Source organism: Juglans microcarpa x Juglans regia, chromosome 1S, assembly GCF_004785595.1.
Source record: "Juglans microcarpa x Juglans regia isolate MS1-56 chromosome 1S, Jm3101_v1.0, whole genome shotgun sequence".
NCBI lineage: Eukaryota > Viridiplantae > Streptophyta > Magnoliopsida > Fagales > Juglandaceae > Juglans > Juglans microcarpa x Juglans regia.
The window spans coordinates 17815358-17886523 of NC_054595.1; the positions used below are offsets into that span (position 1 = coordinate 17815358).

Consider the following 71166-nt stretch of genomic DNA (forward strand, 5'->3'; position numbering starts at 1 on the left):
TAAAGGAATAGTTTGCATCCCATCATTGAATTTTGTTTGTTTGTGAGGTTAAATATAAAATCAGTAACTAGATTTTCAAGTATTTACGAAAAAGAAACCAAAATTTTAAAAGCTTTCGCTACATTTTTTTTTTATTTTTTGGAAAAGAAAAGCTTTCACTACATTAATATTGGAAAATAAATAAAAAATTAACATGTGATATTGAATCCACATTTTAATTTTTGATTGGCTAATATGTGACATCAGTGTTAATTGAATTACTGATGTAACTTATAGATTCTACATATCAGTCAATCAAATATTTAAACGCAATAATACAAAACTCTTATTAATATTTTAATTAGAGATAGATGGAGATTTCTATATAAGGTGTGAAGTCTGTAAGTATAATATTTTAATATAAATTTTATATTTATTTATTTTTTTTTAAAAAAAATTACCCAACGGTGCAAATTCAACCGCAAATATCATTTTAAAAAAAAAATGTTTTGACTCGAATTTCCTTTGTAGGTAAAAATAATAAAATAGTAAATTATTCGCATTCAAGCCCGATTACAGGCTGAGGTGGCGGCGTGGGGCGTTAAGTTTTCTTCCATTTACATCCAATTTTTCATCTAACCGAGCGAGCGCAGCTCGATTTCTCTCGGCTCTCTCTCTACGTCGCCTATTTCCCGTGGGATTTGAGATTCAGTGTGAACTGGTGAGTTAAACCTCCTCGAGAAAACATGTTCCTTGTTGATTGGTTCTATGGAGTTCTTGCGTCGCTGGGTCTCTGGCAGAAGGAGGCCAAGATCTTGTTCCTCGGGCTCGATAACGCTGGAAAGACCACCTTGCTTCACATGCTCAAAGATGAGGTTCTCCCTCTTTGACTCTAATTTTTTTTCTGTACACATTTTCTCAACGTCAAACAGAGCCTGAACGGTAATTTCATTTACGAAACAAATAAGAGATCTTTGTTTTCTGTTGGTTTGTTTGGAGTCTTTTTGCAGAGATTAGTTCAGCATCAGCCGACGCAGCATCCGACGTCCGAGGAGCTGAGTATTGGGAAAATAAAGTTCAAGGCTTTTGATTTGGGTGGGCATCAGATCGCTCGCAGAGTCTGGAAGGACTACTACGCCAAGGTTTTGATTTTAATTCCGTCTTTTTTGTATTCTTTTTTGGCATTTTCTCGGCAACCAAGCAGGGACTACTGTAGTTCGATATCTATTTACATATTTTTTTGGTTCATTTTCTGGGCATTTCTTGTGCAGTTGTCTTTTCTCAGCATATTTATTTTTCTTCCGATTCCTCATTTATATATGCATTGTTGATCAATCTTAGCAGCAACTCACCCTGTACACATACATACAAGACATCGATTTGAAGCGATAGGTTTATATACATATGTCGATTTGAAAGTTGGTTATTGGGTCATAATGATATTGCTGTCATTGGCAAAGGAGTAATAAAGAGAACGGTGTGGCTGTTAGGTTGTAGAAACCCTTATTGATATGGGTGCCTGGCTACCAGTTTTTTTGAGTAATTTGATTTTTAATGCGAGCTTAAATAGAACCATTCGTTTTCTATTATTCTTCCATACTTGTGGTTCGGCTACTTGGGTAGATGGCTGAAAGGATAGAGGAGTTTATTATGTTGAAATTGGCATGTGAATAGGTTTCTTTATTATGTTGATACTTGCATTAATTGTTTGATACAATGAAACGAGTAGGAAGGAAAGAGCCATATACTATCTCAGAGGTTTACTGATTGTGAGACAAGGTATACGGTTCTAGAAAAGACCTGTTGTGCACTTACATGAGCCGTACCTTGTGTATATTTTATAAGGCAAACTGAGTATTCTTCAATTATTATTCTTGTTGACGAACTCTGGGTTTAGAAGGCACAAAACTCCAATAATTTCTTCAATTATTATTCTTATTGATAGGGGTGATAAGTGTAAAGGCCAGACAAATACTTCTGTGATGGGATTGATTCCTCACTGATCATTTGTGATCCTTTTATTCTGTAGGTCGATGCTGTGGTGTACCTGGTTGATGCTTACGACAAAGAGAGGTTTGCAGAGTCAAAAACAGAGCTTGATGCGCTACTCTCTGACGAGTCTCTGGCAAATGTCCCGTTTCTTATTCTGGGAAACAAGATAGACATACCTTATGCCGCCTCAGAGGATGAGTTGCGGTACCATATGGGCCTGACCAACTTCACCACGGGTAAGGGAAAGGTTAATTTGATCGACTCCAATGTCCGTCCCCTAGAGGTGTTCATGTGCAGCATTGTCCGCAAGATGGGATATGGTGAAGGCTTCAAGTGGCTCTCTCAGTACATCAAGTAGGCAAACAATCAGACGGCAATTTTTCTACCACTGCTGCAGCCCCTTCATTCAAGTTGATCTTGGGAATGTTAAGCATGGGCGTTGGTGTAAAGAGAATATATATATTGTCTATGGTTGTTGCCTCTATCTTTAGCTGGATTGTATTTTCTACCTTTTCTTGGCCTGGATAGATTGGTGTCTAAATTGCAGAACTAATAAAGGAATTGAGGTTCAGTTGAGAAATTTATTTGTTTACTGAAGGCGAACTTGAAACTCCACAATGCAATTCATTTGGGATGTGTTCCCTGTTTTCAATCTCAGTTAGGATCAATATTCTATGGTTTGGTTAATTGAATTACTTTCCATGCTCAGGCAAATCTCTCTCTCTCTCTCTCTCTCTCTCTCTCTCGCTCTCTCTGGTTGGTTATAGCTGTAGGGCATTGGCAACCTTTATGAAACAGCAAACTGAACTAGTAAGAATGGGTTTTCGATATCTTTGACCAGCACTTTTTTTCCATTGTTGTATAATCTACTTCTAGAAACAACTTTGGTGGGAAATTCAGTGCAACGACTAAAAAGCACCGTTTGTGTCACTTTCTTCTCTTCACCAACCCCAAGCCGTTGATCTTCAGGATCCATCTGAATGAAAAACTTCTCATTCTCAATCTGTATTTTATTTAACACTTGTGAACCTAAGCAGTCTCCCAGGAGAGCTGAGCTGGTGCCTTTGCTTATAGCTTACTAGCTTTCAGCCCATGCAGTAGTTATTAATTATTATTATTTTTTTTAAAGAAAGTTTTTAACTAGTATTTTAAATTAAATAAATTAAGTTCTACCATCTCGATATTGAATTGTTAAGATAATCTCAAACACTTTTTATTTTTATTTCACATCGTTAAGGCCTTGTTTGTTTTTCCAAAATTTCTTAACTCATCTCATCTAATCATTACAACGTTCTTAAATTTCTACACAAAATAAAATAAATAATTCAACTTTTTTAAATTTTAAAACAAAAATAATATTAAAAAAATATATTCTAATAATATTTTATTTAATTTTTAATTTTCATCTCATCTTATCTACGAAAACAAACGAAGCCTAAAAGTATTTGGGAGCTCATCAATGTTAAAACCGAAGGAGCGGAGTTTGTATACGCATTAGATCCTTTGTAATTTCATTCACAAATTTCAAATTTAAAAGCAGTGTAAGTGTTCATTTACCAACATAATTCATTCCAAGTAATAGAAAAGAAAAACAAGAAGAAGAAGAAAAAGCAAGTAGCTAGTAGATTTGAAAGTTAACCTCATGCCAGTGGCCATGGTAAAGCTATTGCTACCCATATTTAACTAAATTAAGCTCACAAACACAAGTGATTCCTAGATCTTGTGTACAAGATTACTACCAGGATGGATAATAATAATAATAATAATAATAAAAAGAACCCACAACAAGACGACTGAACCCATGACCCTCTCAAATCTTAAAAAACACTGGCAGAGGGTCAAAAGTGCAGGCGATCTTAATTTAGGCATTTACAACACGTACAAACTACAAGAGCATATAACACTCTTCTGGAATCTATCTTTTTTCCTTCACTTGCCCATGAACAGCTAGACTCCCAGTATCTGAACTTCTCCGTCTCTCACCTATTTCATGTAAATATCGGGGTGAAGAAGCCCTTCATATTCCAGCTGCGGAAAACAATAGGAAATTGGTTAGTGTTCCATGAATTGAATTGTAAGAATGATAATGCGATTCACCTACCCTTGCTTGATTATGGGACATTTTCATTCTCCTATATTCTTCTTGTGCTTTCTTTGAACGAAACATAGACTGAACCCGTATAACAGATCTCTCAACACGATCTTCAGCTTGCTTTCGGCTAGTTCGATAGAAGTCCTCCTCTGCATCACCTTCCTGCTCCTGGGACGGATCTGCTTCAATAGGATCAACATTGAGACCACGAAAACCTTTTCTCTTCAAACGCCAGCGCAGAACTGCTTTCTCAAGCACACCAACTGACCAAAGAACTTTACGGTACTGCTTCCGCATTTGGTAACCCCGAAAAACAGCCTGCATTGGGTGCAGTCAAACAACTTCTCATGAATCTCTGATGTCACTAAATTTAGTGTTGTTTATGCTTGCACTTACAGGTCTGGATGGGTGACATAAATCCAAAAACATTTTTAACATTTAAGTTATAATCATGGTTGTCAGAAAGGTACTCCCAAGTCATTTTACAAAGCTCTTAAAAATCTCTTTTCAGTTAGAGAACATACCCCATAATCCACCAAATCCACTCTTTGATTTAAAGAGAACTCTAATTGGAGCATCTTGGTTGTTCCACATACTGCAAACTTTGATGCACACGATTGGACAAAAGGGGCCGCATCGTCCCCTATGACAAGAAGCATTCTTTTTTTTTTTTTTTTTTTTTTTTTTCTACTCTTATCAATCAATTTTTTTTTTTCCTATTCTCCATTCATCCCAGTTCCATAGTGCAAAGGATACAGCCCCTCATCCCTTTAATCGTGTATCTTTATGAATTGATTGTATGCAATTTGCTAATCCAAAAAAGAAGAGGGTAATTCAGGTTCACTTGCCAATGCTACATTATATCCTACATGGCTATAGGTACAGGTTACATCTGGTCAATCATGTTAATTGCGTGAAACTGACTCAGATTGTTTCTAGGTCAGCTGATGAACAACACTTTGACTAAAAAAATAAAATTTGAACTGATCAAGCCAAGCATTTGAGGCCTCTGTCATTCACCATGTGGTTCATACTAGTTGTAAAGTTTTATCCTATCCAAGACTCCAAGTGTCAGTCACGCGACAAAGAAGACAGGGAAAGAGGACTTACTTGAATTTTGATAGCCTGACGACGGAGATTAAGGAATTCTTTCCGGATTTTCCATGTGTGGAACCTATGTTGGATACGTGCAGCAGCTGCTGTCCTTTTTCGTGACTCATACTTGCGAAAGGCATGTTGAATCTTCATTGCTGCGACTATACTGCGTGCTTCAGCCTCCGAAATGGAAAACTGAATTTCTTGGGTCCGCAGTTTTAGAGAGCGCTCCCTGAATGCAGCCTGTATACGTGAAGCAGCTTCGGCAGTTGTCCGATAAGCTGCCAACGTATCTTTTAAGTACAGCTGATCCTCACTGAGGTTCTCAGTGTTTAAATTGTCGGTTGAGCTAGTATCAAGGGAACCACTGGCATTCCCAGCTATGCTCATTTCGTTGAACTGCTCTACCAAAGCCTTTTCTGAAAGATAAGCTGCTAAGCCATCATACCCCTTTGAAGATGCAAGATCAGCAGAAGTGCATCCACCAGGGTTTTCAGGGGTTGGGTCAGTGACCAAATTTGGCTTTGCACCAGCAGATAAAAGGGCTGCAACCATTTTCTCTCTGCACAATGCATATGTCAGAAATGCAAAATCCAAGATTGAGAGTTCTTTTTCAAATCACTACTAAAAGTATAAGATGTGCTCACAAATCTGTGATATCTCATGCACAAACCATGTTATAGTTGCACTTGAGAGTTATTTATGTCACATAGCATGCAAAAAGTCAATATAAGCAAATATAGAAAAGTCCAGACATAAAATAATAGAGCAAGCTCAAGCTCAAGCTCTCTTGGGTGAAGGAAATGGGATAGTGGTAGAAAGTTTTAATGCGAAAACTCCGAGTCAAATAGGACATAGCAAATCTAATTAGTTGTTAGATGACATGGTTGTAATAAGTGTAATATGTGAGGGTATAATTGTCAAGTGTATGTAGTATATATGTTGTTGTACATCAATGAATGAAAGAAGGAAGAATAGTTTCCCTCCATAAACTTGTACATGGTATCAGAGCTCACGGTTGTCGGATGGTGGTAAGTGGTGGACAGTGGTTCACGTTGAAATCGAGCTCATTGTGGTCTGAACTCGTTGGAGTGCTTTCCGGTGTCGTATCTAACTTTTGTCGCCGGATCTAAGCCCACCAGTGTTTGCAGCTGCCGGATTCAAGTTTGCCGATGTCCCCATAGGTGTTTGAAGTGGCTTCTCCTCCGTCGTTGGCTGCCCTATAGGTGTTTGAAGTGTTTCCGGCGAGTTTCCGGTGTCTTCTCCGGTATTGGACACCAGGGGTGAGTGTCCCATCGTCGTCTGTGCATATCGATGTGTGTCTCGTCGGCAGCGGCCGCTGGATGTGCCGCCTGTCGCAGGCAAGCATAGAAGAAAAGTAGTGTTTGGTTGCAGGGATAACCAATCCCATCCTCAAGTGTGGATAACCCCAACCTGGAGTAAAATCCTGTCCCTAATCTAGAATAACGCCTGTTTGGTAACAAGGATAAGGTAATTCCCATACCACTTATTCTCGTTTAGGATAACCTAATCCAGTTTTGGGTTTAAGTTGAAATCGGTTTTGGCCGATACCCGATACAAACCAATACCGGCCGATACAGGCCAGGTTTTGTCCTATACATGCCGAAACATAACCGATACTGACCGATTCCTAGCCGATACGGTCCGATTCCGGCCGAAACAGTCCAATTCAAAACCGATATAGGCCAATACAATGTATTTATAACCGAAACAGGACCAAAATGTTGTTATTCAGGTACTTGAGCTAAGTTTCTACATTTTCAGAGTGTGTTTCTTGGATTCTCAAGTTGAATTGTGGTTTTTCTCATATATTGTGTGGAGTTTCAATCTCCAAGTTCAGTTGTGATATTTTTTCTGCATCAATGACAACTAAATTTGAGTTACAGTTACATGATGCAGTTGCCTCATATGTTGCTCTTGGTGGGAGTGGAGGCCGAGGTGGTAGAGGCTTACGTGGGGGACATGATGCCAAAGGTTATCGCACTCGAGGTCAAGAATCTCGTAAGTGCACCCATTATGGTTGCATTAACCACTCGGAGAACTATTGTTAGGATCTAAATGGTAGACCATCTGGATCCGCTAATCAAGTCATTTGCCAAGATATGATTAGTATATCAAAAGATGAGTATGATAAGCTTTTGGGTTGCACATGGGTTTCATCTTTCACAACTACTCTTGCCCAATCAGGTACAACGTCCGCATGTCTTGCCTCATCCACTCAAGCTCCATGGATCATTGATTCAGGAGCTAATGAACATCTGACTGGTTTGTCCTCTGTCTTATCTAAGTTGGATACTGTAACATCTTCAAAAAGTGTTACTCTTGCTAATGGTTCTCTTGCTAAAGTTACAGGCATTGGATCCACTAAGCTCACTGACTTTATATCCTTGTCATCTGTTCTATATACTCCTAGTTGTCCATTTAGTTTGCTGTCCATTAGTAAGATTACTCAAAGTCTTCAATGTTCAGTGACATTTTATCCCTCTTCATGTGTCTTTCAAGATCTCAAGACGGGAAACAAGATTGGTACAGGGCATGAAGCTGATGGTCTGTATTATCTTGATGTTAAACAGTCAACCACTCAAGCTCTTACATCCTCCTCTTCATCTGCTTATGAATGGCACTGTCGTCTTGGTCACCCCTCTCTTTCCCTTTTAAAGCGTCAGGTTAGGAATCTAGGAAATGTGTCTCCCTTTCCTTGTGAAGCATGTCAAATTAGTAAACATCATCGCGTGTCTTTTGCACCTCGGGTTGATAAACGAGCATCGAATTCTTTTGAATTGATTCACTCTGATATATGGGGACCAATCAAGATTAAATCAAATAGGTTTCAGTATTTTGTCACATTTATTGATGACTATCTCGTGTGACATGGATGTTCCTAATGAAGGCAAGATCTGAACTTTTTTCCATATTCAAAGTGTTTTGGAAAGATATTAAAACCCAATTTAACAAAATGGTTCAAGTTTTGCACTTTGATAATGCTAGAGAATATCAATCTAGTGACTTTGCTACTTACTTAAGTAACAAAGGAATTGTTCATCAAACTTCATGTTCTTATACACCCCAACAAAATGGGGTGGCTGAATGCAAAAATCGTCATTTGTTAGATGTAACCCGAGCAATTTTACTGCACATGCATGTTCCTAAACGATTTTGGAGTGATGGTGTTTTACTGCTTGTCACCTTATTAATCGTATGCCTTCATCAGTTCTCAATGGTTCATTTCCTTTTTCCATCTTGTTTCCTTCATCACCACCATTTACTCTTCCTCCAAAAATCTTTGGGTGTGTTTGCTATGTTCATAACGTTGGCCCAGGTTTTGATAAGCTTGACTCACGTTCTACCAAGTGTTTTTTTGTTGGTTATTCTCGGACTCAAAAATGATATTGTTGTTATAGTCATGTTCTTAGACCCTACTTCACGAGTGCTGATGTTACCTTCTTTAAGTCCATATCCTATTTCTCGGACGCAGCTTCGAGTAATGAGTGTGATCCTCTACCGTTACCTACTCTTACACTTTCTCCTCCACACTTACCCAACCTTACCCAACCATCATCCATGCCTCCCCCAATTCCTTTGCAGGTTTACAATTTTACTCGCGTTGCTTGCGGCCACCGACTTCCATGCCTTCACCAGCCATGTCTCCATCTTCAGATCCTGAGTTACTCAGTATTTTAGACTCTCCACCTATTGCTCTCCGCAAAAGTACTCGATCTTGTGTTACTCAACATCCGATTAGTCAATTTGTCTCATATCATGCCTTATCTTCTTCATTCTCATGTTTTACTTCTCAGCTTTCAAAACTTTCTATTCAAAGACAATTCAGGATGCTTTATCTGATCCAGGATGGAGGACAGCTATGAAAAATGAAATGGATGCCCTTCACCATAATAGGACATGGGATCTTGTTCCACTACCACTTGGTAAGCAACCTGTTGGCTGTAAATGGGTATATACAATCAAATTTCATCCTGATGGTTCGGTGGAACGTTTGAAAGCCCGCTTGGTTGCTAAGTGTTACACTCAAACATATGGCATTGATTACGATAAGACTTTCTCCCCCGTTGCCAAAATCTCTTATGTTCGAGTGTTGATCTCTCTTGCTGTTAATCTAGATTGGCCCTTATTTCAGCTGGATGTTAAGAATACATTTCTATATGGTGACTTGCATGAAGAAGTTTATATGGAGCAACCACCTGGGCTTGTTGCTCAGACGGAGTATCGAGATACTGTATGCAAGTTAAAAAAGACATTATATGGTTTGAAACAATCTCCTCGAGCATGGTTTGGGAAGTTTTCTGATTTTGTATCGGCATTTGGTCTTCATAGATGCCAAACAGACCATTCGGTATTTCACCTACATAGTGATGCAGGTCACATTTTGTTGGTTGTATATGTGGACGACATTGTAATTACTGAGTGACTTTGTTGGAATTGCTAGGCTGAAACAGTGTTTACATGATCAATTTCAGACAAAAGACTTGGGCAAGCTTAGATATTTCCTTGGAATTGAAGTCAATAGATCTAAAGAGGGTATCAACCTATCTCAGAGGAAATATGTACTTGACCTTCTGGAAGAAACCTCCATGTTGGGTGCACGACCTATTGATACCACTATGGACCAAAATCGTAAATTCTTGAAAGAGGAAGGGGAGTCGTTTGGAGAGCTAGGTAGGTATCAAAGATTTGTTAGGAAATTGAATTATCTCACTATCACTAGACTGGACATCTCATATGCAGTGAGTGTACTGAGTCAATTTTTACAAACACCTAGGGTCTCACATTGGGATGCTATAATTCATATTCTTCGTTATCTTAAGCGAGCCCCTGGCCTTGAATTATTGTATTCGATCAAATGGATAACTTAGGGTTGAAGCCTTTTCAGATGCTGATTGGGCAGGATTTCCTTCAGATAGAAGATCTACTACTGGATATTGTACCTTTGTGGGATGTAACTTGGTTACATGGAAGAGTAAGAAACAAGCAGTAGTAGCTTGGTCTAGCGTAGAAGCTGAATACAGAGCAATGGCTCACACTACTAGTGAGCTGACATGGTTGCAACACTTCCTTAAAGAGATTGGTTTCCAGCTCCTATCCCTCTCTAGTTATTTTGTGATAATCAAGCCGCAGTGCATATTGCCTCTAATCGTGTGTTCCATGAGAGGACTAAACATATAGATATTGATTGTCACTTCATTCGAGATAAGATACTAAGTGATGACATTTCTACACCTTTTGTGAAGTTTGCCGATCAATTCGTAGATATGTTTACTAAGTCTTTGTGTTGGGGTCGGTTGAAACTTATTTGTTTCAAGCTGGGTTTATATGATATATATGCTCTAGCTTGAGGGAGAGTGTTAGATGACATGGTTGTAATAAGTGTAATCTGTGAGGGTATAATCGTCAAGTGTATGTAGTATATATGTTGTTGTATATCAATGAATGAAAGAAGGAAGAATAGTTTCCCTCCATAAACTTGTACAATATCTATGATAAATGAAACAATTACCTTCCATGATATGCTGCCCAATGAAGAGCTGTCCATCCACATTTATCACGAAAATCCAATGATAAGCCTGAACATGCAAATAAATAAACAGCCCAGGTATATTCCAGAATAGCACATAAATGTATTACTCCTTGACCTTGGGCATCATATTCAGTGGTTTTGGAGCCTTCAACAACTCTTTCCAGCAGCCACTCCCATACCTTGTTTTTCAAAGTGAGTTCAAACAGACCATCTTTGGCTTGTGGAAAGAGAGGTTTGTTGTCTTCAATTGACTTGCTAAAATCTGCCCAACCATTCAAAAAGATAGAGCTTTTGTTAGCAAACTTCTTAGCCTCCTTCAGGGATTTTGGTGATACTTTATTAGACATAATATTAAGGCTCTTGGATGTAGAGAAGAGCAGAGAAGCAAGACGAAGCTGAACTTGAAACTCTTCCCACTTGTAATTCTCTTCTGAGGAAACTACTGGGTCACTTAATAAAGAAGTACGATACTCAAAATTCAAGACTTGGCTGATCGGTTTGTGACCATCAAAACTCATGAAAAGGTTTACTAATCCAGGAGAATGTGGTAGTACCAAGCATCGATACACCCCACCCTGAACAGCTTCTGCAGGAACACAGGCATCGCCACAGACACAAAAGAGACTAGACTTCCAAAGATGTTGGCACTCCTCATGAAAGAACCCAGTTACTAGGATCTGCAACATTTAAACATAGGTAAAAAGTTTACAGCTATTTAAACCTGACTTTCCTACGTTAAGCAAACCATATACAGACTGGTCCATTTGTAGTCGATTCATGATCATTGATCAACTCGATTACGAGGAAAAACTAACTATCTGGGCAGTATCAATCTTTCAAGGCTTATATCCATTTCAACACCAGTGGCAACGAAGATCAAATGGGTCAAGTCTGATTTTTGTAAAGTTTATATTGACTGTTGCCCCCCCCCCCCCCCCCCCCAAACCATAAAAAAAAAAAAAAAAAGGGAATGAATCACAGTTTAATTGGTACAAAACATATATGCAAGGAGTTCATAGCAGTTTAGATGATGGAAACTAAAATGGTTGCTCTAAAGAAAATCTAAAATTGAATTTACCATTCAGAGTTCTATTCAAGCAAAATAATATAACATCCAATCTTAACATGATAAATCTAGCATCACAGTGATCTTCTCCCATTTGTTTTGCTCATACATACAGGGCAGAGAATGATGCTGTTAAGAGTAAATGAGAATGCATACTCGGTCAAAAATTTGAATTTTCACTTTCAAGAAGTTTCAACAGTTACTGTGTTTAATAAGAAAAAATCTAATTGTAAGCGATTCTGCGTACTAATACGCGCACCCATTCAATATGATTGGTTAGAAAGTAGATTTTATTGAAAATAGTGCTAATTTGAATTTAGAATATGAAGACAACAACATTAGTACACAGATTGGTACGCAAACTTGCTTGTACATAGCAAAACTCATTTAATAAACTAAGATTAGACATGTCTTCATTCCAATTTTTATTTACCTGTGATGTCAAGAACTTACTCATAAAAAACCAGTTGAAGGCATTTGAAGCATAAAAAGTGAACAAGAAAGCCTCGGTGATAAAAGAACACCACGAAATAGAAATGCAGGTACTGGCAAAAGAAAAACCTTTGTTCTCTCAGTAGAAAATGCCCATGCAGGTGAGACGTCTGTTATGGTAAATATTTGCTCTGGAACTGAAGATTTCTGATGATCCATCACAGAAGAGACAAATGATTCGTGACCTGGAGAAATGGAGGATTCTAGCACCGTGTTCTCCGATGAACCTGGCGAGTCAGCCAGGATGTGGTTTATCCACCCTCCAAAACTGTCCTGTCCTTGCAATCCATCATGGACCAAAATGTCTAAGGAATTAGTGCTTCCCATGGTAATAGAATCCCTTCTAGGCTCGTTTGTGTTCACTTGACTCTCCAGTGTCTGGATATGAACGTTGTCCCGGAAACTCAAGTGAATGTTATCACTCCTAGCAACCAGTTCTGTCAAATTACTGAAAGAGGAAACTTCAGCTGAAAACTTTGCTCCCTGAAATGAAAAACAGCAAGATTTATAATCTTATGCTAATGCTATCTGTAACAAAGTAAAGTAGAAGTAGATTACATAGTTTAACCAAAACTAACATAACAGCACAAAAGCTTAGTTTGCTCACTGAAGTATAGATGTACATGTCAAGTCAATCTGAACGCATAAGAAACTACAGAACATGTATGGATGCTAAGTAAAAAGTAACATAAGAATGACACAAGAAAGCATCCTGGCAAAAACTACTAGAAACTCGCACTTGCACATGAAAATTCAAGCCACTCTACAACCCTGCTGCGCAATAGGCTGCAAAAACCACTAGCGAAAAGAGAAAGGAACATAAGACATGAAGCCCAATGGCCAACAACTTGTCCCTGTGAACGTCTACAGTCTAAACAACTATGTTGAGCAAAATAAATGGTTTAAACCTCCTCAAATCACATGTTAGCAGAAATAGTAATGGCACGAGAAACAAAGTTGGTTGATTAAATAACCATGCTCCCCGATGACCATAAAATCATCATATACTCTTATGATCCCAAATTCTAGCAGATAAAACAACAAAATAACTTTTTTCTACACTGGAGGACGTGACTCTAGGCATAGCATTCATCATATTAGTTGTAGCAGGGAAATGAAAACAACAACTCAAGATGAGGACGTGACTTTTTTTTTTTAAAGTTCAAAACGACAAAAAAGATATAGGAACCATAGTAAACCATAAATGGTCTACTTACATCATGTAAAGAGCCATTTACTGCAATTTGATTTGATTGATCAAAGCTTGAAAATTTATCTGCCAAAAAGAAAAGGGGGCAAAAGTGTGAATGGTTTTCTGCGTATCCACTAGCTCTGCTGCAGATGGATCTAATCATTTACCTCCTGTAGGTGCAGTTGAGATGTTAGAATCATTTGTCAGTAGGAGATCATCCCACTCGAGAGTATTAATCTCATGAATCGTCAGTTCATGATTCTGGACAGTCAAATTGTCACCAGGCCCTATCGATTCTTTGAAAAACAAGGTAAGAATATTGTATATACATTTACTGCAAAAGGGCAGATTTAATTCTACTAACAATAAGAGTCAATCAAGACATCAGTTGATGAAATATATTTGTAAATCCAGGTACTAATCGTCTAACACAATGAGAATAACTACAATGCAAAATGAAGAACCAATCCCGTTCTAACCTTCTCCAAAACACAAAAAAACAAGTATGTATTGATAAAACCAAACAAGCCACTTCACTGTGAAAAGATCATAGGATTCAAAATACATAAAGTTCAATCAATACCACCTAAAATTTCTTTCTTGCCAGCATTATATCCATGATTAGAACCAGTCTCATGCTCCTCTGATGAAAGCCAAGGTGCAGATGGCTCAGAGACACCACTAGAATTTGAATTGACAGGTGTTGCTGGAGATCCTTGCAACTGTATCATAAGTCAGCCACAGGTCAATACAAGGTTAGAACACCTAGTTATTTTTAGGTACCGAAGTGAATGGAAAAAAGAAAAAGGTTTAATGGGATAAGCATGACAATACTGACTTCCTGAGTTTCACGGTAATGAACAAGGACTATGTGTTCTAGGCTCCTGAAAACAATAGCCAAATCATACACAAAATTACTTACAGAGAAGTCTTTTCTTCTGTATTATTAAAAAATATAGCCAATTAATTGGTGGGTTTAAAGATGCACATAAACCGAAACCATTACATACTTGTCAAGAAGCCAGTAACACCTGCGAACAAAGGTTGGGTTATCTTGCCCATGCGCATAGTATACATGGATCCTTTCTTCATTACCAACCTGAAAGATGAAACAACAGGCAAAGCAAATCTCACTAAAATATACTTTTCCAAATAGAAAGAACCTTTGTTCATATATTTCAAACCACTTTTTTGATTAGTTAATAATTTACTTAAAAAAAGCTAAGGATGATAACCAAGTACATGGGAGTATGCAGGAGATGCATTTAAACAGAAAGGGGAAACAGAGCTAGAAAATCCTAAAAACTAGAAACAAAAGAAACATGAGAATTCACCCAAAATAAAGAGAATTAAGGAAAACCCAAAGATCCTCCATGGTACTCTCACAATCCTCGAAACTTCGATAAGGGAATCATTTTCCATAAGGTCAAACTATGCAAATTACCAATTGGGTCCTTTCCCATTGAGGCCACTGTAACCAAACACACTGAAAATAGAGTCCCATAAAGCACTAGCTATCTCACAATGAAGTAAAAGACGATCAATTACTAAAACATGATGCTTTCTTAGATTCTCCAAAGCAAGAATCTTCCTTAGCATCGTTGTCCAAACAAAAAAAGCCGTACTGAAGTAGCCTTGTCACGCCATATTTTCTTCCATGGGAATAATGATTTAACATGACGCCAAAACTTTATAATATGATTTGACTTCAAACACACCTTTTGAAAAGACTGAAAAATTCTATCCTCACCACCCCTTCTCAATTAAGTAAATTACAGCATGTCAAAGAAATAAGAGAACCTGCCTTATGATCCTACATTCCTCTGATAAAATCAACATTCAACTAATAAGAGTCATCTGAACCTGTAAATGAGCAAATCGAAAAAATTCCAGATAAACTTCCTTAAGGGTCTGATCAAGGCACCATACATCAAGTCTAAACTTTATCCTTGAACCACCACTCACCACATATCTAATAAAACAAGAGAAGTTCCCCCAATCTCTTAGGATATTTTTTCAAAGTCTCACGCCAAAAGTTCCATTAACTTCATGAGAACACCATCCACCCATGGACAACCACATTTCATGCTCCAAAGACTCCCCATTCTCAATGGTATACCTCCAGAACCCTTTCCCGAAAAGGGCTTGATTGAACATATTTAAGTTGGCCCCCCAAGCTCTCATTCAAAAACAAGAGAACATACCTTAGTCCACTTAACTAAGTGAAAATTAGACTTCTTGTCCAACTTGTGCCAAAAACTTTCATTGCAACTTCTCCAACTGGTTAGCAATCACAATAGGAAGAGGGAGCAGGGACAGAATAAAGAAAGCAACACAGGTATCATAAGTGATTAGGAACTGCCTAACAAAAATCAGTGTACCATCCACATACAAGTGAGATGTGGAAATGCCATCGACGCTTCTGACCCCCGCAGAAAAAATCTTGATAAAAATCCTCAGCCACTAAAGTAGATAACATTTTATTCAGAGCCTCCATAACTATATAAATACCAAAGTAGAAAGAGGATCCCTCTAGCAAAGACCTCTGGTAGTACTAACAAAACCGTTGGGTGCCATTCAGCAACATAAAAAAGTGCACCGTGGAGATACAAAACTCAATTCAACAGCACCAATTTTCCCCTGAACCACATCTTACAAGATACACAACAATATATATATATATATATATATATATGTTATAGGTGTTTCTGTTTGTTATAACTAAGTACTCAGCCAAAAACAGCTATAATGGAACTTGTTAATATTATGGTTTTGCATGTTGGAATAGTGGTTATTAGGGAAATTCTCATGTTTCTTTTATATATTCATCTTACATAGCACCTGCAGCTTTCCTGTGACAATTCTGGAATTCAGATATTCATTTGCAATTAATACTAAATCCAAAATTTGTGTCCCCCTGATGAATGCATTCTAGGACTTGGAGATAAACTTCTCCAACATCAACTTTGATCTATTTGCAAGAGCCTTGGCTATAATCTCATGGGTTCCACTGACCAAATTAATTGGCTGAAAGTCCATAATTTCCACCGTCCATATTTTTTTGGGGATAAGAGTAAGCGAAGTTGCATGACTTCTCACAAACCATCAGGGCTTGGGGCCTTATCACTATTCAATGCTTTCACCACCTTATGAACCGTACTTTTTTTCAAGCTCTCACCATCCAAGACGCCACTTCCTCATCAAGAGACTCAAAAGAGAGACCATCCACCCGAGGCCAGCAAATATACTGCTCATATAAAACATATTATAATGTTGTACGATATGATCGCCAATCACAAAGGGATTAGAAAAAACAGCACCATTCACATCCAATGACTCAATAGAATTGGTCCTTCCAAAAGAGTTTGCCACAGCGAAAAAATATTGAACACCCGTCTCCCTTCTCTAATCTTCTCCAGTTGTCCTCTTAAATCACCCAACAAACTTTTTCTTTGCAACTCTCTCCAACGCAATATCCTCACCAAACACATCCGTCCTGCTGAGAATCTATAGGACTGCATCAACAGTTCTTCTAACTAGCATGTCACATTTTTTGTTCATGATTTTACCCAAACTTCCCCTAGTTGAGGTAATGGTTGTTGGAGTTTGTTTTGTACCGCAACAACCTCCACATACGACTGCTTTTCAACGATGTGCTATGCTCTTCTAACAGTGAGTCAACCCATTTGCCTTTTGACTGTGGGTCTTACATTTTATAGGAGGACACTGCTATCACAGCCAACGGAAGTATGGAAAAGAATCTGCCACCTTGCATAGCACCCATGTGAAACCTGCCCAGCCATTGCCTCTACCACCTTCTAGAATCACAATATATCCATTTTGTATGTCGCCACCATATTCTTCCACTGACACAATCAACCATGGAAATTGGAACCCGCTGTGCAATGAAAACTCTGCTCCCTGCCCTTGAAATCATATATTCCTTCAGCCCTTCCGCTTGTTTCAGGCCCTCAACAATGTTCCACAACCAACCAACACTTTGTCCGCCAAGAGAAACTGAACAAGAAACACCCTTGCTCCTCTAGGTAATTCGAACTACCGAAACCCCCACCCATGCCAATAACTCAAAAACCTTATGTTCTATATATAATTGATGAAAAAATCCCATGCCACAATAATAAAGAGAGAAAAAAGAACAGAAAACAAAACTGAACAAAACGAAATGTATCACCAAAAAGCATTAACTTGACTCCGGTGAACAAAAACAACCCCCTCTCCTCTTTGTGTCCGTGAGAACCATTTACCTAAAGGAGCTTATTTAAATATGCACAAACTCCTAAGCCCCAAACCAACTTGACATGGAGAGCACTGTCTTCTAATTTACAAGATGAGCTTTAAAATAATGATCAATACCCCCCCCCTCCCAAATAAAAAAATAAATCTCTATAAAATCTTATAAAGTTGATCTACAATTGAATAAGCAACAGTGAATGAAGAAATAAGGCAGGTAAGAAAACTAGATAGGACTGTTGAGAGCAAAGTAAACTTTATTCTTTTTTGATGGTGCTGCCTCTCCTCAAACCAAGTATCTATGAATCTACATTATACACATCAAAATCAGACTCTGGAAACCAAATTGACACTTGAAATATTGGTAGAGCGTGCTAAAATAAATTAAGTAAAAATATCATTATATTCATACTCAAGTGAAAATAATATGCCCAAGATATGTATCAAGAAACATCCTTTGGTACAACAGGTATTAAGCAAAGCACAGAAAGGAGAAACATTAACTGGACTTCTGGGGTATATAAATTCATAATAGATGGATATGTTAATAGATAGGAGATATATCTACCATATCTATTTCTATTTACATCTCTAAATATCTATGTATTTGTCTGTTCATATCAATCTGTACACATTGTGAAAACATAAACACTCACTAAGGTACAATGAGTTACATGTATGTTAGTTGATGCCACTGAGCTAGCAGAAATTGGGGAACCTCACTTTTAAGTGTTCATGGGCTTCTTTGACAGTTTTCCCGTCCTTTTTCTTCTTCCAATTATGACCGTCCTTCCGGAAGTTCCTAAGCACCTTACGGTCAAACAATAGAATAGAGCCACCTGTTACATTAACCACCAAAATACACAACATAAAAATATCAGTAACAGATATCATATACCAATCTATAAAAGAAGCTTTTAAAACCATGCATAATTTCATCAAATCCATACAAGAAATATGCTTTTTTGTTCTTAATTCTAATATATGAGAGCTACAAAGCCATAATCATTTCATATTACTATTATGCACTTGATTTTTTATTTATTTAATATTATGTACTTAAATATATTACACATGAACAGATTCATATGCAACATGATTAGAGCCTATCCCATATAGTAGTGTGGGACTTGGGTCATGCCACCTATGATGTAATGGTCCGAAGAGGATGTCGGAACTTTAAGGGAAGGAGATTAAATACCCCATACTGAGCCATAATCATTCCATATTACTATTATGCACTTGATTTTTTATAGTTAATATTATGTACTTAAATATATTACACATGAACAAAATTCATATGCAATGTGATTAGAGCTTACCCCATATAGTAGTGTGGGACTTGAGTCATGCCAACTATGATGGAATGGTACAACGAGGATGTCAGAAATTTAAGGGAAGGAGATTATAATATCCCATACCGAGTGATGAGTGCAGGTGGTGTATGAGAACATTGCTTGGGAGGGAGAAGTTCTTGCTCTTTATAATAATTCTAATGGATTCTAATTGCACCATTGACTAGTGCTTTTGGAGGATAGGTCTAGATGTGGTTTGGGTCTCCCTTGGGGGGTTACAAAATTAGGTGAAGATATATGTGGCAACATTAGGGTTAGCTCTTGTATCAGTGGTGTCAAAATTAATAGAAATAGGCAATTACTTGGGGGCAAGTTCAGCGGCTTGGCATTGATGCTGAAATACTTGTAATTACAGAGGATTGCATGAATTTCATTTGGACGGAGCCACCTTGTTCTGGCCTCTTCCATAGTATTCTGAACATCTAAATCTGTCCATGAAAAAGGAGTAGTAAAAACAAAATACATGAGAATTAAAATACTGATAAATAACAAAGAAGTAATTCCCCAACGATAATTCTTGAAAGGACATCAGAAATTACTTATCATAAAAGAGAGAGAGCTCATAAAGAAATCAATAGGCAGACTAACATTGTAACAAGTAACTGTACCTGTTCTTCATCAACGTAAATACAGATTATCACTTTATCAAACTGTAGAAGATTAAGCATACATTAACTTACATGTAGCCTTGGAAAAAAAATAGTTTCCCATGGAACTTATTTTTATTATTTGTACTTCAATTCTCTAGGAAGCCTTGGTGAAAGACAATTTAGTTCTCTCTCTAGATATGGGAGGACTTTTTATAAAAAAAAAAAAAAAAAAGAAAAAAAAAAAAGGGAGTGAAAAAAAAAAACAATTTCCCATATAACAGACAAGTCTTTTTGTCTCAGAACTGCTGGAAAAACGGATAAATTTCGAAATAATGAATCAAAGAAGCACAAAACTAGTGGAGAAGTACTGTTCTTGCTCGTAAAAGCCAAAACCCTAATCAATTTCCTCCAATGCTTAATTAGTAACGCCGTAGCAAAAATAAAAAATAAAAAAATAGTAACGCGAAAGCGTTTTCCTACCTTTAATTAATAAGAAATTAAATCTAAAAAATGCTTCTGAAAAGTGCTTTTACTTCTAAGAAACATGAAAAAAGACTTCTACAAATGCATCCCGAAAATGAAAAATAAAAAGAGCATTATGGCCGTACCATGCAATGTATGGAAGCCATGAATCTCGGCGCCCACAAGCTTTCCGTCCATCATAAAACCTCGAACAAACCAAAACCTTCCTCAACAATGATTTTTCTCAGACCTTAACCGACATCTCCGTACCTTAAACCACCGGAAATTACTACTATCAGCAAAAACCAAATTAATGGCTGCGAAACAAAATTAGAAACAAAAAAACTAATTCAAAGAATTCAAGAGAAGAAGCGGAAGAAGCACCTGATCAGACAGAATACTAATAATAATAATAATAAAAGGGATTCGGAGCTCTATCCTTCGGCTTGTGCTTTGAACGATAGTACTTTCAAATAAAAAAGAAGTCGAGCAGAGATTGGTCAATTGAGACCTTTTGTACTCTGTTTTTCTGTCAATGTAGCATTGATTTTCATCTCTACGAGTGAACGACGGATAAAGATAATTTGTAAATTCAAAGATTTTGATGTTATTCATAAACAGTAAATATTAAAAGATTCGTTAATAAGTTGAGAGGTTTATGAACAGAGTACCTCCACCTGATCACACAAAACATTCAAAAATTGTGTAGATCGCGAATATGCATGTAATCTTTTTTGGGCAATTACCAGAAGATCATGTGTTGCATGCTGCTGCTTGTAACCTCATTACAACCATTCATTCATGTCTTTTCATTTTCAACTCTTAAACCCCCCCAGTAAAAATTTAAGAACATCTTAATCCGAATCGTGAAAATAACAGTGCTACGTACATGCACCCCGAATTGAGCTATCACTAGTGTGAAACCATCCGTGATTGGCCGCAAAAGTCGTGTCTTTTTTTTCCTCTCTGTCCTCTTTTTTTGACAGGAGAGGTGTGGGACATCGCGTGATGGCGCCAAGGCATATGATTAGGTTCATTTGTATTGTTGTACTTCAATACTTGTTTGATTGGTAGGAAAATCGTACGTATATACGAAATTTTAAATTATTGACATTTTTGTAAAATAATTTTTAAAAATAATATTATTTTATAAAAATATTATATTTCAAAATATAATTATAAAAAAATAATTTGCATAGTCTTTCTCCTAAAAAAAAAAAGAAAAAGGTAAACTTAGGATTTATATGAAAAAATCTATTTTTTTATAATAGGTCTTATTATTTCTTAAAAAGAGTATACAATATTTGTATATCTTAAGACTATATTACTCCGTACAGCAAGCTCGCACCAAACATAACGAAGGTAGTGGATTATCAAACGGTCTCTCTTCGACTAGATTTGAATCCTCCTCTGATGGTGCATCCTCTGCCCCTCAGCTTTGACATCATTTCCCCCTGCTCCAAGTATTCCGAAGTATGTTCCTCCTTTCGTGGTTCTTCAGGTGCATTATCAACCGAGCTCGAGGGCAATGCGCCTTCCCCAAAAGTCAGTAATAACCAAAGAGATCATGCTTATAATATCAGAAAGTCCAAAGCCATTTGTTGCTATCTTTCCGTGTATATGATCATATTTATCTTCAACTCTTGTATAGATCAAGTGTATTTTTTGTAATTCCAAACTTCTATACAGATTTGTGTTAATATGATGCTTTGAGCTGCCAAAAAACAATTTATTCGAGTATATCTTTCGGATAGGATGGAGTTATATAAAGTGGTATAAATTGAGCTACCTAATCATCTAGTACATATGCAACAGTTGTGATGATTCTTTGCATGAATGCAGGCAATTGCTTAGAGATAATGAGATCAGACCCTTCCCTTTTTTGAGATAGTAATCTGCAGCTAGAGTTTGAACAACTAAACCTACGCAATGCTAACACGAGTCTCACTGAAAGACTTCATTGATAGCAATACTCTGAGGGTAAAAAGTTAAAACCAATCTGTGCCTATAAAAGATGAGATGCTCAACCGGAAGTTGCTTCCTCCTCCTTCAGGCACGTTAAAGCTCAGCTTTAATGGAGGGTGCAATTTTCGAGGAAGGTAAGAAGGCAGGTGTGGGTGCATGTACTATGCAAAGAGAAGGGAGATGTAATAATGGATGTGTAGAAAAGAAAATAAGGCGATTGATGATGATGATGACATCGAAGCCCTGGCAGCTCTACAATCCCAGAGGGTAACTCCTTAACAACTTCGACCTAAGTTACTTGGATGAAAAGCTTGTGCTTTTAGTTTTGATTCTGTCCAAAAATAAGAAACAAAAAAGAAGATGAAGCTTTGAATTAGAATATAACAAAATTTTTGCCGCAGATTAGGACCCCCTCATTACCAGTACTAACTACTACCACACCTTCCCCGCGGCTGGCAGATCGTCTTTTCCTAAGAAGAGAGAAAAAAAAGAAAGCGTCCTAGCATTCAAGTTTTTCTTTCCTTGCACTTGAAGAAGACTAAAAAATAAGCAAAAGCTGATCGTTCTCCCACTCTGAAAATCTCCTCCTCCTAATTATGAGTTGGACGTTCACTTTCTATCCCTTTCAAAAACCTCTATTATAAGATGAACAAATCTCTCCAACCCCTTCAATCTTCAGCACAAGGCATTCTCTAGGTTGTTGGTACATGCAAAAATGGAGGCCAAATACTGCTGGTCTGTGCTCTTGACATTGGCGTTGATTTTAGTTCTTGTCAATGGCGATGATATTGAATCCTCTTCTGTAAAGCCGGTGGTGAAGATAGTGAAGGGCCAAAAGTTGTGTCAGAAAGGGTGGGAGTGCAAACGTTACTCCCAGCACTGCTGTAACGAGACCATTTCTGACTACTTCCAGACATACCAGTTTGAGAATCTCTTTGCCAAGCGTAACACACCTGTAGCCCACGCAGTCGGCTTCTGGGACTACCGTTCTTTTATCACTGCTGCTGCTGAGTACCAGCCATCAGGCTTTGGCACCGCCGGTGGGAAGCTCACCGGCATGAAGGAAGTTGCAGCTTTTCTTGGCCATGTTGGCAGCAAAACCTCCTGTGAGTTAATTAAGAAGTTTTTGCCTTTTTGCCCTGCAATTTGGTTTTGCTTATTGGTTTAGTATAAGCAATGCTTAGGAGTACTTAATTTTAGTGTAACTTTATAGGAGGCTGTGTTTTTAAATGAATTTTGGTGTCCTGATTAAGTATCCTTTAATATTGTTGAACAATATTGAATCTGTTGGGAATGAATATCTGAGGCCATCACAATTTGGGTTTATAGGCTTATTAGATTGAGATGATCTTGAACCATGAAATGAATGTATCCATCAAACTCACAAAAAGTTTGGCATACATTGAACATCTCGCGTTTCCTGTTATTTAGGACACGCATTTAGGAGATATTATGTAATTCAGACCCAGATACTGATAATTATCAGATCCAAAACTAAGAATATGTTTCATTTTTGAGAAATAAATACTATAGCCACCAAGTGATTACACAAAAGTAATCTCATAAACTAATGTGGCTTGATGTGGTTTATCAGATCATAAAATTACTTTTATTGCAAAGCATATATGACGGATCATCTAAAGTCACGTCAGTTTGTGGGATTACTTTTGTGTAATCTCTTTGTGACCGTAGAACTTCTCCTGTCTTTAATTCTACGGTCATGGGTTCATTCTCTGTGCCAAGTACTAGTAATGGTTATGATATGATCATGGTTGATACTTTTCAGGCGGATATGGAGTGGCAACCGGGGGACCTTTGGCCTGGGGTTTGTGCTACAACAAGGAACTGAGCCCGGAGAAGGATTACTGCAATGAGGACTTCAAACTCACTTATCCATGCTCTCCTGGAGCTTCATACCATGGCCGTGGTGCCATTCCTATCTATTGGTATGCACCTTTCTTCACTTCATAAATTAAAGAATTTCTATCAATTTAATTGAATGGAGAAATGTATTATATTGCTGAAAAAATATTATTTATTACCCTTTTAATTATCATTTAGATTTCGTTTGGATTCTAACGTGATTTCAGATTATTTGAGTTAATTTATAAACAGTAATATTTTATAAATCTTATTAAAATATATTTGAATGTAAATAAGTTGAGATATATATTTGAATGTATAAAATAGATTGTGATGAATTTAATTTTCTTATAAAAAATTGAAAGAATAGTGAGTTCCAATAATTGATTTGAAATATATTGAATTGATTTCAACAACCACACACATCCTGATGTCACGTCAGGAAACGATCAAAGAAATGGTTAGAAAGTTGATAAATAATATTTTTCCTTACCAAACATCTCCTCTGCATACCGAACCATTATCTTTGCTTTTTTCGTCAGGAACTACAACTATGGAGAAACAGGGGAAGCACTGAAGTTGGATCTGTTGAACCATCCAGAATATATAGAACAGAACGCAACCTTGGCATTCCAGACTGCAATTTGGAGGTGGATGACTCCAATCAAGAAGCATCAACCTTCAGCACACGATGTCTTTGTTGGAAACTGGAAACCCACAAAGAATGACACTTTGTCCAAGAGGGTTACAGGTTTCGGCACCACAATGAATGTGCTGTACGGGGATTCTGTTTGCGGTCAGGGTGATAGTGATTCCATGAACAGCATCATCTCCCATTACCTCTACTACCTTGATCTTATGGGTGTTGGCCGAGAAGAGGCAGGGCCTCATGATGTACTCAGCTGTGCCGAGCAGGCTGCTTTCAACCCATCCTCTTCCTCTTCCTCTTCTTGATGATCACGATCCCCTTTGCTTGCATATTGATATTGGTATAGGATGGATTAATAAGGGAGGGAAGCTATTCACATTCGAGTAAATGTACAATTACTGAAGGGAATATTGAAATACGAAGGGATCACAGACAAAACAATATATATATAAAGATTCTGCTCAATTTTTGTACCTGTGAAGATAAACTAGCTGGACTATTGATTTCTATATTGATCATATGTGGCTGCCCTTTATCAATATTGTTGTGTAAACGTTGAAGGAAAGTTTGTATATGTTGGATATATAATGAACCATTTTGTGGAGGTTGCAATATTTTTTGCGTTTCAGTTTTGAAATCTCAGAGTGTTTTACCCAAGTTTTATTATCCAAGCCTCGAGTTTTTTCTTTCATGAATAAGAAAGATAAATGAGGATAGGGGTGCTACCCCAACCGCCCCCCCCCCCCCCCATGCGGGGTTGGAGGGGAGGGTTTCCAACCCCGCCTTGGTACCATGGGTGGGGATGAGATCGCACCCCGCCTCACCCTTTGCTCAACCCAATAATATATTTGGTCTATAACTTTTTTTTGGATTTAAAAAATTTTTTTAGACTAAAATTATAATATAATTAAAATTGTAAATTAAAATTTATACATTCAAAAAGAAAATAAATTTATTAGAGTTGTATTTTGGATTGTTTTGACCTCCTATATAAAGGTTGGCCTAGGAGGCTAAGACAATCTATTAACTTGAAGTTTATATATCTAATATATGAATTTTAAGTTAATAAATATCTCTATACAATATATTTATATAAATATTAAAAATATAACTTTTTATATTAAATATGAGAGGGGTGTGGAGCGGGAGGCGGGATGGGACCTCGTTGGAGTCAGCTTGCCCCCTGCCCCCACCCCCACTAGGGGTCTTCCATGTGGGGCGGACGGGGGTAGGGTTCAGGGGTAGGCCCCCGCTACCCACCCCCAAATGATGATGAGGGAAATAACATAGAAATTTGATAACTCAAAATATGCAGTTAAACCTTGAGGTTTCCATTATATTGAAATTGACCTATGCATACCATTGTTATGACACTCCATACCGAGTGAGTATACGAAAGTAATTAAAAGGATTCGACATTATTAGGGAGAGATAAATTCTTACTTTTTACAAAGATTCTAACAAACTTCAATTAGAATTTTGATTGATTCTTTTGAAACATAATCTCATACATGGTTTAAGTTTTCCTTGGTTTGCTTGGGGTTTCCTTGGGTCAGTGCAAATGTAAGAGAGTTGTTATAGATGCAAAGGAATCACCCACACTGATGTGACAGTATGTGGATTAAGTTTTCCTTAGTTTGTTTTGGGTTTTCTTGGGTCAGTGCAGATGTAAGAGAGCTGCTAAAAATGCAAAGGAATCCCATATATTGGTGTGACACATGACTAGTCTCCCCATTCTTTTTTTCCTCTCTTTCCCCCTCCCCCCGCCTTTCCCTCTCACTGATATCACTGCCGAAGCCTCTCACCAACGTCGCCGCCGAACCTTCCTCGCCCCTCGCCGATATTGCTGCGGCACCCCTCACATTCCTTGCCACTTGCTGACGTCGCCCTTCACCACAACTTAGTCATCTTCCTCGTCCCCATCATTGACATTGAAACGTCATCGTTGTCATCGTTGCTGCCGCCCCTCACCGACAGGTACGAGATCTCTCTCGCTCTCTTTCTCTTCTCTTGATCGGGCTGAGGGGGTGGGGAAAGGGACAGAGGAAGTAAAATTGAAAAAAAAAAAAAAAAAGAAACTTAACTGACGTGGCATGTTGGTAGCGTGTCACGACAGTTTATAAGATCTCTTTATATGTATAGTATTTTTTCAGATGTAAAGTCATATTTTTGCAAAGAAAAATTTGGTCATAACCTCCTGTACTTTGTACATATTGGTATTCGGCCCTTTGTTATTTTCTTTTAGAAATAACACTCTGTGTTGCGATGAATTTTAGACCAAGCGCCTTCGTTAAAAATTCCATCCGTATTAACTAACAAAAAACACATGACAATTCTACAGTTATCACGTCTAATTATTTTCTTTTCTCATTTCAAAAAATAAAATAAAAATTATATTTTGATCAAAAATAGGAAAAAAAAAAGGCACTAAGACGGGAGGTCTATCTAGCCACCACAGGGTTTGACCACCGCGTTGAGCCACGTACCTTGTGGTGGCCTGAGATTGGTCACCATGAGGTGGCCCAATTCAGCCGCTGGCCATACCGACTGAACAGGCCCCCCAATAAAGTTGGACTAAAATTTAGCTAAAAAATTCACTTTCATAAATTTAACTAACTATTTTTTAACAACACTAAATAATAAACTTTTCAAATCTATTATTATTTTATTAAAATATTAATTTTGACATTTTTATTTATTTTAATTCTAATCATAATTTAAATATTTATTTGTTATTAAAAAAAAATACACATGAATGTTTTTTTATTACTGAGCCAACAACACATCAGTTTAAACCCTGCTTTTGTTGGAAATCAAATACTTATAAAGAAAAAGTTTATAAAATCTGTTCATTGTCAACATCAAACAAAATAGTGATCACAACAGATTCAGGATGTGTACTAAAGGCTTCATCCCCGCCAGGAATTCGGCGTGGGATTGAAGCTCATATATTTGTGGTTTTTCTTCTTACGGGGAGAGTAGCAGACAGCAGGATGACGACTTATTTAGTCCAAAATAATATTTAGCCAGTCCAACAAATTTGGGCAGTGATGTAACATTGGGTTATAATTACTATTTATTTGTTGAGTCTATTATTTTACTTTATTATGCATTTTGGCTAAATTTTAGCTTTGTTGAGTCTATTATTAGTGCTCTTAGAGCACTCTCATCGGAATAACCAAAATCAAATCCAAGTTTTAACTAAAAATAATACTAGTCTTGCTGCTGGGGGCTAGTCCCGTTGGGATTTATTTATTTATTTTTATTTCGTGATTAAAGAAGTATTTTTTAATGATATTGTGATTTTTTTAAAAAAATATTTAAAAGTGTTAAAAAATCTATATAAAAAAAAGAAAAAGAAAAAAGACCACACATACACATAAAATAACTTAGCGGGAGCCCCCAGCGGTGGCTCTAGTGTTACTCTTTAGTTAATATGAGATGAATTTGACTTTAACTATTTCATTTACATCAAATCCCTACATTATATTATTCATTTATTCATTATATCATAATAAAATAATATGAGATGAATTTGACTTTAGTTATTCCATTCACATCAAATCTACATATTGAATTATCCATTTATTCATTATATAATGAAATAGTATTAATTTAATTTTTTAATTTTAATTTTAATTACCTAATTTATTTAATTTTATTTAGACCCTTTTTTTTTCTTCATAGATTTCATTAGAAAGAGAAAAAATCATAGTAGAGAGATGAAATAATAGTAAAACAATTGATTTAGTAGTGTTACAGTGCACATCTAAATATGACCAAAAGTTAAGATTTATTGTAGCTGAAATCTATCTTTTTGGAATTTGCCTAATCCAATGCCATCAGTTTTTATGTCCTAATAACTTATTGAAGTAGTTTTTTTTAAATTTAACTAATCCATTGAAGATGCTTAATGATCTATTGATAATGATATTCAAACTAACACAAAGTCATTAACCATACCTCCTCTAGTTTTTATTAATTCCTTAAATTTGATTTAATTTAATTTATTTTAATTTAAATTTTTTTTTTAAATTCTATGTTTGTTGGCTATTAGTTATATTTCTTGAAGTCCCTTGAGTCTTACCCCATAAGCACCTACGCGCCCCTAATTCCCAAACCTCACTCTCACCCACCCCATGACTTATATACATATATATATATATCAAGAAATTTCATTTTTCTTTTTATATAATATTCTTCGTTTTTGTACCTTAGCCTTCACATCACACATATATATCTAATCTTCTACATGCATATAAATATATTCTTACCTTAGCCTCTTACCCAATCTTACCAGTTCTTTCATCTCTGTCTGATCTCTCTTTTCATTGGCTCCTCTATTCACACTTTTGGCCCTCCTTCTCCTCTGGCCTCCTCCTGCATCTCCTTCTTTTTGTCTATGGTTGTGAGTCATAACGTCATTGCGCTTATAATTAGGTTTACCTCCTTCCTTCCTCCATTTTTGCAAACTCGACTCGGTGCTTTAGGGACCTCTCTCTAATCTCTTCTTTGATATATCCTCAAGCTACAGGTTTTCTTCTTATGTTATATTTGTATATAGAATCTTCAAGGCTGAAAGCCTGAATCCCTACTTCTTTCCGTATGTCTTTAATGCCGGTCGATTTGTTTTCAGAGAAAGAGCTGAGATCGATGGCGGAATGCAACAGAGGCCAAGAAGAATGTTTTGCTTCCCAAGGCGAAGAGGTATATAAATATAAATATATATATATAATATTTATGATAAATGATAGTTGCAGTCGTGAGAGCATAAACGTCGTGCAATTATTTTAAAAAAATGAATAAATACGAGACTCACGTGAAAACAAAATTAATTTATTAACAGTAAACTCTATTTTTTTTTAAAACGACTGCACGAACTTGCATATTCTATAATTATATATAGCATTACTTTCTATATATATACCCACCTCGTATGATCACTCATCTTTCTCATCATATAATTCATAAACAATGACTAGAAAATGTATGTACGTACGTATGTATGTATTTCTATATATATACTTCCTCGATAAGCATGTATGATCATAATGTGCATGATTGCAATGCCTTATCTGTATCATGAATGGCCCTTACTGCATGGCTTAATCATGCAAATGGTCCACGGTACCTGCATGGACATCCACCCATATTCATTCATATATTTTTAAATTGAATGGTTATTTCCGTTTGGTGTATTAAATCTTATTAAATCTTTTCTAAGATTTAATCTTTTCTATCTTTATTTCGTTCCATTCTAAAAATAAAAGAAAAATATTTTAATAAAAAAAATTATACAAAAATAAACCCATAAAATATATAATTTAATATTGTCGAAAACATCGCTCTCTCATATTTTCTTTCTGAAGTTGGATTGAAAGGAATTAAGGGCCACGAATACACTTTAAATTAGCTATAGATTTATGGGTCAAGTGGTTCCTTACATCCAACGGTTGGTAATAGGACACGAAATGGTAGACGTTTTGGTCCTACACACGGCCGTGTTCGTAGATATTCTCTTGCATTTTGTCGGCAGGGAATTACATTACAGATAACGTAAAGGCAATGGGTAGTTAGCCCGTCACGATATTCACGTGGACTTTGTTTGTTTCAAGCAAATGACATGTCTAAAATGTGGTTATTAGTCAGTTTTGTCCCCATCGACAAAAAAATAAATGCAATTCTTTGAATTTAGTGATTATCAAGAAGTAATTTAATTTGTAGTACTTTAAAAGAGAAATACTATTAAAAAATTTTACACTACACATTTTCATTTAATTAAAATAAAATTTACCATTTTTGTTATTATATTTAAATATACACATATTTAAACATTAAGATAAAAGAGTAAAAATGACAAATTACATATTAGTTATGTGAATTTATGTGGTGTAAGACTTCTATGTAGATTTTTTCTTTCTTCAAAAGTATAAATTATATAATTTGGATAAATGTCTTTTTAATTCAAACATATATATAGGGTTCATATTATTTGAAAGTCTCGTATGGATAACATTATTAGCCAAGGGGATGTGACCTATGGCACAAGATCCACATTTTCAAAATAGAGATTATGGGTTCGACCCCTCTCCCTAATGTATCCAAAAAAAATTAAATACTATAGGATTCAAATGCTATGTCTATCTTTAAATTAGACTATCTAGCTAATTTAGACAAGATTGAAAAAAATCTCAATCAACATTCTAAAACCAATTTTTTATGTAAGCCAAATGAGTGGGAGGCTAGACATGAATCATGACCAAGTATCCAAAATATTAATGTACTCATTGGAAAGAGAAATGCTTTAATTATAAAGTGATTTTATTAAAATAAATTTACAATCCGTGTAGTTTCATATAGTATGTCAGATTATAAAATTATTTTTATTATAAAGTAAGTAATTTAATATATCATATGAAACTATATCAATTTGTGACTTTATTTTTATAAAATAGTCACAAAGTAAAATAGGTTTGTGACTATTACACTTCCAAGAAGGGAAACACATGCATTTACTTTGATAATGAAAGGAAATTAAATTAAATAATTAATAAACCACGGTTTCAACCTGTGACTGGATGATGATATTTCTTAGCCTTTATTGTGAATGTCTGTACATGGATTTCTTATAAGAGAATATTATTATATACTGATTAGCAGAAATTGGGTTTTAGACTCTTTCTAATCATAAAAAAATTAAAAAAAACATAAAAAAACTTTTGGGATGTATTATCGCAGGCAAAGACCAGTACAGAGAAGAAGTATGGAGCGCTGGTGCCAAAGAAAAAGCCATTGATTTCAAACGTAAATGATCAACACTCTCTAATATTCAGCTTAACATGATTTTGCCTCATTTTCTCTCCAAATAATGTTCTGTTAAAATAAGCGATAATTTGTTCTGGTATGGCTTTAGGATCATGAACGTGCATTCTTTGATTCAGCAGACTGGGCATTATGCAAGGTAATTTATCCCAGTTCACTTTCTTGATCAGGTGTGTCCTGTGATTCAAGCAATTAATCTTAGATCATGATTCGACACTCGGAATATCTCGTAATTTAGTGAATACTAGTAAAATAGTTTGAGTAAAGATGATTTATTGGGTTTTGAAAAATAAAAGAGAAAAAATAGAATAAAAATATTATAGAATGAAGAAGTTATTTGAATATAACTTTTTAATATTCATTTTGTTTTGAAGTTTGTAGATATTGTATTGATTTTTATGTTTTTTTTTGAAGTTTGTAAAATTGTATTACTTTTTGTGTTTGACTAAAGATTAGATGAAAAAAAAAAAAATTAAAAACTTGAATTTGAAAAAATATTTTGTGTTTGAGAATGAAATTATAAGAAATTTTTAGAATTTTAATAATTTTTTTTAGTGTGTCCAAACAAGCCATTATTAGTTAACTATCTGTTTGGAATTTATTTGAAGAAAATTACAAATAAATAATGTGCAGCAAGGTGCTGGAGTGAATACAAAAACAACAGCAGCAGTGGAGACCCTGCAGCCAAAACTGCAGGTATAAACTTTGGGCTTATGTTTGGTCACCGCTTCATTTTAGAAAAACAGTGCTATTTATAAGTAGATGCGTAACCAGTGACCACACTACCCGAGCCCTGAGGCGAGATCTACTATAATTATAAAGTGAGAAGATATATTTATAATCGTAAATTATGTAACTGTCGCTTTGAAAAAAATAAATAAAATATAAGAGTCACATGAAAAAAATTAATTTTGTAATAGTAGATCCCACTCTTTTTCAGAGCGATTATGCGGTGTTTACGTAGTTTTATGATTATATGTAAAATTAGTCCTATAAAAAATTTAAAAGTATAAATACTTTTTTATGTCAGCGATGTGATAAGTTGTGTGTTAATATATAAACAGATTTGCAAATAGATTTTTTCTATACCGAAATCCTGATTAACGTTTAATCATAGCTCGATATTAGTTTTTGTTAGAGTGGAATCTTCCTTGACAGACATAGTATTGGAAAACAAATGCTCACAAAATCAGTCCAACCTGACAATATGCAGAGAACACCTCACCAACAGCTCCCTCCCAGGAGGCCTGCTTGTACATCCGGTTGAGATGGAATGGTGAGTGTTCAAATGCAATGCTTACAGATAGTTGGCCTGGGTATGCTATATATATTAACTATTTTTGAACTACTTGTGGTTGTGGATGTTGCAGAGAGTGTAGAACTGTACGTGTTCAGGAATCAGACAAGTTTTTGTGTGATGTTGTCACAGAAATCATACTGTTCATAAAATGGCATACATTACATTAATGGCCTAAGCGCTTTTACATGTGCACTTGCTTCTAATAAAAAGGTTTTCATTAGTGTGAGAAATGTTTTGATATTTGCTTTTCTTTTCATAGACGACGATTGTTGTGTTTGTATGCCTAAATTACAAAAGAAGAAAAGAAAATGCAGCACGAGCTGTGGTTGACACCATAATGGTATCAGGAAACCAATCATCTCATGTTTGGGAGTTGTGTTTGGGAACAACACAACTGTTTTCAGACGTTATTATCAGATTATTTTACTATTATTTACAAATTATTTACTACTATTATACTATTATACTATTATTTATAAATTATTTCATTACTATTTATAAATAATCTGATATGCTCTTAACATCTCAACAGAACCAGAAAGTTGTATTGCCCTTCTTTCATACTTTATAGTTCAGTAGAGGAACAAATGCATCCTAAGAAGTCGCTCATAATGTCCATTCTAGAAAGCAAAAGTTAAGGAAAATGACTGGGGCCTGAAACCAATGTAGGTCGACAAACTTATAATAAATCAATAGTTGGCTGTCAATTATCAGGTTTATCAGGTTCAAAAGTTAGGGCTTGGCAAGGAGCTTTTATCGATGCTTCTCAAAGCTTTACTTCTGAGTTTTAAGTCCTATGAGATGTCACACGTCGATAGAGAGACCAATGTTGTAGCACACAAGCTTGCTCGATATGCAAGACATTCGGAAAACCAGAAAGTTTGAATGAATTCTTTTATAGACGCCAAATTGTAATCACTCAATCTCTAATGAATGTCATTGTTTCCCATTAACAAAAATTATCACTTTATCTTTGGGGTATGGTTACTTTATCTTTAGGGTATGGTTTTCGTCTTTCTAACTCTTTATTAGTATTGACTAGTCTCGTTTGTTTTCACAACTCTTTTAAACTCATCTCATCTCATCTAATCATTATAACTTTTCCTAATTTTTATAGAAAATAAATTAAACAATTAAACTTTTTCAAATCCTAAAATAAAAATAATATTAAAAAAATATATTTTAATAATATTTTATTCAACTTTTAACTTTAATCTCAACTCATATCATCCTATATATAAAAACAAACGAGACAGTTGTAAGAGGTCTTAATTGGTTGGAAAGTCGTGGACTCAAGCCCCTTTATATAGACACGAGGCTAAAGAGATCAAATATTATCCTTATCCATCTACTTGGTGCTGGTATGCTCTTGATTTGGCTAATGATAGGCTATAGGTCAAATTCGTCTCGAGGATGTGCCTATTATTGTATGAATCTGCATTTGGTTTTATAATGCAGTTACTATTTCCCAACCAGGTTAACCCGATTATAATCTGAGTGGATATCCAATTATAAAAATTTGGATTTTATTCGAATTGTAACTAGATAACCGAATTTGTTAAAAAACTATTTTAGAGATGAAAGCTACAAATATAAAACGATGTTGTTATGAAGATCAAAACGACGTTGTTTTATCTATTAGGGGTGGATGGTGGGGGCCCCACCACTCGTCTACTCTCCCCCACTTGTGGCTAGGCGCCCTCAGCTGTTAGATGCTAGGGTGCTAGCCCCCGCCCGCACCTGGAAACTCAAGCAAGGACATGGTCTGTGATAGGCCCAAGCCCATCCGTGCTGGGCCCAGTCTATATGTAAAAAAAAAAACTATTTTTTTAATAAAACGACGTTTTTTTAATATAGGGTTTCATACAAAATGAGAAATCCCCTAGGACGAACTTTTACCCTTTTTTCTCTCTACGGGTGAATAGGGTTTCTGTATTACGCCGTTTGACTTTGGCCTCCTCTTGAGGCTGCATGGCAGCCGCTGATGGTGGTGGCACAGGCTGGCCTTCTTTTGCCGACCTAGTTGTTGCTGTTCCGCAACCCATCCCTGAGATGGTGCTGCCCCCCTATGCCCCTAAGATGGTAGATGGTGAGATATATTTCCAGTTTTCCAAAGAGGAAATAGAACGATCTGCTGAACTGTTTAGATACTCCGTGGTCCTCAAGTTTTTGAAACAAACGACCTTCTCTGGATGCTGTCCGTGCATTCATTCATAGCCGTTGGGGACTTTCGGCTTTACCAGTGGTTTCCTCTATGCGACGTCCTCGGAACGTTTTCGTGCGCATAGTTAACTAAGCAGATTTTTCTAAAGCTCTATCCAAGGATGTTTGTGAGATTAATGACAGTTTCTATCATGTCTTTCGCTGGTCTCCAGAGTTTAATGAAGATGCAAAACCGTCGAGGGTGCTGGTGTGGCTTTCTCTACCGGGTCTCCCTCCTAACTATTACTGTGAAGCCTTTTTGAAAATCCTTACGGCACCTATCGGGACCTTCATATGTCGGAATAATCCGACTCGATGCGCTACGAGAATTGATGGAGCACGATTGTGTGTGGAAGTGGATGCAGCGAAAGCACCGTTGAATCACTTCTGGATAGGGGCGCCGGGTTTACCTGCTAGTCGTAAACAAGAAGTTGTTTATGAGACTCTTCCTGCATATTGCGCTACGTGCAAAATGTAAGGACATAACACCTGGACATGCAGAGTTGGAAAACCTGAGAAGATTGGGCAGGTTCGGCGTGGGAAGAAAGAAAATCCAGAGGCAGTTAAGGCTATTCCAGAATTTGGGGAAGAATCGGTGCAACAGGTTTCTGTGCTTTCGAAAAATTCCGATCCTGTAGTAGAAGAAATATTGGTGCCTGGTTTGGAAACAGAGAGTCTCGTGGTTGCAGAGGTTCTGAATTCGTTTGCTGCGGTTACTCTGCTTGACCCAGTGGGTGATGTATGGTTCTCTCTGACAAAGATTTTAACGTGGTTGTGTTGTTACTGCAAGGTAACTCTGCACCAGTGGATGAAAATGCAATCCAAGATGATAACATAGTTTCTACGGAAATAGAAGGTGGCTTGATAAATGCATCAGAAATTCCAATTCCAGTTTCTGATGAGAATGCTACGGGTGCTACAGTGGGGGAAACTCCTATGATGTTGCCCAGTGAGGGGCTGGAGCCGTTTGTGGTGTGGGATAGGATCGTTGTGCAGAATGAATTATCTGGGGAAGAAGAGCCTGTGGACGTTCATGTAGAGAAAAGGATTGAGATGGAGAATGCTTCTGAACCTGAACCAGACATTCAAGCAGAGGTTTTCCCGTAGGACAAAGAGTACCTTACTGAGCCTGAGGCCAATGAAGGTAAGAGGAAATATAAGAAAAAGATGTTTATAAAAATGCGCAGCTCGTCTCGGGTTCATGCTCGACATTTAAACATTCTCTAATGATTGATTCCATTTTTGTATGGAATATTAGAGGGGTTGGGACCTCCAGGAGTAGAGTTAAGAAATTGATTGGTAAGTTGAAGTTGAAAGTTGTTGCTCTCTTAGAACCTTTTCATAATTTAGAGGAATCTCGTAAATTGGCGCACTGTTTGAATTTTGATAGTGTCATTTCTAATGAGGATGATGGGGGCAAAATCTAGATTTTCTAGAATAGTACTTATGTGCTGCAGGTGGTTCGAATGGAAATGCAATTTATTTCCATGCTAGTAGGTGAAGGAGTTGAGATGTTTTTGTTCACTGTGGTTTACGCTAAATGTACTAGGTGGATAGGCGACAACTTTGGCAAGGTCTCAATTTTCAAAATTTGGGATCATATCCTTGTGTGTTTGCTGGTAATTTTAATATTATCTGTAATGATTCTGAAAGGAGGCGTGGTAGGCCTCGACCTAGTATGGCTATGGAGGATTTTAATAATTGGATTCATCAAGGAGCTTTGATGGAAATGGTTACGAAATGAAGTATGTTTACATGGTGTAATGGGCAATTAGGGCTTGCTTGCTCCTGGGCACGTCTTGATCGAGCTCTCATGGATAGTTCCTCCCTTGCTTTGTTTCCTAATACTAATTGCTCTTATTTGTCTCGTTCTACTTCAGATCATGCTCCTATGTTTATTGAGCTTAAAAAGGATCCGTTCTTTTATGGCCCGGCCCCATTCTGCTTTCAACAAATGTGGGTAGATCACCATAGTTTTCTAGATTGTATTCGGACTGGTTGGGCATCTCGGGTGGAGGGTTAGGCCTTTCAGATTTTGACTAGAAAATTAAAGCATACTAAGGTGGTTTTAAGGGAGTGGAATAAGCGGGTCTTTGGCCATACTTTGGGCCGTATTGATATTCTGGAAAAACAGGTTAAGGAGATTGAGTAACAACTTAAAGTAAATTGGGAGGAAAATTTGGAGGAGTTACATATAGTAGCCTTGGATTTGGCAAGCTGGCAGCGGTGGGAAGAGATCCGTTTGGCACAAATGACAAAATTAAAATGGAAGGTGGATGGGGATCGTAATTCCAAGTTTTTTCATGCTTGCCTTGTTAACAAGAGGAGAAAAAGAGTGCTTGAAATGCGTTCAAATGGGGTTGTGTATGAGAAGCCGGAAAGCATCCATCAAGGGGCAGTGGAATATTTTTCTTCTTTCCTTCAAGGGGATCAAACAGTTGAGTCTCCTAGGCTAGAACAGCTAATTGATTCAGTCATCTCAGAGGAGGAAAATGTCTCCCTTCTACGTGCTCCTTCTATAAGGAAGTTTTTGAGGCCTTGTCTTCCATCCCGTCTCAAAGTGCTCCGGGACCTAATGGTTTTAGGTCGGGTTTCTATAAAAGTTGTTGGGAGGTGATTAAAGTTGATATGTGGAATGCAGTTTTGAAATTTTTTATGTCACACAACTTCCCAGATTCTTCACGGCCTCATATTTGGTTTTAATACCAAAGGTAGATTCGCCTACAGGTTTTGACAAATTTCGTCCTATTAGTCTTTACTCTGTTTTTTATAAAATTTGCTCTAAGATTATTGTGAATAGATTAACAGGTCTCCTGCCTCGACTGATATCTTTGGAGCAAGGAGCTTTTATTTCGGGAAGGAGTATTTTCAAGAATATTAGACTTACCCAGGAAATGGTTCACTCTATGAACAAACGTACTCATGGGGGTAATATTATGCTGCAAATGGATATGGCGAAAGCTTATAATCGTGTGGACTGGGCTTTTTTGATTGCAGTGTTGCGCAGGTTTGGCTTCTCTTCCGAATTTTCTTGTATTTCTAGTCCATGGTACTCAGTTATGATGAATGGTACGGTCAAGGGTTTCTTTTCGGGAGGCCGTGGTCTCCGTCAAGGGGATCCTTTATCTCCTTATTTGTTTATTATTCAGCAAGAGGTACTTTCCAAGATGATTCATGCCAGTGTGAGAGATAATAATTTTGGCCAGTTTTATCAAGCCCGAGGTACGCCAATTGTGTCTCATTTAATGTATGCAGATGACATTATGATTTTTCTAATGGAAACCAGAGATCGGTCTTAGCTATTCAGAACATCCTGATGCAATATGAGAGATGGACGGGTCAGGCTATCAATGTTAAGAAATTTGCGTTATATTGTTCGAAGCATATTTCTCCCATGCGCAAGCATCGACTTCTACGTCGTACTAGGTTCATGGAGGGGACCTTCCCTTTTAGATATCTAGGTGTGCCGATTATTGTGGGGTGCCTTAAGCAGTGTCATCTAGAAGGCATGGTAAATAAAGCTAGACAAAAAATCAGTGGGTGGAAGATGAGGCTACTTTTTACGGGTGGCAAACTTGTTCTATTAAGACATGTTATTTCTAGCATGGCGATTCACCTCTTTGCTGTTTTACAGGTCCCTCAAGCTACTATTAACAAGATTCATAGATTGATGAGCTCTTTCTTTTGGGGGGAATCTGGAGGGCAGGAGAAAAGGAAATGGGTGGCTTGGAGACATATTTGCAATCTAGTGGAAGAAGGTGGTCTTGGGTTACAGCATTTCCATGACATGCAAAAAGCTTTACACATGCGTTTTGCTTGGAATCTACTACAAGGTAATTCTTTATAGGCCAATTTTTCAAAGCTAAATATGTGGGTTCGAAGCCTTGGGCATTAGCAGAAGACATGAAAGGTACAAGATTCTGGAGAATGGTTACTAATTGTATTCCGTGTTTGCTGAATAACTCAAAATGAAAGAGTAGAGAGTGAGAGATTTTTTTTGGTATGATAAATGGAGGGATAATGGTCCTCTCATTAATGAGATCCCGCTTGTGGGTTCACCTTTGCTAAAAATTAAAGAGTGTAGATTGTTGAATACTTGGGATGTGGATTTTCTAGAGAGTTTAGTTGGGCAGGAGAAGGTGGATGAGATTTTAGTCTCTTTAGCCGGGCCTAAGCTCGGAAAAGATGTTCTTGTTTGAACTCCGATGGAGACAGGTATGTTCTCTACAAAATCTGCTTGGCATTGTATTCGCATTAGAGGTTCTCCCTTTGATTGGCATGATTGGATTTGGCATAAATGTCTTCCCTTAAAAATGTCTATTCATTTTTGGAGGGCTTGGCATATGGCTTTGAGTGTGGATGAACACTTGTGCCGTATTGGTATTCCCCTTGTTTCTAAATGTGATTGTTGTAATGTTGGCCATATTTAAAATATTAACCATGTTCTTTCTTAGGATGAATTTCCGCACAAAGTTTGGTATTTCTTTGGCACTCTATTTGGTATTCCTCTTGGTAGATCTTGGATGCAAAACTCTGGGACTTGGTATAGGCGTGCTAGCTCTTCTTCTCAGGTGGGTTTTATTGTTAGCATTATTCCTATCATTGTTACTTGGAGACTATGGAGGCGAAGATGTCTGGCGAGAATGGAAGGTATTCGAGAAACTCATGAAGTTGTTGTTCATTCTATTTGTGTTTGCCTTGGTTCCCTTTGTCTTGAGGCAAAAAATCCTTTGTGTTTGTCTAACCGGGATGAGAAGATCTTGGAGGCCTTGCGGATCAAACCGATTGTGCCAAAAGTTCCTTGTTGCAAATTGGTTCAATGGATTAAGCCGCTGTCGGGTTGGTATAAACTGAATATGGATGGTAGTAGCCTTGGAAATCCGGGATCTTGTAGTATTGGTGGGGTTATTCGGAATGAGTAAGGATGTTTTGTCAAGGCTTATGCCTCTCCTATTGGTTATGGTTCAAATAACAAAGCGGAACTTCTTGCGCTCCTTCAAGGTTTGAGAATTTGCAATTCTTTAAATATTTCTAATGTGATTATAGAAATGGATTCCATGTGATTATTTCTTGGTGGATGCGAGGGCGTTGTGGTGTGTGGTACCTTGAGGATTTTTAGGAAGAAATTATTGGGTTGACTCGTACTCTTGATTGCCAGTTTCTACATATGTTTCGTGAAAGTAATATGGTGGTGGATTGGTTAGCCAAGGAATGGGCTTTAGGTGCAGATTTGTTCTATTCTAATAATTGTGCTCTTCTGCAGATTCTTCGTGATTTGCTCTGGTTGGACTTCTTAGGTCTCCTAGCTCTAAGAGTTTAGGTTTTTTTTTTCTTCTGGTTTTTGTTGTTTTTTCTATTTTCCTTTGTTTTTGTCATAAGAGTGTCATAGATTGTTTTCCTTGGTTACGGTCCTTTTGGTTTTCCTACGGCCTTTTCTTGTTATCACGGTATTCCTCCGCCATAAGAGAGTGCATTATTAATAAAATTGGAAGGAGGTCACTATTGGACATGTGACTTTCCTGCTCTTTAAAAAAAAAAAAAAAAGAGAAATCCCTAGGGCCCAATCGTTGTCTCCTCTATCTCTCTCTCAATATCTCTATTTTAGCATTTTATGGCTTCTTTGTCTCCCCCAGCCGATCGCTGTCATCGTGGTGCTCTCTCTCTCTCTCTCTCTCTCTCACACACACACACACACTCTCTCTCAATGCCTTTGTTTTAGCAATTTATGGCGTGGTTGTCGCCCCTAGCCGATCATCGTTGCTGTCATGATCTCTCTCTTCCTCTCACTGTTGCCTCTAGTCGGTATTATATATATATATATATCTGGTTGGTGGTTCACTAGATGTCATTTGATAATTTGGAATGGTGGTTCACTGGTGGTTGGTGGGCGCTTTGTATTTTAACCGGGGTGGGCGAACGAACCAGGGGGTCAGTTCGCCCCCCTTACAGCTAGACGGGAAGCTTCGCCCAACGAAGGTGTGGCCAGAGCCCAGGGGCCCAAAACTCCCCTATCCATGTAGGGGTGGGATAGGGGCACCCCTATATCTATAATGTAATTTTTTTTTAAAAGAAACCCAATTACAAATATTGGTTATTAATTCGAAATCTGCATTATATAATCGTATTTGTATTCAGATAAGGGTAGGTACGAAATCTAGATACCTGCCTAGATGAACCCAATTTTCTAAACCCTGAATTGGACTGAAAAAGCGGTACGAATGCAAATGCGATGAACTAATATAAGTGTGTAAATTTATTAAAAATCATTTCAAAATTTAAACTACCATTTATGTGAAATATAATTGTAAAATAGTTTTAATATTATCATTTTTCTTGTCTAAAGAAAAATGATATCCGCAGTCATAGAGTGCGCGCTTGTGTTGAAAAAGTGGATAAATATATGACTCATACTTTTGAATAGTGAACCTTTTTTTTCAAAATGAGTGCGTGGTGCTTGTACAATATGACTTGTATCTAGTATTACTCTTTATCTAAAGAAAAATGATATTTGCAATCGTGAATTAAATAAGTACAAAATTCACATGAAAAGAATTAAATTTTTAACAATAGACTCAATTTTTTTTTGAAAAGACTGGTGTTTCTACTATCTAAAACCCCATTTTAGATTGTCCTCAATGCTAAACCCCAACCTGTTTTCCAATATCTCATTACCAGGGCCCACAAAACTAGAGCTTGGGATATATCAAATATTTCGGTGATTACCTTCCACGAAGTTCAGTACTGGGTTTGTGGGCAAAATGCGAAGTGTGCTATTGAGGGAGGAAAACTGCTGACCCCAAGAGAACTCTCTTTGTTTTTTGTGTTTTGATTTTTTAATACACGTCAGTTAGTGTGCGGTGTGCGGCACTTAAGTGGGCTTCTTCGTAGCACTTCTCGAATTTATAAGCAAGCTAGCCTACATTTGGCAGCTTGTCAGGCGAGTGACATGAGACTGAGAGGGTCGTCTTCCTTAGCTTCCAGGGCTTCACCTGCACTAAGAAACCTACCTGAAGAAGCTTGCAATAAGAAGAAGCTTCTGAGGGATACCCCATCAAAGGCCGAATCCAACGAATTTACTGATCAAGGATGCTTGAACAACTTTGAAGCTTTTTCAACAGGTAACCTTTCTCCTCTAAACTCTCAGTTTAGAAATCCCAACCCAATTTCCATCTCAAATAACCCCATTCTAGCTAAGAAACGCCAAGATACTATTAGAAAAATTGACCACTAGTACATTTCTCAAATTTTGTCGCGGAAGGACTGGTTTGTATTGCTAAACCATGAGGTCAATTCAATGAGAATCATTTTGATTGCTCAGTTTGTAGCGAGTGTCTTGCAAAATCAAGAAAACCCATTACACCCTTTGAAATTTTATATCTAGGTTTCAAATATTGACCCATTATTCATGAAGAATTAGGGCTGGTTTGGTTACATAAAATTAAACTATCTCATCTAATCTCATATAATTATTACAACTTTTTCAAACTCTTACACAAAATATAATAAATAATTCAACTTTTTCAAATCTCAAAACAAAAATAATTTTAAAAAATAATATTCTAACAATATTTTATTCAACTTTTAACAAAACATCTCATCTCATCTCATCTCATCTCATTTGAACTGCGTAACTAAATGAGGCCTCAATTGATTCGAGGTGTCTTATCTAACACACTTTCTTGGAAAAGTCCAGTTGTTTTGTTTATTGAGTTGCTTCAGGACTTTAGGAATTCTGGTTGCTGGGTCACAAAAGACCTGCTTTGTGTACTGATCGGTAGTTGGGGGAGATTGGGGTTGGCAAAATATTGTGCGGATAATTGTAAATGACTGGTGATAATTACAATCCTGATAGATTCACTTATAATATCCTAATTCATGGAGTTTGCAAGATTGGAGTGTTGGACGAGGCCCTTCGTTTGGTCAAGCAGATGGAGGCCTTGGGATATTCACCAAATGTGTTCACGTATACGATATTGATTGGCGGGTTTTGTAATGCAAATAGAGTTGAGGGAGCCTTTAGACTTTTAGAGATGATGATAGGGAGGAATGTGTATCCAAGTGTGGCTACTATTAGGTCACTTGTTCATAGGGTTTTTCGTTGTGTAGCTCCTAGTAAGGCTTTTGAGTTGCTATCAATATTTGTGGAGATGGAGCCTGTCTTGTCTAAATCAGCTTATAATACTATACTGCATTGCCTCTCGAATAAATCTATGGCAAGAGAGGCTGCTATTATTTTAAGAAATTGTGGGGCAAAATGTTATTGTCCTAACAGTTCAATCTTTAATATTGTAATGACTTGTTTGATAAAAGGATTAGATTTGAATGAGACATGTGAGCTATTTAGTAGTTTCATAGGGCAAGGCATGAAGCCAGGGTTTAGTATGTATCTTGCACTAATTAAAGCTGCATATAGAATAGGAAGAAGCAAGGAATGGAATATTGTTTTTGGATCAAATGTTCAAGGATGGACTTGTATCTAATGTTTTTTGCTATAATATGGTGATTGATTGCTTGTGTAAACCAATAAGATGGACAGGGCATCTGAGACTTTCAGAGACATTCAACATATGGGAAGTGTTCCTAACCTTGCCACTTACAATACCCTTATTAGCGGACATTGCAAAGATGGAGAGCTAGATAAGGTGCGGGAACTGCTGGTGATGCTTTTAGAACATGGATTTTAGCTTGATATCTTCACATTTAGTTCAATAATAGATGGCCTTTGTCGAGTACACCAGATTGGTGATGCTTTTCAGTGTTTCATTGAAATGGTTGAGTGGGGTGTCACCCCAAATGCTGTCACATATAATATATTGATCCACTCTTTATGTGTCATTGAGGATGTTAGTAGATCAATGAATCTTTTGAAAAAGATGCGAGAAAGTGGAGAACCTTCTCATTACCATGTTAAAACTAGGTTTGCATCCAGACAATTATACATACAGTGCTTTGATCAAGGCACTCTGCCAATGAGGGAGACTGATTGAAGCTAAGGATATGTTTCACTCGATGGAAGTAAATGGTTGTGTTCCCGATTCTTATACAGGTAAATTAATTTTGGAAACTCTGGTTCTGCTAGGCCACTTTGGAGAGGCTCGAAATTTGGTAAAGAGATGTAGTAAGAGTGGACTTTCTTTGAAATCCAATCCTAACTTGTAGGACGGTGCTATAATGGTCCATCAATTCATGCTGTTTTGATGACATATGCATCTGTAGAGCGTTTGGTTGCTGTCTTGCTTATTCCACCGGTGGAATTAAGTGTACAACATGTCAAAGTTGGTCTAAATGCCCTTTCCATAGGATTTCCTTTGATTATATAGAAGAGATTTACATAGTTAATGCTAGATTTCCAGCGCCTAAATACTATACAAGGTAAGTGTTTTCAACTTATTTACAGCCTAATTATCTGCTATATACAATCTAGATATCAAGGAAAACATCCCTAAAATATTACAAATCAAATCCTTAGATTATCTCCGTAACATCCCCCCTCAAATTGATGCTGGTAGATCAAGAAGCATCAATTTGTCAACCAAGAACTGATGCCGGTACTGAGAAAGAGCTTTAGTGAATATGTCTACAGTTTGATGTTTAGTAGAAATGTGAGGAAGAGTAATCACATGTCTGTCAAAGGATTCACGTATGGAATGAGAATTGACTTTGATATGTTTGTACGCTCATGGAAGACAGGATTAGCGGCGATTTGAATAACACTGGTATTATCAGTATGAAGAGGAGTGGAATGAAGCTGAGGAAAACCAAGTTCACCTAATAACCCACGAAGCCATGTGATCTCAGAGCAGGCAGAAGACACAGCTTGATACTCAGACTCAGTGAAGGACTTGGAAACTCGGTCTTGCTTCTTACTCTTGCACGAAATGAGTACATTGTCTAAAAACATGCACCAACCAATAACATAGCGACGAGTATCCTCACATCCGGCCCAATCACCGTCACTATACCCCACCAACTGTAAGGAAGATTCTTTAGGAAAGAACAACCCACATGTAGAGGTGCCCTTCAGATATCGAATAATGTGGCGGACAGCGGCTAAGTGAAGGTGTTAGAGGGCCTGTATAAATTGACTGACCTGCTGCACAGCAAAAGAAATGTCAGGACGAGTAATCGTCAAGTAGTTCAAACTCCCAACTAGTTGCCGATACAAGGATGGATCTGATAGAAGCTTGCCTTCCTCCTGACGAAGCTTAAGATTTACCTCCAAATGAGTAAGAACATAATTACCCGATTGGAAACCAACCAATGAAATCACTTCCTGAGTGTATTTGTACTGGTGTAATAATGTACCAGTCGGAATAATCTGCACCTCAAGACCAAGAAAGTATTGCAGGGGACCGAGATCTTTCATGTGAAAAGAGGCCTTGAGATGCTGTTGTAATTGCTTAATTAACTCAATATCAGAGCCAGTAATCACAATGCCGTCAACATATACTAGAAGCAATACAATTCCTGCAGAAGTCTTGCGAAGAAACAGAGAGGAATCAAACTGACTCTGAGTAAAGTTAAAAGCAAGTAGAGTAAAGCGAAATTTATCAAACCATGCACGTGGAGCCTGTTTCAGTCCATATAAGGATTGGCATAGCCGACAAACCTTTGAGGATGGTGTAGCAAACATGCTGGGAGGTGGAGACATATAGATTTCTTCTTTCAAATCCCTGTGTAGAAAAACATTCTTTACGTCCATCTGCCAGAGAGATCAACCCTGCGACACAACAAGTGCAAAGATAGTTCGTACAGTAGTCATTTTGGCAACAGGTGCAAATGTCTCTTCATAATCAATACCATACTCTTGCCGGTTCCCAAGAGTCACGAGATGGGCCTTATATCTGTTCAGTGAGCTATCAGACCTAAACTTGACTAAGTACACCCATTTACAACAAATAGGTTTGACACAAAGGGACATGTCACAAGATCCCAAGTGTGATTGTCTTGAAGAACATGGATTTCTTTTTGCATGGCCTGCTACTAACATGCTTGGGTGGCTGCCTGAGTATAAGAGTGAGGAACAGAAACAATGTTGAGAGTGGTAGCAAGCGAGGTATGAGAAAAACCATACCTATTTGGTGGATGTGTAACCCGGGTGGAGCGCCGAGGTATAGGAACCGTAGAATCAGATGATGGATCAGTGTTTGAAAGAGGCGTTGAAGGAGGATGTCTATGATACACCACACCTGATTTAAATCGCTCAATAAAAAAAGGCACATCATCAAAAGCAGGTAGAAGAGTAATAGGGGGATTAGAAATAACCTGAGACTGAAAAAAATGTTGATTTTCAAAGAAAATCATATTTCAGGAAATCCTGAATTTGTTTGCATGAGCATTATAACAAACAAATCCTTTTTGAGTATGGCTATATCCCATAAAAGCACACATGACAGACTGGCCAGCAAGCTTGTGAAGATCAACAAGTGGCAGATGAATAAAACAAACACACCCAAAAGTATGAAAGGATTGATACTCAAGAGATATGCCAAATAATCGAAAATAGGAAAAATCATAATTTAGAGTAGCAGTAGACAAATGATTGATCAAATAAACAGTAGTAGATAAAGCTTCTACCCAAAACTTAGAAGGTACAGAAGAATCAATCAATAAAGTATGAACAACATATAAGAGATGACGATTCTTATGCTCAGTGACTCCATTTTGTTGAGGGGTATAAGGACAAAAATGCTGGGAAATAATCCCATTTTGTTGAAGATAAGTCTAAAAGGAATGAGACATGTATTCCCCCTTGAGTCGGAGCGTAAGATTTTGATACAAGTACTGAACTGTGTCTCAACAAGTGCAACAAATTTTTGAAAAACAGAAAACACGTCAGCTTACGATACTGACCATGAGAAATAACAAGACTAACACCCCAAACATCAGTATGCACAGTCTCAAAGCAATTAGAAGCATGACTACCATCTGCAGGAAAATGTAAAGTTTTACTTTTACCAAGACGACAAGTGACACAATCAAAAGATACGGGAGAAGAAGAAAATGAATCTTTATTGCCCAAAAAACCATGTTTCAATCAAGAAAATAGAATTAGGATGACCGAATTTCTTATGCCAGACTTCATTATTATTGGTAGTAGCCATACAAGTAAAGGAAACAACATTAGGAATAGAAAACTGTAAAGGAAATAAATGTCCCACTTTAGGCCCCTTGGCGATCACCATTCCCGACACCTGATCCTGCACAAGACAACCACCACGAGAGAAATGAACATCATAGTTATTATCCACCAATTGTCCAACATAAATCAAATTGGTAGATAATCCAGGAGAGACAAAAACATTGTGAAATGAAGAGCCCAAAGTACTAACAACAGTAATAGGAAGTGTACTACCATCAGCAATCTGAATAGTTTGCATGCCTCCATACTTACGAACACCATGGAGACCTGTCATACTACTAGTCATTTGATTAGATGCACCCGAATCAACAATCCAAGAAGAAGTAGAATTAGGATCTGTACCTTGCAGGCCTAAAGCCGTAAAAGCAGACACAATTATCTGTTGGACCATGGCAGGTGTGAGAACAGATGAATCAGAGCTTACAGTGGCAAGCGCAGAAGAAGACGAGGACTGAACAACAGCTTGAAAGGCTTGGGATTGGCGATTCTGAGACCGCACCCGACAGTCTTTGATGATAAGGCCCTCTTTCTTGCAGTAGTTACAAACTTTTTTCGGACAGTTGCGAGCAATATGATTGAACTCCTTTCAATTGAAACACTGCAACTTGTTCCTCCCTCTCCCTTGTGTTGCATAGGCTACATTCACAGCCTTAGAAAAGACTTTCTCAGAAGTCATACCCATCTGAGTGGATAACCGCTGTTCTTCACGCAATAATTCTCCCAAGCAAATATCCAAGGAAGGAACCAGATTACGGTTCAATAAACCGGCTTGAAACAGGCTCAAATTCAGGTTGAAAGTTCATCAAAAATTGATCGCGTTGACTCTCAGCATGAACTGCTTGAAGAGTCACGAGTGCCGCAGGGGGAACCTTAGAATGAACAATAGTAGAATACTCGCTCCAAAGGTTAATAAAACCAGAATAAAATTGTTCAATAGATAAATTACCTTGACTGTAATTACTAATTTTCAACTCCAATTGAAACTTCCGAGCACTATGATCTTGGTGGTAAATACGGTGAAGATAATCCAACATAACCTGGGCTGTAGTAATACAATGAAGATTGGTCACAAGGTGAGACTCAATCGTCCCCAACAGCCAATAGATCACCTTAGCATCCTTGACCTCCCATTGAGCAAATTCCTTTTCATCAGTGGGAACCTTAGCAGAACTATCAATATGATTGGATAATTCTTTCCCTTTAAAAAATATCTTAAATTGAAATGCTCACGTAGGAAAATTATTTACAGTAAAGCGAACAATAGTATTCTCAATAGACATGATGAAAGTGACATAGAAAACATGAATATATCCAATCAAATAAACGTAGGCAGTCACGGCAAAGGAATAACAATAACAGATGGCCAACAACAATAAAGCCCAGGTAATGCCAAGGTAAGCCCACAATAAGCCCACAAGAAAGAAGCCCAAGTAATGATACCTATTGCATAATAGAATCGGCAAACCAGAGTGCCGTTATACCCGATATTACACAGAGAAGAAGGTGCACTCCACACCGAGGTCAACTAGAGAAAGCTGAGCACCTTGTAACTGCCATAGAAACTGCTGTCGGCTACAGAGAGAGCTGATGATCCCACAACAACCCAGCCAGCACAAATCAAGCATCGCGAGAGAGAAGGCGAGGACTAGCTCTATCGTGAACCACACCATAAATGGTCGACTACCACACAGCCACCACTAGAGAATGCCGACAGCCACAAAGAGGTACATCCACCACGAAAAATCACCGAGGGAAGTGCCTCTCACCAAAGAACAGAGTTTGTAACTCTGAGAAATTGGTCTGACAGCCACCAAAAACTCAAACCCACAAGGTTTGACCCCACAGAAAGCACCGAGACCCACTAAGAGCAAGAAGGAACTTGCTGCATCAGAAAAAAAAATTCTCCCAAGAATAGCAACGAAAAATCGCACCCTGTGATTAAGACCAAAGCGACGAAAATCAGAGGGGCTCTGGTACCATGTCAAAGTTGGTCTGAATGCCCTTTCCATAGGGTTTCCTTTGATTATATAGAAGAGATTTACATAGTTAATGCCAGATTTCCAGCACCTAAATACTATACAAGGTAAGTGTTTCCAACTTATTTACAGCCTAATTATCTGCTATATACAATCTAGATATTAAGGAAAACATCCTTAAAATATTACAAATCAAATCCCTAAATTATCTCCGTAACACAACAGGTATGTAGAAAGCCATTTTATACTTTTCTACTTCTAGTTCTTTTGTATCTCTTTTAGACGAGTGTTGGTTCCTGGCAGGATATGCATGGTGAGTTGCTGATGATGCAGTTAAGCAAATTTGTATAAAACTGTTAAATTTAAATTTACACTGTCTTGACATTCCCTTCTACTGGTTTTCTACATTCTAAGAGGTATTGTGATATGAAGTTTCAATTTATTGTAGTTTTTAAATTTGGTTGAAATTTCTTACCTTCCTGAGAGTAAAGGGGGAGAGGGACGATGAATCAGATCGGCTTTGGCGTTTTTTCTGTTGTTCACGCATTGACATTGGTGAGGTGTTAAACATACCAATGAAGAAAAGAAAAAGAGGAAAAAAGAGATTACTACTAGTATTCAATCTTTGCCCAATGAACAAAAATGGTCAATTGGATATGCTGGCGCAAAAATATCAATAAACTCCATCTTTTAGATTGTCCTGATGCTATCTTCTTTTTTTAAAATCAATTTACCCAAGTGAAATAGAGTCTTGTTGTTTACAAGTACTCCCTTGCAAGCACATACGATGTTGGCATGCTAATGTTATCGCAATGTGATGTGGCTTAGAATTGCAAAATGTGAATAATGGCTTTATGTTGTCTGGTGACCTCCTCTCTCTCTCTCTCTCTCTCTCTCTCTCTATCTCTCTATGAGTTGTGACTTTCTTTTGTCCTGGAAGCGAGGATGGTGAGTTATATTTGGATAACAATCAGGTTATGTGCTCATTTGTAATTCTGTTTTAGCATAAAAATACTAAAAATCTATAAAAATACTCTAATGTATGATCTAAGACTCCTGTTTCTCTTATGCAGATTAAATCATTGATCTAGTGATGGCTGCAACGAATCTGGGATTTGTTTTCTAGGTCTGGTGACATTGGACTTGAGAAAGATAGTGGTGGCCAGGAGATAACCCTTTTGGATCGCTGTGTGTACCATTCATTTTATCTGGCTGATGTCTGATGCTTGTTACTACTATACGAAAAAGCTCCAAATGGACATGATTTGGAGCAGAGAGACATGTTACCCTGTTTGGCCCCCATGTACAAGAAGAAAAATGAAGCTGGTTTGGTGGAGCGTATGTCAAGCAATTGGAACAAGGCTCTGTCAAGTGAATTTTAGGGCACATCGGACGTATGTAGTAAGAGTGGACTCTCTAAAAAACATGGTTCTATATTGTCTTTTGTGAACTGTTTGAACATGATCAAATATATCTATCTATATATATATATGTATGTATGTATGTATGTATTTACTCATAATCCAAATATTTTTATATACATATGAAATCGACTAGCATAATCAAGATGATGATAGACAGAGATATTGGTGAATCTTCAAAGGGTCATAATCGAGATATCTTTTGGAAGAAACTATAGAATCTGCCAACTCCAATGGTGGTTGAGGTTTTTCTTTGAAAAGCTTGTCACAATGGTCTACCTACGAGAGCAAATTTATTGTTGAAGAAAGTGATCAGTTCGGATCTCTGTCCCATTTGTGGTCTGGCTAGTGAAAATGTTGTGCATGCTCTTTGGACTTGTGTTGTTGCTGGTGATGTCTTGAGTGCTGCTTGTTGAAAAGTTCAGAAGATGAGTGGCTGTGTGGACTTTTTGTCTCTTATGAAGCATATGAGTAATATCCTTGATCAAAATGAATTTGTTGAGATGACAATTATTATGAGGAAGATATGGCTTAGGAGCGGAGTATTGATACATGCAAAACATATTTTCACAACACGTTTCACAACAATATTGTAAGATAAGGGTATTTTTGTAAAGTAATGTTATTTTTATAAAGTGTTTTATAAAATTACCTCTTATTTAACATATTGTTGTAAAATATGTTATAAAAAATAGTGTATAAATCATTCTCCTTAGAGAATATCAGATTGCCAGAGCAGAGATGGTGCATCACAGTAGTATGAGGACAACTGAACAACAAGTATGGTCACCACCTGCAAGTCCCTACGTCAAGGCAAACTGGGATGTAGCTATTGATAAAGAACATACTTGAATGAGTATTGGGGTTGCGATTAGAAATTCTCAAGGTGATGTTTTGGCAGCTACGAGCACCTATAGAGTTTGAAGCTCTTTATACATGGTCCTCTTGCTTGGCAGATTCACTATGTCAGGAAGGACTTCAATCAAGCTGTACATTAATTCTGTATTTATTGATATGGAAGATGTTCCTATCCATGTAAGATTGGTTGTAGTGTCTAAAATGGTTGCTAATTAATGAATGACGTTGTTTTATTTAAAAAAAAAAAAGATATATTCCAGAAATTTAAGAGATGCAAATGAGGAAGATTATTTCATAACACACATCAGTTCGACTATTTTTTAAGTTCTTGTGTAATAAAATAAATAGTTTGTGGGTTAAATGTGACAGATCTTTATACAATTTATCAATTATTCGAAGACTATTTTTAATTTTGATTGGATTAAAAGTAATGATACATGCATATTATTTCTATAATACTTTTACACTCATATTTTAAAGTGTTATGCTATATATAATCACTTTTACGTATTTTTTGTGCACTCTTCTGATATAATTAACCAAATCAATTATTTTATATTACAAAAAGTGACGCAGCCAATCATATCAGTAGAGTATATAAAGAATACGTAAAAATGGCTGTACATAAAGTTTTTATTTATTTATTTATTTTAAAACGAGGCATTTATAAAAGAGATACTATTTTTATAAATTATTTTATCATAATATCATTTATTAAAAATTTAGCTATAAAAAAATTGTAACAATATTGGCATTGGACTCATCAAATGAGTTCAATCTTTTAAATTTGATGAATTTATGTTTAAAATCACTATATTAGATTCACCAAACATTAAAATTTGAAACTTTGAGCTGCAGTGTATTCTAATTCATCTTCAAATTTGAAGACTCACTATTCACACTCTATAAATATTATTTTATTTACTTAAATTATTGTTTTCTAATTTTGAGACACAATATATTTAAGTTGAGAAACAATAATTTAAGTATCAAATTAAATTATAAATTAACATATAATTAGTGTAATTGTAAAATATGAAAAAAATAAATTAAAAATCTTATTATTAAAAAAATAATATTATATTATTATTTTGATGAATCTAATAGTTAATTCAATTTGAAGTTATGGATAAAAAAATTTTAAATTTATAAAAAATATATACTTTTTATCAAATTTTAAAGATAGTCTATATTTTCCAACATTTTTACACCGCCTCATTAGTCATTATGTCGACATAGGGTGACGGAAATGTCGAAAATCTTTATTCTATTTATAACTCTCCTCGAAACGGCGGTGTTCGATCTTCAGAAACTTGACTCCCACGCTCGCTCGGAAATCGACTCCTCGCTACCTTGTTCTCGTCTCTCTAACATTGGCACAGACGTGTGGCTTTTCTGGGAATTCAATCGGAGTTGCAGAGAACTGGCATTTTTATCGCCGTCACCGGAGAATGATGGAGATCGACGTGAAATCGATGGCTCGGACAGTCGAGGTCGACAATCGAATTGCTCTCCGTAATTACTACCGGATCGCTGATAATCTCCTCAAACAGGTTCCTCCAATTCTAGGATTTTCATAGCTCTGGGTTGAAACTGTATGCGTAAACTTGTTGAAGGTGCAAGTAAAACGACTCTAATTCTGGTTTTATTGGCAAGTGAAATATAGCCTATAGGAAGCAATTGCTAATGTTGTACGATGGAGGTGTACGTGACGCTGAATAGTTGTAGGGCTTTGATAGAATAATATCATTACTGATAGTTTTCCCATACTGTCTATGGTGTATGTTTTTGATCCCATAGTATTGGCTTTAGCCTAACGATAAAGCAGGATTTATTTATTTATTTTTACGGTTCCCTGTTATTTATATGGCTTATTTTGTTATGTCTAATCCACTCAGGCTAGCATCTATAGGGAGGAGAAGAATGTTATAGATTTGTACATCATTCTTCTTAGATATTCGAGGTAAGGATAAAAAAAATGATGTGATCGTTTTCTCAAGTTTCTGAAATTGAAACGGTATCCTGTATTTGGATTCATGAGCTTATTTTTTCTAACTTGCTGCAGTTTGGTGTCTGAAACTATACCATTTCATCGGGATTACCTGGTTCTGCTTCCAGAAGAAAGAAAAAAATATAAGAAGGTGAGGCATACTCTTTGTGTATCTTGTACTTTTGTGTCGACTATATGATAGCATGTCTTCGTGTGGGCTTTTCTTATTTGCAATCCAGAAATTGCCATCAGTGCTGGATGAGGTTGAATCTTTGAAGCCAGAGTTCTTACGACGAGTGGACGAACTAAAAAAGGCCCATTCTGGATCCAGATTACTACTACCTGAAGCCCCAGAATCGAGTTTATTTGGTTCAGAGATATCCTCCTTGGAAAGGCCTGCTGCTAATAGAAATTCTTACCTCAGCGTTGATATGAAGCGGGTATGACCTTGTTCACGCTTCTCTGATGTTATGTGAATTTGTCACCTGATAATTGGAATGCTAATAGTCTTCTAATCATTTGATTTATCTGACAATACACTACTTACAAACCTTTTCTTTTCAGTTTTTTTTTGGAAATGGTACTTGGACACCCAAAATACCAAAACTATGACCGAAATTGTTATTTTATTTTTCATTTTTTTTTTAATTTTTTAAACTTTTGTTTGAATAAAAAATAATTTTTATAACTGATTTATCTTTTAAAAAATTCAAAAAGTGAAAATAAAATTCGAAAGAAAATTAAAAAATTATATCGGTCAAATTTCAGTATTTTGGGTGTTCGAGTAGCAGTGTCCTTTTTTTTTTTCCCAGTATGGTTGCTCAGTCACAATGTTGTCTTAATGTTCTGTTCCATATTGTATGAAGTTCGTAGAAATCTTCACTTTTGTGGTATATCTTCTGTTGATTTGTTTTGTTTTCTAATATCTCTTGCTCTTCTTTGGTGTAGAATTTTCATTTTCTAAAATGAAAAATTCTTCTCATCAGTCACTATTCACTACCCCACACCACACACTCTATGAAAAACACCCCCACACCCTATGAAAAGCAACCGTACATCCTATGAAAAAAAAAAAAAAAAAAGCTATAGGTATGGGGTGTGAAAGTGAATAGTGGCTGATGCATAGAATTCCTCTTCTAAAATATATTGTTTTCATCTTACTGCAGCCTGCTAGTGTAGCACCTCAGTCTTCATGGAAATATCACAATCATCAGTCTCAGGGTTTTTCACCAAACTCCGTGCAAATTGAGAAGCAGTTCCAAAAGCTGTGAGTATATCATTTTAAACTTCTCACGCCAAGTAATTATAGACATAAGGCCCCTTTTGGAGGTCAAGTCTTTGCACCATGCAAAACCAGCCCCTTTGTAGGCCGAGTTAGAGGGACTTGGTTGGAGTTTATCAAGTTCAGGTGTTTATAGGAGAGTTTGATTTGGCATAGGCCTCTCTGAACCTGCTCATTTTGCCTAACTTGAGCTGATTAGGACACAGATTTCATGCCCTGATAATAAGCACTATTTGTTGAAGGTACTATTCATGTTAGTTCCTTGTACGAAGCTTTTACTTTATTATACAATATGCACTTTTAATAACCATTACAGCTAAGGTTAAAGCATTGATATGGACATGTTTCCTGAAGAGACTGCCACCTTAACTTTGATATTTGTAAGGTGTCTCACCTTGATGTGAAATTCAGAAATGCTTCATAATTCCTAGGCTGGTGTTGATCCTCTGGCTACTCTCGTCTCCTATAACTGTTCTACTTGTGAAACATTTTTAGTTCTTCTTTCTTTGCTTTTTGTTTAGCTATACGCATCATTATGTGTGTAATATTGTACTAGTAATCTAACTGACAAAAAAAAAAAAAAATTGTACTAGTAATCTAGAGAGACCCATAATATAAATTGCTAAAGATAAAATTGCTTTTAGTATTATCGTTTCTGCAGAGATGACCCATAATAATAATTAATATGTTGAAATGTACAGATCTTTTGGTTTACCTCCTCCAAAGAAGGAAACTTTGTCTAGACACTCATTCTTGGGTCCAAATGGTCTTCAAGGACAGTGGCGAGGACCTAGTGCAGACATAAAGGTGAACTTGTCTGTTCTTCTTCCTTCTCCTCCTCCAGCCCAAACTCTATAAACTAATGAAAACTACTGTGAAACACAGGTTCAATATCCAAACAATATCAACTTAAACCCAACAGAAATTCCAGTGTAAGTATTTCTGATCAGGTCTTCCATTCTCAGCTAAAGCTTCAAAATTGTACTCTTTTCTTCCTTTTTTATGTCTTATATTTATCTCACATGGAATTAGAATGAATTCAAGAGATTGACCATTTTGCTTGCTATTTCTTGTCAAGTTTCTTCCATCTAAATTGCCACTGCTTAAATTGCCACTGCTTGTAACATTTTTAATTTTGTCATCCGTGATAATAGCCTGAATCAGGCTGGACAATATGGTCTTGTGCCAGCAAAAGATGGTGATCACGTCAGCATCGGATCTACAATGGAGTCAGTGCTCTCCTTGGATGATGGTAGATGGCTATGTACTGAGGAGTCGTGTTCTCCATTGATTGAGGCAGAACCTTTGCAGTTGGTCAAGCAACCTTCCATTCCTCCTGTCCTTGCTCAGCTGCAGCAAGATGTCACTCCAATTCCTCCATCAAAAGTTGCAGATCCAAGACCTGGATCAGCTAAATCTTCTCAGAATGGGATACCAGATTCTGGTTCATATCAGCATCTACACATTGTAGGCTTCCTCTGCTAGCTCTTGTTTGGCATATACTTAGGGAAAGTAAACATTTTCCTATTACTTGGAAACATGTTGATTTTTTTCTTTTTATCTTTTAGGGGTTATATGCCTCTAGTTCTTGATGAATATAATGCTAATTTAATTCAATTTATATTGCAGCCCGTAAAAATGATGGAAGATTTCTTGAGATTAGCTCTGGAAAACACTCAAAAGAATTTAGAGACATGTGGTGTTCTTGCGGGTTCATTGGTAAGACTAATTAAATATTTGAAGAACCATGTGTGGGCTCTTGTTTACTCTTTTGATTTGTTTACCATTAAAAAAAAAATTTAAGAACCAAATTGTTATTGTATTGTGATAAGAAAATATAAGTTAGAAGGGAAGTTGACTTTTTCTTCATTATCTTCCAATTTCATGTTGCTGTAGAAAAACAGGGTCTTCCATATCACTACACTTATTATCCCAAAGCAAGAATCAACTTCTGATTCGGTAAGACCACCTACTATTTTTCTTTTTTCTTCATCATTTTAAGTCATATTTAATGCCCTCCTGTTTGTTCTTCTAAGGTTTATCTTAGGCGCCGTTTGGATTGTGAGATGAGATGAGATGGTTTTAGATGAAAGTTGAATAAAATATTATTTTTTAATATTATTATTATTTTGGAATTTGAAAAAAGTTGAATTGTTTATTATATTTTGTGTGAGAATTTGGAAAAGTTGTAATGATGAGATGAGTTGAGATGAAACACTTTCACTATCCAAACGGGGCCTTAATCCCATCCCCACCGTGCGACGCCCCCAAATTGGTGAATCTTTAGGGGGCCGGTTTATCAATATCATAATAATTAAATCTATTTTGTTACTTTAATATATTTACTTATAAACAAAAATTTGGTTAGTTTAATATAAGGTTTTTCCCCTAATTTATACTAAATATAAAAAATGATATTATAAACTCAATTTTAAATACAAAAAAATATTATCAACATATTTATCAATTGGGAAATGTTACTCTTCATCCTGAACTTGTCATTCTCACTCACACCTGCTGATGTGACGCATTTTTTAGCGGCTTCTTGTTTCAACAACTTAGTAGAAATCCATTAAAATTTGTCATATCAGTCAGTGTGATGATGAGAAACATCCATAATGAAAAGTTCGGAGAGAATAAAAATAAGTTTCTAGGATAGCCAAGTGCAATAGATTTGAAAAAATATATTTTTTGGGGTTTAGAAACTATTTTGGAGCCAAAGTTTGAGCTCTAAAAATAATTGTAGATTCTTTTTTTTGTAGTTAGATTTTTTTTTTTTGTAGTCTGGAAAGTCTTAGCAAGACTTTAAATAGAGGATTTTTTGAAATTTTATTAGTGAATGAAATCTTAGAAATTTTAAATTTCTTTTGGGAAGTCACCCCTTTGTTATACTATAACGCCTCAATGAAAGACCTAAACTACATTACCTATATTCCAAATGGATTAGTTAATGATACAATTGGAGCCCCATTGAAACCTTATAAAGAGTAAGAACTTCTCATTTTCAAGTAATGTGAGATCTCATACACCACATACCTTTATCCTTATCATATGGGGTATCACCTGGCTCTGATACTATTTGTAACGCCCCAATTGAAGACCCAATTTATATGATCTATACTCCAAAAGGATTAGTCAATGGTACAATTGGAGCCCCATTGGAACCTTATAAAAAGCAAGAACTTCTCATTCCCAAGCAATTTGAGATCTCATACACCACCTACCCTTATCCCCCCTCAAAAAAAAGAAAAAAAAAAGAAAAAAAAAAAAAAGAAAACGAAATAGTATTGGCTTTGAAGCAATGAAATACTGAAAGAATATTCAGAATGCGTTATATTTGTCAAATGTTTTGGTTTTAGGAAGAACTTGAGATTCTTAGATATTTCATTTGCATCCGAAATTAGTTCTTATTCCCTTTGCAGATTTTTTTTTTAACCATTGATGCTAATAGAGATCATGTTGAAGAATAACTCCAGATATCCTATTTGGCATGCACTCATACCACTGCTTTAATTGGATTTCCTATGCCAATATTTCAGTTTTTTTTCCCTTTTTCTAAATGTAAATAACCTTTTTTTTTTGTGGTTTTCTTTGAAGGCCCTTGTGTATATTTCTAAATTACTAGCGTCAGCCTGTTTATTGTATCTTTAAGTTACAAATGGATATAATGTTTCCCTATTGCTGATAATGAGTATAAACAAATAAGAAAAATGCTTGATGTGTCGTTTTTCTTGGCAAGTTTTTAGTGTATACTACTTGTATGTATGTGCCATCAACTCCTCTTTATTTCAGTGTCAGACTTTGAATGAGGAAGAGATATTTGAAGTTCAAGACAAATTATCTCTCTTTCCGCTTGGTTGGATTCACGTAAGTGTGTGAATTATCTCAGTGGCCAGTAATTGTCAACATTACTTCTCATTAAATTTTGCATGCTCATGGTCTGTTTCTGCTTTGAGCTATTGAAATGTTGATTAGAAATTTTTGAAATAACTCGGTCACGTAATTTTACTGAGGGTTTGGTGTACCTATAAAAAGAAAATTATTTTTATGGCTGGTGAGCATGCTGTTGGCCTCTCTGATTTTTCAGTTTTTGTTTAATGATATTACTCACTTGAAATAATAATAGATATGCAGTCAATTGGAATTATCTAATTCAATCATCAACTATGAATATTGAATAGAACCCTCAACGCATGTGCTTTCCATGTACCCATGTTGTAAGTGAGGGACTAGGGTTGCTGCTTTTGCTCATGTTTTGGTCTCAGATGTTGGTATGTTCATAGCTTTGCTTATAAGCGTTTAGGTCTCCCTGTGGGAGCATCATAAAAGGCAAAGTTAAAATGGGATGGTTTATTGCTGAAATGGGAAGAGGACTGGCAGGCTAAGAGCATCTTTATATTTTATAAGGGGTTGGATCGGCTTGATCAATGGCACTCTATCTAACTTACCAATTTATTTTTTTTGCTCTTTCCCATCCTAGTTGGTCTGGCAAAAGCATATAGAGAAGCTCCAAAGGGGCTTCCTATGGGGTGGTGTGGAGGGTGAGCCTCAACGTAACCTAGTCCATTGGTCAACAATATGTGCTCTGGTCTCTTCCGGTAGTTTGGGTGTCAAAAACTTGTTTGTTTATGTGGGCAAATGATTGTGGCACTATGCATTGGAGAGAAACTATGGTGATTTGGTGGTGAAAGTTAAGTATGGGAGCATGTGGGGCAGATGGTGTTCTAATGTGGTCTGAAAAATCAGTGGTTTTAACCCAACACAACACCTAGAGGGGGGTTGTGCGAGATGCTTCCCATGGTTGAGCAGCCTACTTTGAAGATCAGTGATGTCTAGTTGGGTTCGCAATGGGACTTCGAACGTCTCGAGCAGTTGGTAGGTGAAGAACTTGCCTCTGAGGTGGGTAGGAAGATCCATGCTGGTAGAGAGGGTAAGGACATCTTGGTCTTGAGACCGAGTCCAAATGGCCAGTTTTCAACAGCAAGTGCGTGAGAGTTGATTCGGGTGAAGGGAGAGCGTGGTGCATGGATGGATTGGATCTGGCATTCAAAATTACAAGGCAAGATATCGGTGTGTATGTGGAGGGCGCGGTTTCGGTGTGTGTCAGTTGATGATTGCATACAGTCCTGTGGGGTCTCTCTGGCCTCGAAATGTGATTGTTGCAGTGTGCCATAGATGGAGTCATTGGACCATGTTCTTGCGATTGGCGAGGTGGCTCAACAGGTGTGGAATTTGGCTGCGGTAACTCTAGGTGTAGCGTGTATGCGGACGGGGACATGGTGGAGTCGTGTGTCCGTGTGGTTTTCTTGTGCCAAGAAATCGTCCAAGAAAGGTATACTCATTGGGCTGCTACCAAGTATTCTAACTTGGTGTTTGTGGAGAAGAGGTGCAAAGTGCGGATGGAAGGTCTTCAGGAGTCTATGGTGGGAGTTTGGCGAGAGGTCCTTATATGGTTGGGGGCAATTGTGAATGAAGATAATGAAGTTATAGGCCCCGTAGATGAGCAGTTTTTACGTGAGATGGCTATTCCCATTCTTTGGCGTCTTGGCCAGCGAGTTCAACTAATTGCTTGGACAAAACCTCCTGCCGGGTGGTGGAAACTGAATGTGGATGGTAGTTGTAGGGGGAACCCGGGTAATTGTGGCGGTGGTGGAATAGTGCGGGATCATCATGGCATAGTTATTGGCACTTTTTCAGAGCAGTTTGGTTTTGGCACCAACACTAAGGTAAAGCTTCATGCATTAATTCAGGGGTGAAACTTTGCAAACAACTGGGTGGTCGTTGTGTTATTTTGGAATGCGACTTGAAGGTAATAGTGGACTGGCTTAGTGCTTGGCGTTGCAATTTATGGTATCTTTGGGATTTTTGGGATGAGCTACTTCAAGAGCTTGAGGGCTTATCCTACCAAGTAGTTCATCAATTTTGGGAAGGAAATCAAGCTGCAAATTTCCTTGCGAGAAGTGGGGAAGCGGGTCAGGTGCGTATGGTGTGGATGATCCACTACCAAGACGTTTGCAGGGCATTGTTAGACTGGATAGAGTGGGGTTGTTGGCAATTAGAAGGGGCGCAAGTCTATTGTAGTCATTGGTTGGTTCTGCATGGAGTTTTTCATTTTTCGCTCTTGAGCTTTCACTTTGTCCAGCATGTAGTCCAGTGTAGTTATTGAGTTTTTTTTTTGTGGTTTTTCTTGTAAGCAAGTTGATGAGTTGGCTTGTTTTCACGGTATTCCTCCATCGTAAGCGAGGGCTCTTTAATAAAAGCTGGGAATGGGTCACTATTGGACATGTGGCCCTGACTCTTTTTTTAAAAAAAAAAATAAAAAATACTTCACTACTTAAAAATGTTGTCAAACAAGCAGTCAATCAATGAAACAATCCACATAAAAATAATTAACACAACAATTTGGTCACGAAGTGAAAACTCATTTGAAGAACATCTTCAAAATCTAAAACCACCTAAAATCCACTATAGAAATTTAGTTTGTTATAACTGATTTAGAAACACTCACAAGACCCTTGCAGTAGCTAAATCTGGCTTGCAACATCACGAGTGACCCACTTAATCTATGCACGCATGCAGCCCCGGAACTCCAGCCTTTCTATAGCTTTACTACGAGAACCTCTTGATCTCTGCTTCAACGGCAGCTCCGGAATCCCTTCCGGCCAAAGAACATTCACTCCAATTGATTTAGCAGTAGTTGACCTCAAGCACAATAGTATGGGGATCTGATTACAAGAGAAAACTGAAGTATATGGAATGGAATCTTTTTCTCTCTTTCTTAGCTCTCTATCTGCTTTGCATGTGCTTGCCTTATGAAGGAACAAAAAAGTTTCATTTTATAGCCACAATGGGACATGATGCTGAAACCCTAGTCAAAGTCATACTTTTAACATTCGCTCGAGCGGGGAGTCGAGCTAGTGTTGAGCGCACGTTGCTTCCAAGTATTGCTCGAGCCATGAGTCGAGCGAACTCTCTGTATGAGCTTCGCTCGAGCAACAAATTGAGCGCAGGTTGAGTAAACTTTCTATATGAAGCTTAGCTCGAGCCATGTTGAGTTGATTTTAATCCCTTGTCATTTCATCAGTTTTCTTCAGCCACTTAACACTGAACAAGTTACAACACAATTTAACACATGTTGTCACATATATGCCAACACACTCATATTACATTAACATGGTCAATGGGCCTTTCAGAGTGTGGGTGTAGGAAAACATTCGCTGAGGATAAGGAGAATTTTCTAGATCCATTAGATATAGGGTAATGATATCCTTACACATTTTTTACTACTACTTTACTACCCAGTGGGAGATCAGGCTCTTAAGGAAATTCGGCCAGAATTGTTTAGTTCCTCTTCTACAAGCATTTATTTATTTTGATAAGTATCTTCTACAAGCATTTATGAGTGGCTGAACTTCTCCAGATTATGAATGACAGTCCACACTGGACCGTGTCCTTTGTCAAATTAGTGCAGGATTCAAAAGTGGAATCGATCACATTGCTCCTCAACCTCCTGTATTCACTAAGGATGAGAGGAAACTGTATGGACCAAATGGGGTGGATCCATTCAAGAAGAAGGCAGGTCGAGGCGAGATCATTTTATTGTCTCCTACACTTCGCAGCTGCATGTTCCTTTCTCTGGAGAAGTATATGGTGGAACAAGGGTCACTCAAGAATGGCATTCTTTGTATAAATGATGTCTAGGGAAGATTTTAACGGTGAATAATCTGAGTTGGGAGGCACATAATATGATGAATTGGTGTTGTATGCCCAAGTACGGGAAACCATCTACCACTTGCTGCTTTACTGTAAAGTGGCTTGGGCCTTGTGGGCGGAAATCTAGAATGGTGAAACCACCATGAATGGAGTTAATGGTAGTGTGGGCGGTAAACCGAGTGAAAACTTGGGCATAAGGGCCAGGAGGAGGGCTCCTTTGTGCTTAACGTGGAGTATTTGGAAGGAGGGTAACACCCACAACTTTGAAGATTGTGAGAGAGGAATTAAAAACTTCCATGATTGAATCTTTATATCAGTGGACTACGGTCCACAACAATGCGTGCTTTGCATATTTGTAGATTTTACTAAAATTTGTGCTACCTTCACCTCCTTAATTATGACTTGATGTGCTTTACTTGTTGATATCAAAATAAAAAAATTATTATGAAAAGTGAACATTATTAGAAAAGCCAATTTTGGCATGATCGACTCAGAGATCACTGGTTTTGTTTTCTCAACTATCTATGTTTTTTGTATGGATATGTACTTTTCTCTATAGGCAGCTGTTTGGGTTTTTTGACCATTCTGTCTGTTACTAATGTTATTATCAGACGCACCCATCACAGACCTGCTTCATGTCTTCCGTAGATCTACACACTCATTACTCGTACCAGGTAACAAATGGTAGTACTTGATCTAGGTTTCCTGGCTTTGACTGCTTTAGCTTGATTAAATTCAGTTTTACTGAATTTGGTGTACTTTTTTTTGTATTAGCACTTGATTAAATTCAGTTTTTTTTTTTTTGTTGATCAATAAAGTTTGTTTACCTATAAAAAAAAAAAATAAAAAATCAGTTTTTTATACTTGTTTTGTATTAGCTTGATTGGCTTGGTATTAGCACTTGATCTATACTTGTTTTCTAGTGTTAAGTTTTAGTAGTGTTGGACTTAGCTGCTAAGTGATTTAGTTTTACTGGAGCATGGTCGATGCTTTTTGCTTCTTCGTACTTTTTTCTCTCTTTTTTTTAATATTCTTTTCCATGAAGGCAACTGAATTTAGCCTTCAATACCAAACTAATCAGAACAAGTCACATAAATCTGATATTTTTCACTTGCCCTCAGGCCATGTCCCTTGTTGCCTCTCAAGTAACTATCTTTTTTAATGCATAGGTTATGTGGCGGGTTTTTTTTTTTTTTTTTTTTTTTTTTTTTTTTTTTTTTTGTGTAAGCAGTAGTTGCATTAGCTTGGAACTTGTTAGAGATAATGACAAATATCTGCTAAATGCTTGGTTATTGAAACATGGATGAAGAATGTAGCACTGGAAGGCATATAAACTAAGAATTTAACCATTTGGAGGTTCAAGCAAAATAGATAAGATGGCGATTGGTGAAATTGCAATTATAAATGAGAACTTAATAAGCATTGACATTTCTCCAGAATTTGGAGATTTTTCCCCATAAATCAGTTAAACTGCTTCTATATTTGCATATCTGATATTTTCTCTCCAGTTTCCTGTTGTTATTATGTATTTTTACTTTGTTAACAAGATTTCTTTTTGGTATTACTATAGATTATGCTGCCAGAAGCAATTGCAATTGTTATGGCCCCTACAGATACTTCGAGGTTGGTTTTACCAAGATCACTTGGTGTTTATCACGTCAAATATATATAGTCTGTATTAAGCTACACAGAATTCTGCTGACTTGGAATATATAATAGCAAAGAAAAATTTTGCAATAAATATCAATAGTAGACATAATGTTGAGTTACCATCTCCGGTTGAATGTTGGGTGACCCATAAAGAATATATGTCTATTGGGAAGGCAAACCACTGGGACTCTATATGATTAAAGGTTAACAAATGCTACCAAATTATGTATTAATACATTAAAATTATGTATCTTAGTTAATACTATTACTAGCTGGCATGCTAAATTTGTTTCCCTTGCTTTTGCAGTCCACATGGCATATTTCATCTATCCGATCCAGCTGGTGTGTCTGTGCTTCGTAATTGCCAACAGCGTGGCTTTCATCCCCACGAGGAGCCATCTGATGGAAGCCCAATTTATGAGCATTGTTCACACGTCTATATGAACCCCAATTTGAAGTTTGATGTGGTCGATCTTCGGCGTGAGTTTTCTCATTGAAGCTGGAACATATATATATATATATATATATATATATATATATATGTATGTATGTATCAGTATATGTATATTAGAAAGTAAATGTCTTTGCACCTCACAGACTTATTCTGAGTATAGGATGGATAGGAAGCACATCCATTTGTATCTTCAACCATTTGCGAGAAAGCTCAAGTCGATCTTGTATTGTTGTTTGACTGGTAAATATAAATTGTGTCATTAACACCCGCATTGTTCACAAAGTCTACATTGTTTGCAGTTGGGATGGCTTGACATGAATTTCAACATGTTTTGTTCAAATATGTTGGTTTCAATAATATAAGGGGAGCTCTTTAGAGTTTTTTTTTCCTCATTTTTGGCCAAAGTAATTGGAAGGGGACCGGGGGATGATGAAGTTTCACATTGGCAAAGATGAGAAATATTGAAATGGCTCGGAGTTGGCGATGAGCTAATAAAGAGTTTCTGCAAGTGGAAAACGGTCGTCGTCTTCTTAAACCTGTCTCCCTCCTGATAATTTTGGACCACAACACGTTGCGGTAAAGACGATATATGAAGAGAAATGTATATTTACTGCATGACCATATTGATCATCATCTCCCACGTTGCAAGTGGGGCAATGCATGATTATCATATTTGATCTGGAGAGTAAATGGGAGCTCAGATCATGAATCCTTCGGCCAGGGTTTCCTGACATCTCATAACTCTCCTATTTTTTTTTTCATATGTTATACACTTCACCGCATACAAATTTCTTTACGATAAATATTGTCTTAATTTTTAGAAACTCTCTACTGACAAAACTGGTTTGTCTGAGAGTATCTCTATGTAAAAAACAAAGATAACCATCCCCACCTCCAAAGGAGGAAAGGGTATCCAGCCCCCCATCCTCCAAAGGGTATCCAACCCTCACCTCCAAAGGGTATCTTTGTAAAATTTGATTTATAAAATAAATTAAATTTTGTCGCGTTAACAATTTAAAACGGAGTACTTAGTTTTAATTTGGGGCATTTTGGATGCTAGAAAAGTCATAAAATGGGAGCTGGACTGATTGGTAAGAATGTTAATGAATGACATCTATGCTTTTTTTTGAATGGCTTTAAACTTTCGTATGTACTGTGAAGGCGGGCTATGTATGCGCGCATATATATTGAGGACCACGTTAAAATGTAAAAAAAAAAAGTAACAAAAAACGCAAAGATTGTATGTAGTGTGGAGGCTAGAGATCGATATATCAGTACCCTCATCCCCCTTTCCTCAAGAGTAATTACTCTTTAAAAACAGAGATGGATGGAGTCCCAGACGCAAAGCCCTTCACTGCAAGAAATTCACACTGTCTTTATGGTTTTCGGCCGTACATTTCTTCGGTTTTGCTTGATCACCAGGGGCGGCGGTTCATTCAAATAGACTAACTGAATTATAACCAACACCCCCCCCAAAAAAAAAAAAAGGATGTTACGTATTTTTTATTTTAATATACAAAACTAAAATAGAAATTTGCATATTATAAGTTATATGTTATATATAAAATTATATAGATCATAAAAGGTTAATCTTGCTTTTTGAGACACAAATAGGAATGTTGAAAAATATCGGTTGAATCGATTGACTCGATTGAATTGGTGGGTTCGGTTCGGTTCGTATTAACCGGTCTTGTCCAATATAAGTTCTTAAGAATCAAAACCGGTTTGATACCGATTTTTATATTTTGAAAACCAGTTTGAATCGAATCAGACTAGGACTGGACTGGTATATATATTTTTAATTTTTTATATTATATATAAAATATTTTTTATATTATATTATATGCTATATTGCTAATTAATATAATATGAAATTTTAATTTTATTATTCATGTTTATTAATCTTATAACCTAAAATTAATCTTATCAAATTTTAATATAACATAAAATTAATCTTATAATTTTTAATATAACATTTGATATAACGTATAAATTTACCATACAACATGTAAAAAAAGAAGAGAGAAGTTCCTTTGAGGAGAAGAAACATTAGATGAATCAGCTCTTAAGTCTTAACTTTTGTAATGTTACACGTGTAAACGGTAAACTGGAAAAATCAGACCAGACCAAAACTAGAAAAACCAAAAGTTTCAATTTCGATGATGAATCAGTTTGTATCGATTTTAAAATTTTTAAAGCCGGTGTATATTAGTTCGGTTTCAAAATTTGTCTAAAACTGGACCGGTTACACCCCTAAATTTTTATAGTTAAGTTATATATTTAATCTATCATTTTCAATTGGTCATATAGTTTATATGGGAAGGAAAAAAACTGAAAAAGGAATTAATCCTTGTTGAGAATACATATATATACATATATATAAATATAATATATATGTTCACATATATTTCTTCATTTATATGATGTTTTACTATTTTAATCGATTAATTGCTAGCATTTAGATAAATATTTTGGAGTGTTTTTTTCTAGTGCACCACATATGTAAATTCATCGATCCTTATTAAAAAAAAAAAAAAAAGAAAAAGAAAAAGAGAAATGTTAAATCTATAAAAAGATTTCATAAAAGTAAACATCAAACTAATATGATTCATGTAATATGTCAAATCTAATGTACAGTAAAATTAACTTAACATTAATCTAACATACCACATGATCAATCTATATTCCCTATAGGGGGCGGCTACTATGCCGCCCCATTTTGACCGCTGGGCATACCACCCAGTGTAACTTTTTTTTTTTTTCTTTTCACATTTTTTTAACATATTTAAATATATTTAAAAAATAAAAAAAATATACCAATATACTTAAAATCACTTTCTTAACCACTAAGTAAAAAAAAAATAAAATAAAAAAATAAATTTTGACTAGGAGTCAAATAGAGGTGTCAAATTAGGGAGGCAAAGTAGACTTTCTCATTCCCTATATTCGAAAACTGTATTTGATGGAGTAGAAAGAACTTTACATGCTGATTAGCTTCAATAGAGAAATTTTATTTGTAATATTTATTTGAAGATTGTATGTACAAGTCTTTCATTAAATAAAAAAAATTATCATTTTGATAAGGTTATTATTATAATTTTAAAAAAATTTAAAGATAAAATTAATTAAATTTATAATATAATTCTTATTTAAACTGTACGTAACATTATTCGCTTTAATATTGATTCTTTATTAACGTGATATTTGAGATAGAATTAGGAAAGAGGCCTTCTTAAGCAATTAGCAATCGATCGTTATTACCTAGTTCCCTATATATATAATTAATAAGGTAGTTAATTAATGTGTACTACCCGGCCAGCTAGCTACAACCTGCCTATTATCGTTTCAATCTCGAGTTCGGCGCCAAATTAATGTTATATATTGCTTATATAATACGGTATTAATTAGTTTATTTGAATGTAATTAAAGAATTGGAACCAATCTATCTGATTACTTTGGACCATTGATTTAATTGCGCATTAGGCCCCCGGATTTGGATCGTCGGCGGAGGTGAGTAATTAATTATGAATGCACAAACAAGTACGATCATAAATACATCCATGCACCTCCTAATTCATTTCTTGCCTCTATATAGCTAGCTAGATACTCCTTCGCCACTTTATTTCATTGACCCCCACGCACTGTTATAACCAGCATGCATGCGATATTTGGAAAATGAGTTTTGCTACGCACGATTATTTTTTCGTATTTTTTTTTATATTTTATTAATATGATTGATAAAAAAAAATTATTTTATATAAAAAAAATGATGAAGCCAATCATATTAATAGAGTACTGTATAAAAAATACATAAAAATAACTACACATAAATTTTTTATTAGAAAATAGGGTCACGATGGAATGAAAAAATTATATTAATGTCTTTTCTATAAAAATATTATTTTATAAATTGATATGATTTAATATAATACTTCATTTTTTTTTAAATTTTTTTATTTATACTTCAATTGAGTATGCCATGAATGTGATGAATAACTCAATGATTTAAAATACTCAATTAATTGCATTGTCAATATATAGTACTCGATGAAAAAAATCAATTTATAAGTCTGTTTTTTGACACACTAATTAATATATCACTGATCGGTTTTACATTAATATTGACGAAAAAGTATGTTGGTATTTTCAATTTTTTATAATTTTCATAAGTCTAACAACCAGCAGTGCATGTGTTGATACACCAGACTAGCTAGCAGCAAATTAACTCGTACTAGATTGTCAAGATCATCTAAAATATTTTTCATCAATATAGATGAGTATGCATGTGTGGCTTTTGCCTTCTAATTAAACTATGCATGTGATCCCAATTCAATGTATTGAAAATGACATTCCCAGAAAATGGTCCCTGTTTTCATGAGTTGAAGTCCACATTAATCACTACTTATATAGAATGTTTATGCTTTTTACATGATTGGACTTAGCATGCAGCCATACAATATGGTTCACCCTGATGAGGATGAAAAAGATGGAGATGCTTATGTTAGGTGAGGCAATAAATCTCCATAAAACATGACATATTCTCAAAGAATCTTCAGAGCCCACAGGCCAGGCCGACTGCCATACTATAAACCTTAGATCAGCAACAGTACTCTGAGCAAGGGCTAGGTACTACTGTCTGTATATATAAAATTCATATATATGGGTTGAAAAAATCAACGAAAAACTCTACTTCAATTCCCCAATACACACTTCAAATATATATATATATATATATATATAGGATCTAAATTAAATGCGCACCATTAATTTGGCTAGCTCTGATCGATCACCAGCGGCTGGCTATATATGATCTATATATATATATATATAGGGCGACCCGCTATATGTAATTAATGTATGTTGGGCCTCACCTATATATGTTGGAGTACTCAGATTAATTAGTAGTTAATTAAAATAAAAATATATTATTTTGATATGAATTTTCTTTTTCCTTTTCAAGAGCTTTCGATAATTTTTACAGATGATCTTGTTCCAAGGTTAAATAAGAAAATTAAAAGCATTAATTAATAAATCTTGTGAAAGTTCAATGAAGCGGTATCAGTAGCCCTCAATTACTACTACTCGTGTTCCCTTAAAAAAATTCCTTTTGTAGTTATGTGCACGAAAGCTAGCTATATGTGACTGTCACATTAAATGGCCTTATATTTAATTAATGGCCCTATATTCTAGCTAGTGGAAGAAATCGATCATGCCGGCAGGGGCACACTGTGGCGCTAGCCAGCTCTTAATTATTAAAGAGTGAGATTTCACACCGAAGAGGAGGGAGGAGTTGTTCTTTAGAAGAAGATTCAAATTACTTGGCATGGTCGAGGTCAGGACACAACAAATTAAACTTGGCCTTCCCAGCTTAGACGTCCACACATAACCATATAGTACTCCTCAGCACCATATAGTACTCCTCAGCTTTTCAATTGTCCTTCTCTGATCTCTTTCTCTGAATAGAGATGGGAAGGGCACCATGTTGTGAAAAAGTGGGGTTGAAGAAAGGAAGATGGACGGCTGAAGAAGATGAAATCTTGATCAACTACATTCAATCCAATGGTGAAGGTTCTTGGAGAACTTTGCCCAAAAATGCAGGTACTACGTCTGTTTTTCTTTTTCTTTTTCTTGTTTTATTTATTCTCTTTTGATGAAGAATGCAATTAGGATATATACTGTTAAAAGTTGGGTGCTAAATACGCGATCGAGATTCTATTAATGGTCAATGTTTTAAAGGTTTGTCAAGGTGTGGGAAGAGCTGCAGGCTCAGGTGGATAAATTATCTGAGGGCAGACTTGAAGAGAGGGAACATCACTCCTGAAGAGGAAGAAACTATTGTTAAGCTGCATAGTGCTGTTGGTAATAGGTATATATTTTATTCTCTATGATCTGTGCCATTATATATATATACATACACACACATATAACACATACATACTCTTTTCCCTCGAAGCATGCATACTAAATCATGCATAAAACCACAGATCACAGGAGCTTTAAAAAGTTTGAGAAATGGTGCATCGATCTCATATATATATATATATATATATATATATATATATATATAGCCTTCCTACCTAGGAAAAAGAAATCCTGACCAGTACTCCATCATTGTTTGTGTCCAGGTTAAGTTGATAGAGAAAAAACAAAAAAATCAGAAGCTAAAAGGGACATGATTGTGAATGTTCATTTAACAATTCTAGAGTATGATTGATAAAAGATGTTGGCGGAATGATTAATCAATGTATTATATCCTACTGATCCATGTGTAAAGTTAGTCCGAAAATCTCTGAATTCTCTTGAAATCGGGGAACCCACGTCTTAAAAGAATATGCTGATCATTATATAATATAGTTGCCGCAGCATTAATAGTGAGCATTTTATTTATGTTGAACTACATGTACGGCATCATGCAAGAGTATTTATTTATGAACACGTACACGGGAGTGCCAACAATTAAAGGGCGCCATTAACACCAGCTCCATGCCCTACTAGTACTGCAAATTTCGGCAGTCGTCATGATAGCTATCAGTAACGAGCCCCAAAGGCGCAGCTAGCATCTGATCTTGCCCAAGTGCAAGGGTACTACGTACGTGAAAATAGGCTGTAAACATGATAATAATAGCTAGAGCTAGGGCTTGGCTTGAATGTGCCGGTTTATCAGCCACCGCCGACAGTTCTACGATTCATGTACTGTACATGATATCTGACTTGTGATGACTAATATATATATATATATATATATATATAGAGGATAAT

General features: G+C 36.5%; 6 protein-coding genes across 14 annotated transcripts in view; 5 read left to right on the top strand and 1 right to left on the bottom strand.

Moving 5' to 3' along the window:
- The first annotated feature begins 556 nt into the window (after window positions 1-556).
- LOC121245981 (GTP-binding protein SAR1A) lies at window positions 557-2628 on the top strand. Its single transcript, XM_041143926.1, has 3 exons — window positions 557-854; window positions 990-1121; window positions 2009-2628. The coding sequence occupies exons 1-3, from the start codon at window positions 726-728 to the stop codon at window positions 2327-2329; spliced, it is 582 nt and encodes a 193-aa protein (XP_040999860.1). The 5' UTR covers window positions 557-725; the 3' UTR covers window positions 2330-2628.
- A 945-nt stretch (window positions 2629-3573) lies between these two features.
- LOC121245982 (calmodulin-binding transcription activator 6-like) lies at window positions 3574-21108 on the bottom strand. Of its 7 annotated transcripts, none has more exons than XM_041143932.1 (15): window positions 20867-21106; window positions 20505-20676; window positions 20267-20390; window positions 19371-19496; window positions 18437-18552; window positions 14473-14561; window positions 14301-14346; window positions 14049-14184; window positions 13630-13749; window positions 13488-13546; window positions 12340-12753; window positions 10692-11389; window positions 5174-5720; window positions 4073-4381; window positions 3574-3999 (listed from the first exon to the last, which is right to left on the bottom strand). In XM_041143932.1, the coding sequence occupies exons 3-15, from the start codon at window positions 20319-20321 to the stop codon at window positions 3955-3957; spliced, it is 2760 nt and encodes a 919-aa protein (XP_040999866.1). In that variant the 5' UTR covers window positions 20322-20390; window positions 20505-20676; window positions 20867-21106; the 3' UTR covers window positions 3574-3954. The 7 variants fall into 7 exon arrangements, with proteins under 7 accessions (XP_040999866.1, XP_040999864.1, XP_040999865.1 ...); XM_041143930.1 differs by having other exon boundaries at window positions 13630-13758; XM_041143931.1 differs by having other exon boundaries at window positions 14046-14184.
- Window positions 21109-22744: 1636 nt separating this feature from the next.
- Window positions 22745-25035, top strand: LOC121245983 (chitinase-like protein 2). Its single transcript, XM_041143934.1, has 3 exons — window positions 22745-23191; window positions 23872-24031; window positions 24491-25035. Exons 1-3 carry the CDS (start codon window positions 22801-22803, stop codon window positions 24900-24902), a joined length of 963 nt encoding a protein of 320 aa, XP_040999868.1. The 5' UTR covers window positions 22745-22800; the 3' UTR covers window positions 24903-25035.
- A 3810-nt stretch (window positions 25036-28845) lies between these two features.
- Window positions 28846-32939, top strand: LOC121245984. 2 transcript variants are annotated; one of them, XM_041143936.1, is made up of 7 exons: window positions 28846-29037; window positions 29234-29304; window positions 31336-31401; window positions 31511-31558; window positions 32053-32115; window positions 32633-32695; window positions 32790-32939. In XM_041143936.1, exons 2-6 carry the CDS (start codon window positions 29251-29253, stop codon window positions 32684-32686), a joined length of 285 nt encoding a protein of 94 aa, XP_040999870.1. In that variant the 5' UTR covers window positions 28846-29037; window positions 29234-29250; the 3' UTR covers window positions 32687-32695; window positions 32790-32939. The 2 variants fall into 2 exon arrangements, with proteins under 2 accessions (XP_040999870.1, XP_040999869.1); XM_041143935.1 differs by having other exon boundaries at window positions 28850-29131.
- Window positions 32940-52579: 19640 nt separating this feature from the next.
- LOC121245986 (AMSH-like ubiquitin thioesterase 3) lies at window positions 52580-64674 on the top strand. Of its 2 annotated transcripts, none has more exons than XM_041143938.1 (14): window positions 52580-52871; window positions 53217-53281; window positions 53384-53459; window positions 53548-53748; window positions 54475-54575; window positions 55292-55397; window positions 55476-55522; window positions 55745-56057; window positions 56220-56309; window positions 56487-56549; window positions 58383-58457; window positions 62930-62977; window positions 63874-63926; window positions 64261-64674. In XM_041143938.1, the coding sequence occupies exons 1-14, from the start codon at window positions 52770-52772 to the stop codon at window positions 64448-64450; spliced, it is 1530 nt and encodes a 509-aa protein (XP_040999872.1). In that variant the 5' UTR covers window positions 52580-52769; the 3' UTR covers window positions 64451-64674. The 2 variants fall into 2 exon arrangements, with proteins under 2 accessions (XP_040999872.1, XP_040999871.1); XM_041143937.1 differs by having other exon boundaries at window positions 52584-52871; window positions 62915-62977.
- Window positions 64675-69807: 5133 nt separating this feature from the next.
- The window catches only part of LOC121245987 (transcription factor MYB111-like), a 3778-nt gene continuing 2419 nt past the window's right edge, over window positions 69808-71166 (top strand). The window contains exons 1-2 of the mRNA XM_041143939.1: window positions 69808-70005; window positions 70144-70273. Of these exons, the coding sequence (XP_040999873.1) occupies window positions 69873-70005; window positions 70144-70273 (263 nt within the window). The 5' untranslated portion in view covers window positions 69808-69872. The remainder of the gene's footprint in view (window positions 70006-70143; window positions 70274-71166) is intronic.

Coding starts and splice junctions, on each gene's coding strand:
- LOC121245986 (XM_041143937.1), top strand. CDS start 52,770: ATGATGGAGATCGACGTGAAATCGATGGCTCGGACAGTCGAGGTCGAC. Junction 55,523..55,744: donor AACCCAACAGAAATTCCAGT/GTAAGTATTTCT, acceptor CCGTGATAATAG/CCTGAATCAGGCTGGACAAT. Junction 56,058..56,219: donor CATATCAGCATCTACACATT/GTAGGCTTCCTC, acceptor TTTATATTGCAG/CCCGTAAAAATGATGGAAGA.
- LOC121245983 (XM_041143934.1), top strand. CDS start 22,801: ATGGAGGCCAAATACTGCTGGTCTGTGCTCTTGACATTGGCGTTGATT. Junction 23,192..23,871: donor TGTTGGCAGCAAAACCTCCT/GTGAGTTAATTA, acceptor GATACTTTTCAG/GCGGATATGGAGTGGCAACC. Junction 24,032..24,490: donor GGTGCCATTCCTATCTATTG/GTATGCACCTTT, acceptor TTTTTTCGTCAG/GAACTACAACTATGGAGAAA.
- LOC121245984 (XM_041143936.1), top strand. CDS start 29,251: ATGGCGGAATGCAACAGAGGCCAAGAAGAATGTTTTGCTTCCCAAGGC. Junction 29,305..31,335: donor TTGCTTCCCAAGGCGAAGAG/GTATATAAATAT, acceptor GTATTATCGCAG/GCAAAGACCAGTACAGAGAA. Junction 31,559..32,052: donor CAGACTGGGCATTATGCAAG/GTAATTTATCCC, acceptor AATAATGTGCAG/CAAGGTGCTGGAGTGAATAC.
- LOC121245981 (XM_041143926.1), top strand. CDS start 726: ATGTTCCTTGTTGATTGGTTCTATGGAGTTCTTGCGTCGCTGGGTCTC. Junction 855..989: donor TTCACATGCTCAAAGATGAG/GTTCTCCCTCTT, acceptor GTCTTTTTGCAG/AGATTAGTTCAGCATCAGCC. Junction 1,122..2,008: donor GGAAGGACTACTACGCCAAG/GTTTTGATTTTA, acceptor TTTATTCTGTAG/GTCGATGCTGTGGTGTACCT.
- LOC121245982 (XM_041143928.1), bottom strand. CDS start 20,321: ATGATGGACGGAAAGCTTGTGGGCGCCGAGATTCATGGCTTCCATACA. Junction 12,754..13,487: donor TAAATGGCTCTTTACATGAT/GTAAGTAGACCA, acceptor TTTTCATTTCAG/GGAGCAAAGTTTTCAGCTGA. Junction 11,390..12,339: donor TTTCTACTGAGAGAACAAAG/GTTTTTCTTTTG, acceptor TAAATGTTGCAG/ATCCTAGTAACTGGGTTCTT.